This window comes from Lathamus discolor, chromosome 2, assembly GCF_037157495.1.
Source record: "Lathamus discolor isolate bLatDis1 chromosome 2, bLatDis1.hap1, whole genome shotgun sequence".
In the NCBI taxonomy this organism is placed as follows: domain Eukaryota; kingdom Metazoa; phylum Chordata; class Aves; order Psittaciformes; family Psittacidae; genus Lathamus; species Lathamus discolor.
In genome coordinates, this window is record NC_088885.1 from 82976225 (window position 1) to 83048313 (window position 72089).

Consider the following 72089-nt stretch of genomic DNA (forward strand, 5'->3'; position numbering starts at 1 on the left):
TCAAAACAAGCCAACAGAAAATAACAAAATCCACCAATGCTAAAAATACCTCCTTCTGCTTACCTGATTCTGTGGCTAAGTCTTGATCCTGCCACGATAAATGGAGCAAGCAAATCCCTGCCAGTCCCGGAGACAAACCTTTTTTTTCACAGTAGTACATGTTGCTGCTCCTTGTGCCATGTTTATCCCATGACTAGAGGGCCATGATTTCCAAATCCAACTGCCCTAGCAGCTGATATGCATTCATATTGCATGAAATGTGGTGAGGAGATTAAATAGAAACAGGACGCAAAATTTAAAAAAGAAAAGGAAAGTAAATGAAAGGCAGAAAGTCAACCACAGCAGACACAGGATAAATGTGGAGAGTTTGGTGCAGTGAGAATTATGTGGCCCCGAAAAAGAAAGAGCAAATCAAGTGATTATCATTTTAAAAGGTGCCTTACAGACTAGGAATTCAGTGCAAGGAGACAACAATTAAAGTAGATGAAGAAACGAAATGTACTGTGAGAAAATGCCTTCTGCAACACTGGCAACAAATCTGAGGTATTTCTTTGACACACTCCCTAGTTTGGCTAAATAAGCATAAATTCACAGAAATGCAATCTAGTGATGAGAAGCTCCTGAAGCAAGGCTGAGGGCTTGATTCACCCACTGCTTCGAGTTCAGCTCAGTACACTAGCATCAAGCTGGAGTTCAAGCTGATCCAGTGAAGGCAATTGTTAGGTGAGACAGAAAAGGGCCAGGCTCCCTAGCCAAGTGCTGGGACAAAGGAAGCAGCAGAAATTTGGGAGTCACTGACTGTTTAGATACTGGCAGCCACGCAGTACCTTGCCTAGAAGCGTAGTCACATAAGACACCAACGCATCCTATGTTTTATTTTAGTCCATGGAAGTGTCTATCCTGTACAGACTCGTAAGTAAGTGTACAGAAACCAGCTATAGGGCAAGTGGTAAGCATTGCTCCTAGGAATATTTTAATGCAACTTTAGACATCTCAAAGTGTCGTTATAAGAATACCATCAGGCACATCTCAAATACAGTAAAAAAAAAAAAAAAAAAAAGGAATGGTTAAGTTGCTGTACGTTTAACAGCAGCTGCATTTCTCATTGCTGAGGAAGTGCAAGCACCATGAGCAAAGGCAATGGCACTGATTTTCCTATTGTCAAGGGAAAGCGATGGATTCTTGACAGTGTCCAAGGCAAAACAAGGGAGACCTTGCAAACACCTCTCTGCAGGGGCTCTAAACAATAGCAAAGGTTCTTTCCCAGGGCTGAATTTCTCTATTCCTTTGGCACGCTTTCACAAAAGGGCTGGGTCCTTTGAGGTTATCTGCAATGTGCTTACGCTCAAAGCATTAACATGCCTTTCAGCTCTGTACATACTTTAACTGTTATTAAAGAGTGATTATAACACAGAAAAAGAGGATCTTGGAGATGAGATACTGGACTGAGGTGAAGAAAAGCCGGGCTTCAGGCTCTAACCTGTTCTCACGCGACTTCAGGCAAGCAGCATGCTTCATATTTCTATTAACTGTATATGCTTAGCTCTTAGTTCTTTGAACAGAGATGATTTCCCTACTTGCATATGTAGGCATAGAATAGCAGCACTCTTGAGCAATGGCCTAAGCCAGGATGCCTTGGCACTACCAGTTACACACTAAGCACTTTAACTATTGCTACAAGGCTGATTTTGCAGGCCTGTCAATAAAAGAATTAAAAGTGTTATATGGCAACTTCCCTTTTTATGTTTTGAGAATACTGAGCACTTAAAGTGAATTGATCTTCGTCTGCACTGCTTCCAAAATACAAGTGCATCGTTCTTTGACCATATGCTAGTGAGTTCCAGCTACATGGGCCATAATACTCCCTTGCACGATCAACACTGTTGGGAAGAAACTACTGCCAGCAAGCAAGCTGTGAGAACCACAGCACATGTGTTGTTTGCTGTCAACTGCTTCAAAGGCTGTCGGGTTTGGATACAGCTGTGCAACACAGGGGTATTTTTAATCGCCTCACAGAACTGAAGTAAGACTGCATCAAGATCTTCTTGCCATCTTTAAGTATGCCAGTGGAAGAAAGCTCGGGGGAAAACAAGGCATATGTTGATTGTTGAAATATTGCAGTAATGGAGATTGAGTGCTATTTTGAATATTTTATTGAAAGTGAATGGGTATGATACCAGCCAAGGTGTGATGTTTTTAGCAGGTACATTCACGTACCATTCCAGTAAACAAGTTACATACCTTTTGTCCATTGGCAGCCACTTCCAGCCCAAAGGCAGAGCATGGATTTAGTCCCATCAGCTTCAGGTCAATTCACTACTATATCACAGCCAAGTACTGCATGATCCCCGCACTCCTCCACTCAATGCTAGACTCGTCTCAAGAAAATTCATGGGGGAGCTGTGGACAGAAGTCCTCCCCTTCCAGGACACATCTATTCTGGGAAACAATGACAGAAGGCTCTTACAGATTTTAAGGAAAGCCACAAACCTGGCCACACAAAGATGTTGCAGACTGTGAGAGCTTTATATGCACAAAGCCTGGTGAACTACTGCAAATCTGTTTTCTGTCTAGCCCTAGTTCAGCTATCTAATATAAAAAAGTCTACCACTTTTTTAAGCCAGAGTACCTAGCTGACCTTTCTCTGTGCAAAAAAAATCCACTTTATTTTGATATGTTATGCATGAAATTGACTCTTTCGCATTAAGGATGTAAAAGCTTGGTGACAGTGCAAGATTCATGTAAGTGAAGGACCTGATCTAAACCCAACAGAACTTTACTCCTGCCTGCTCCAGTAAGGTGCCTGTCTGCACATCAGTATCTGCAGCATGGTACAGGAACCTTGTACTCCTGAACAAAATAAAGAATAAAAATTACAGAAGTCTGTAGAGTAAATCATCCTCACTGAATGGAGAGTGTATGTGAAATAATTTATGTCATTTTAAACCACCAGTTTCTTTTTTTACTAAGTACAAGTCCACTCATTCCTTCAGTATTTGTATTAAGCTATGTTTCTATTTACCGTTGCCCACTTCTCTCAGAATTTATGCTCAGACTAGGAGTTTATTAATGAGCAAACCAAATACACTTTTTTAACTATTTTTGTGAATCCACGGATCAGCACTGAAATAATTGTCTGTATCCACTAAAGACACCACTCAGCAGAAACTGCAGTTATTCAGCAGTTCTGCTGTATAAAAATGGGGCAAACAAGCAAAACTATTGAAAAATGTTGCTCATGCTAGCTTAAACTCATAACAAAGTGTATCAGCTCTAGAAATATTTTAATAGGACTAGGATTAAATTCAATTGCCTCATTTTAAAAGATCAGCTTGTCAAATACACTGTCTTACTCTCAGTTAAAACTCAGCCAGCGTGCTCTTTGGAATCACAGGAGACCACTTTTTTCACATGTTAAGGCAGGCAAAAGCCAGTTCTACTTTGCCTAGGATAAAACATATACAAGATGTGCTGCTCATTCACGATTTCTTCCAGCCTCACCTGCGAATGCTTGTGGGTGTTGAAGTAGCAGTTTATGGCAGTATGTTTCTAGATCATGAGACTGTTGGTTCTTTCTTTGCCTCTACTTCACTAAAAATTGGAGAGTGAACAGCCCCAGATTTAACACTTCTTCTCTGAGCTTAAGGATCTCCTTCATCTAGCTCCCAAGGGTAAAAGTGAAGAGTTAATCAGTCTTTACACTTTTATATTTTTTAAATTATTTAACTTTTATTACTGTTGCACCATTTATACAATTACATATAATTTCAATGCATCCATTGTACATTTTGTTTTTTCATTTGTTTTCCAATGAGTGTGTGTTGGTGTCTGTGACACAGAATGGAAGAGAAACTGGAACTGCAATGAACGCAGACTTTTTCATTTCCACTGACCAATAAACAGAACTACAGGTGCACCCAACCACGGACATGCATTAACTCGTCATGAGAAATCTAGGTAGGCTAAGTAGGATGAGAATGTTTTTTACTCCCAAAAAATATTTGGAGAGGAAGAATTGGAGGATTGGCATTGAGAAATATGTGGACAGCTAAGTGGGTTTTGTCTGAAAGTTGGCATTCATCCACTGCATAAAAAAAATATCAAAATAAGAAAGGCTGTAAATAAAAAAAACACAGAAAATACTGCTTTCATAAAGATCTGATTGCCTTGGCACAAACCTAGTGGGCAGAATCAAACGCATCACTCCCAAACCCCATTACAGAACAAAAAGAAGATTTTGATACATTGGTGGAATGCATTTACAGCAGTTCAGATACAAAAGATGTGCTGTACTTTCAGACATCCATTTATTCTACTTTTATTTTTTTAAATCCAGGACTTGTGTCAAGTTGGCAGAAAGTATATTAGATATTTCCCCACAAAAATACTATTTGGATTCTCCCCCCTCCCTCCCTCCCAACTTGATGGGACATCCTTTTCATTTTTCTTTTCTTTTTTTCTCCTTTTCTTTCTGGGCAATACACATTTGTTATTTCAGATCTGAAACGAGTTAGTATAGCTGAAAAAATAAAAAAAAGACACAGGTTGTTTTAAGTGGTTGTTTCAACAGGCTGTCCAATTTAATCTTGCACTGCTATGGTTTGATCCGAATTAGTCGCTGGAACTTCAGAAGGTTTCGCTTCCTCTGGTGGGGCTGCAGGGTCCGAGGCTTTAGCAGTGGAACTAGGTGCTGCTGTTGCCGCGGTCTCCTTGGAAGAAGGCGCAGCCTCGCTGCTGCTAGGTTTTGAGTCTGAAGCTGGGGCCACTTCGCTTTTAGTTTCTTGGGCTGCAGGTGTTGCGGGAGCCTCAGTCTTTTTGGCTTCCCCTTCCTCTTTGCTCTTGTCATCTGCTTTACTGGGAGCTGTGGCTTCTGAAGGCTGGGAAGCTTTTGCATCATTGCTAGGCTCAGAAGTTTTGGGCGCTTCGCTACTGGCAGCAGGAGCAGAGGCTGCAGTCGGCTCCTCTTGCTTGGTTGCCTGTTCGTTGCTCTTCTGTGGCTCTACTTTCGCATCAACAACAGCCTCTGACTTCTCTGGTTCTGGTTTCTGGGTTTCTTCCTGGGTCACTGGTTTCTCCTTCTCCCCTTCTTTTTCTTCTGTCTTATTGGCAGCGACCTGAGTATCTTTTTCACCCTTTTCCTCCTTGTTGTTCTCCTTCACTTCTGTGGTCTCTGTAGTTTGCTGGGCATCTGCAGCCTCCTTTGGAGTCTCCTCTTCCTCAGTAGCTGCTCCTTCAGCCTTCTTGTCTTTGTCTTTAGCTTTTTCATCATTGACACTGTACCCCTTCTTCTTCTTGCTCAGTTTGCCTCCCATGTTGGAGCTCTGTAACAGAAAAGAGAAGAGGTGGTTACTGAAAGCCCAGTATTTATTACCAAGAGAATCAAAATCAGATCAACTGAGGCGCAACATTAAAACAGATGCTGGCTTCTCAAAAGGAGACCATATCAGGTTTGGTCAGACATTATCAGTTTATGTCCCTCTTAGCCCTGCAGCACTTTAGCCAGCAAACTCCCTTCTGCTACATCCCCCTATGTACATTCCTTCCCTGAACCCCTTTAACCTCGGTTACCTTTCAGGGAGGAAGGAGGGGAGGGAGTAACAAGATGATGGAGGACTAATATACACCACAATCTCTTGTGTCCTGAGAAATGGATATAAGGTATGGAAGCAGGAAAAAGCCATATTTATATTCAGGTTGTGCACAACCAAATTTGACTGGTCGTTCTTGGCATTCACCCCTGGTTAACACAAAGTCCACTACCACTCTAGCAAGGGCTATCAACAAGTTTTTTATTAAGATCTGGGAAAATCAAAGCAAGCCTAGAGTCAGTGAGATGCAGAAGACTGCATCTACTCACTCCACTCTCACCACCTGTTACCCACACAGCCAGCTCCCACTGCATATACAGCCTATGTGCAGGGCTAATGGTACCTGGAGGCCAGGAACATGTATCACCCATACCACCCTCCAGCATCACCAGAGGCAGGAGTAGCTGTCTATAGGATGTCCCTATGCACAGACTCCCATCCAGCCCCTTCCCACCCCACAGCTCCCATGGGGATCACTCACCAGGAGCCCCACTTTCCTACACACAGCAGTACCCCACAACCCTCCCCAGCAGGACGGGAAACACGGAGCATGAAACACAGCAAGCCTGAGACGACTGCGTAAGACAACAGAAGCAAATACGGGCACTGCTGACTGCAAACTTAGATGTGGCATGTGACAGGACACAACAAAAAATTGTTGGGGGGAGAGACAAGAGGGATGCATGCTTTGTAGCTTCTGTTCACTGTTTTCAAGCATGACAATCAATCAGGTACACTGTTCAGATGCTTAAAAGAAGTTGAGCACGTGGGTAACCATATTAGTATTTATATACCCTTCATGTGGGAGTTTTAACTAAGAAGATACAAAATCCTTCACAGTACTTCAAAGCAAATTTTGTCTATTAAAACAGGAGACACAGACACATTGGGTCATTAATGAACAGGAAAACCTCTACGGCTAAAGAATTATACTGCTGGTATTAAAACAAATATTCATAGTCAATGAAAGCTTAAGGAAAAAAAAATCCTAGTTTTGTACTATCTGAAAATAGGAGAAGATTATTTTTTCGAAGTCCTGTCAAACAAATGTTTAATTTAAGAGCTTCTCCGGGGGAGATGAATCATTCTAATTTTCTGGTTTGCAAAGGCAGATAGATACACAGGCCCTATATTTTTGAAACACTTGACAAAATTGTGACTACAAACCAGTAAAGATTCATAAGAGCGCTCATAGAAGACTATTAAATCATTTTTAATACCATTAAGAACCAGCTGCTTTTCAGTAGATTTTCTGCTAACACAGATACAAGGCCAAGTCACAGGCCAGCAGCAGACTTCCACGTGTCTTAGGCAAAAACATGATATTATGGTCAGCAGAGACTTTTCTGATTTCAGCTTTCAAAAAAAAAAAAAAAAAACCAACTTGCAAATACTGTTGAAGGGTTAGCACACAGCCCTGCAAAATGGCAGTGCAATGTTACCGGAACACTGCTTTGCTGTCTGGAATTTTATGGCAAACAGCAATAAAAGGATTAACTTCCACAGAGCTGCAGCTGAGCAATCTAATCTTTACCTTCATGGCAGAGATACCAGCTTTTTAGGTATTTAGGGCAGGCTATGGACATTAGTTTATTATCTGAGAAATTTACAGGCTTCTTCATGCTCCATAAATATTGCTCCACCTTACTGTTTATGTACAGTTACAACCAAATACTTTGAAAAGGCTTTTGCAAGTCAGCAGGATCAGGGATTTGTATTGAAGTCATGTGTGTATCACAGTTTCCAATCCTTATTTAAGCCTGTATTTGTTTCCCGGCAAAGCCCAGGTACTGTGAGCATAATTGCACTTGCTGTGTCTTTTTCATTTTTCCAGGTTTTGCTATTTCGTGGATAGAAGTAACTCACCACAATTTCTATTTTCTTCCACAAAAAGCTTTTAACCCCAAGTACAGCTACAGAATGCTTATGGCAAAAGGACCTTTAATAAGCAAAGAAGCATGCATATGTGAAATGTGCTCCCAAACTATGAAGAGAGACATGCACTGTCTTTGCTTGGAGGTATACTGTGAAATCGCTGTGTCTCAATTTTCCTCACAGCCAGCTGGCTCAAGATACTGAAGCAGAAGATGGAAGAGGCTCAGACTATCATTATGACCTGTTTGTAAATATTTGCAGTTACAAATGGACTGCCACATTTCATCAAAGTTTCAACTACTTTATAGCAGAATAGATTCATTCTTTGTGACCCTGCATCTCACATCTCCCTATTTCAAAGACACCTAGATCGTCATCATAATAGCTATGCCAGGTTATCATGCAAAAGCACAGATATTATCATGGTCATCGCCCAGCCCTGCAGGTAGCAATGCTACAATGCTCCTTTCGCCCTATGTTTGAGTTACAAAATACTACTCCTCTTTGTCTCCCAGGCCTCCCGATAACATATCTGGTCTCTTCCGTCACAATCTCCAGAAACAGCCCCCCACGTGCTCCACTGCCTCAAAGAGATGCTGATCTGGTCCCTGTCCCACCCCAACTGTGCCTGAAGCACAGCTCTATACCATTCAGTGCATGGAGTCTCAGGGTGCAGCAGACACAAAGCAGGCCTTAAAAAGTATTTAAAAACTACAACCAGCTCTACCTGGAAGAAAAGTGTTACGTAGATCAAGCCACTTAGACCACTGCATCCACATTATGAATGGCAGATCCAGAAAAAAAAAAGTTGCCTACAAATACTTGCCATACAGACCAAAACTCAGTATGGCTTTAGTTATTTTCACTACAATTGACATGCAGTGATTTTGAACTAGTACTAGCAGGCTACCAGCTGAGTGCAAAGCACTTTGTAGCAAGTGTGTCCAAAAGGAAGATCCTTTAAAATATTGTTGCTGAGCACCACTCCTGTAAAATGGCACAGCACTTAATGTGCCTTTTCTTTACTAGATAAAGAATGATCTACAGCAAGACTGCCTAGAAGCAGATTTCATATGAGAAGCTGCAATTTATCAGCTATTTTCAGGGAACCTTGATGAACCATTTGGCAGACCAGTGATTCAGAAGAGCAAGGTTAAATACAGCACTTCTCGGTATGCTCAGTATTCTTTGACTATACTGCTCTTCTGATGGAAGAAGAAACAGATCCAGAGACCACTGAGATAGACTTCTTCAACAAGCGCAAGGATTTCTCCAGCTTCAAAGTGCTGTTGTTCATTGTGCTCATTAAGAACTGAAGAGTTTACATAGCTATCTTTCTTATTATGTAAAAGAAATAATCTGACTATATTTGCATTACAAAATATCATGTCTACAGGTGACCTAGAGCACATTAAGGACTTAGAAAATTCAATATTCATGATAACCAGGATTTTGAGAGATAACTGTGTCAAAAAACGAGTTAATGTCCATAATATCATAATACAAGAGAAAGAACTCACAGAACATTTCAGATTTTACACCTGAAGACTAAGCTGATCCCATGAACATGAGTCCCTGGAACACAGGCAGTACAAATTCATACAGCTTGGGAAAAGAAATATTGTTTTGAAGTTTTGTATTTCAAATTATGCTTTGATATTTAAATAGTCTCTAGAATTAGACTCTATCTCTCTTTTGTCTGTCCAAGTAGATTTCTTACATGCCTATAAATCTCTAAATGTTTCATTTAGCATACACTTTCACACTCCATGAAAGGGTCTGACTTTTACAAGAATGGACTGGCTATCACCCTCATTCTCAGCACAGAGTATATCAGGAAATATCACCTGTATAATACCGTAGTCTGATTGCCAAAGCTAAGCTTCCAAAGCTCCTGTTCAACTTCATGTGAAGTGTGGGGAGCTCAGCCCACCTCCAGAAAAACCAGTTCAGGAAGACAATAGGTAACTTCTGAAATCCCACTGCCTTCAGCGCAATGTAGGCATATGTGGTGGGTCAGGCCAAAGTAGCCCTTGCACAAGCCTGTTCCCAGGCATGAGTTATCGCACATCTCCTGCAGACAAGTGTTGTAAAATCCACAAACCTCCCGGGGCAGGGTTTCAACACTCCAAATGAAAGGAAATACCAATCCCAGAAACTGCCCCACCCCCAGCTGCTCAAAATAAATAAAAAGATCTTGAAGAAACCATTATATCTCTGAAACCCACTGATTCATCCTACACCTCCGTTTAAAAACAAACAAATGAAAAAACAACCCCCCTCAAAAAAAACAAGCAAGTTTTTACAAAGGGAGATATACAGGAACTGAAGGCAACAAGGAATTTCCAGACACAGTTTCTGAAAGATTTTATGAAAGAAAAAGAAAAACTTACTAGTTCTCAAAATATGCAGTACAATTTCATGCTGCCAGTTACACACATACATACACTCAGAGACACTCCTATCTCTCCAGCCCAGGTCAATCAGTTTACCAGATGAGTGTTAGAAGATGTCTGTGGCATATGGGCCATTTGTCATTAACATATCTGAATTATGACAGTTGCTAATACATGCCAATTATGACAGTTATAACAACCTGAGCATACTGCAGGCAGATATAAAATTGTGCCTAGCTATTTAAGAACTTGTGAATGAGTAACTGCTTCATTTGAGAAGCGTAAATAATAATAATAATAAAGCACTCTCTCCACAAAGTTAATAATCACATGACAATTAATTTGAGAGCAAATTAAAAAGTTGTACCTGAGATATTACTAAGATTCATGTGAAATACTTGAGTTCTGACACGTATTGATTCAACAATTAGAAGCCTATTTTTCCAAGAACAGAACAGGAACAAAGACCAGCAGTTTCATTACTGGCAAAGGTTTTGCCAAAATTATCAATCATTTAATAACAACCTGAAACCACAAGGATTTCACACATATAATTCATCTTTGCACTCTAGGTAGGAAAAAAGCTAACTAGCTGAGCAAAATTCCTAAGTAAAAATACAATTTGTCCATTATTTGATCAAAGATTGATGAAGATTTTGAGGGTTACACTGAAAGCAACTTTCAAAGACTTTGGACTTGCATCTTCCTGACTTAGATTACTGTACAACTGAAGAACCTGGAGACACATAGTGACTGAAGATACACTGCCCAGCCTGATTCTGGTCAGATACCAGCACTACTTTAGCTGTAGGAGAGTCTGCAAAAGCAAACACACCAAGGTACTGCCTTGTGCAGTCTCTGTGTGTGTCACCCTGTATTAAAGCCACTTTAAGTGAAGCTGCAGAGCCACTCTGTAGGACTGTGCTCTTGAACATAACATACCTCATTTCTTTAAGCTGATATGCCATTAGCTTCTCCAGCTACATTAGCAAGCCATCTTGCAGCAAACATGAGCAGAACTTGGACCAGTCTTGCCTTCCTGAATCAGCAAGCAACATGGAAGAAATGCTCTGCTGTGTGCAAACTCCCCTCACCCCAGGCAAAGCTGTGCTTTGTAGGTTGAGATAATATCTTTTATTAGACCAGCTAATGTGGATAGAAATAACATCACACCTATTCTCTTTAGACAATTGTCTACAACTGATCTATCTTGGTTTTAACATAATGCGATACTTTCCTATTTCTGGTTTCAAATCAGAATTGCACTGTTTCGCCACATGTGGTTTTTTTCCAACACAACACTACATTGACCAGCAGCATAAATAAAACTTCCAGGGCCTCCAGTTTTATCCCTGGCAGCTCCTCCAAGGCTGTTTTGCATTGTTTGTAACAGAAACTCAAGCCATATGAAAAACAGAGCAACACAGAAGCTGCATGATGCCATGTACGTGTTGATCAGGCTTGAGTTCTGACTCAAGCTCTGACTGCTTAAATTAGAAATGCTGCCCCATTCAGTCTGTCAGCCTTCCTACAGACTGGAGACCCTGCTAATGTTCAAAGCATATTACCTATATTCAGATTAACTGCATATGTTCTTTTTGTTGAATAATAAAAGCAGCTTGCAGACATGGTCGTGCAGGTACACACATGCAGCCAGAAGTCAGTCTGCCCCAGACTGAGATCTTAATCACACTATTGTTAGGCACATGGTTGGAAGGGGAAACTCTGCTGTAAACACCTGTTTTGCAGAGACTGAGATGAATTTTACAAGAACACCTCTTGTAGAAACAGTTTGCAGGCTTTAAAATAACCCAAAAAGCTAAGCCAAAAATATAAGCATGTTCCTCCTCCTTATTCTAAGTTGCCACATCACTTTGAGGTTTGTGCATGACTCCCCAGGAAGCTGTTTAATAAATATTTTACGTTAGCTAAAGTTTTCTAACCTGTATCCTAGAATAAAGTTCCTAAATAGGAAACTGTGCAAATTTCAGAGGTGGTTATTGCCCACATCTTTCAAACTGTTCAGGTCCTAGGAACTTGCCCAACCGAGGGAGAGGCGAGATTCCACACATATTATTCCAATTATGGCCAACCACTTTTTGCCTCCCTCAAATACCTAAGACACCACCATCATGCCTAATTACAAAAACACACAAAGTGATAAAAGCCCAGATAATGGGATGACTTCCTTTTAACTCACATTTTGCTTGAATTTTGCCCCTCTAGTTCTATCTTTATCATGGATCTCAATACCACAAATATGCTTGGCTTGCAGACATCTGAACTGGTTTGGGTCCCTCCAAAAGAGACACTCCAAAAATGTAACAGTCAGATGCTAGTCAGCAATGAAAACATTAGCCTTCTCCCCACTACCATCCTAGATAAGTGGGAAGACCTCATTCCTGGAGGGACTGCTCTCTGAGAAAGGGAATTTTTTCAAGCCTAACACCTATACCTTCTATTTCTCTAGTCTCAACTTGAACAAAGAACATACAGTATAAAGCACATGAAGAGATTTCAAATTCATGCTTTCTATACCACGAAAGAAATTACTGTACAATCCTTTTTTTATGTATATTATTCAATAGCAAAGCTTTCAGTTACTGTTTGCATAAATAACTTACCTGCCATTTCCTTAACAAGAACGTGGAGAGCCACATTCACTTTTTGAAAAAGGCCTTAGGGTATTTAACTAGGTAACTGCCACTGGAGATAACTATTTATCGGCATCTACATTTACATTAGATCGGTTTAACATTCCATACTTTAAAAACCTTGTATTACTTTAATGCCCATTTCACTGGTCAGACTAGTTTTAATCAATTTTGTGACAGTCCTTAGAATGTAAGGTAGTGTGCTATAAGAAACAGATGCATTAACTTTGAAATCTTGGAACTATCAGTTTTATTTTGAAAATGTATTCTCCAAGTGAAAGCTAAATTCTTCATGATTTTTTGTTTTCCCATCTCTGGGGTGCTCTTGCTGCTGCTCACTGGAAAAAGCACTGGACATAAACCCTGGCATAAGAAAACATCCTATGGCTAGGAACAGAACTCTTGACAGTTCAAGCCTATGATAGATCATGGCAATCCTTAGACTATGTATTTTCCTTCTTCAGGTTGCATGACACCCTCCCTACAGGCAATGAAACCATGTTTATAAATGTGAACAAAATCCAATTATCTTTTTTTTTTTTCTATTTTAAATACAACCCACATGGACTGCAGCACACCATTTCTGACTGCAGCACTTGACTCCCTCCACAATTACACCACAGCAAAGAGTACAACAGGGAAGTAAGACCAGCTGCCATCCACATAAAGCAGTGCTCACCACTGTGATGCTTGCTATGCTGTTTCTGAGAACATTGCAAACACTTCCTTCAAAATATACAGTATCTATTCTATTCAGCAAAACAAAAAATTACCAATTTAAATGAAGTATTTGTTGTTGACTTCTTCATTCCATTACTTCTTCCACTACCGTTCCATTAAGATACATTATTAACACCTCCTCTATCTGCTTTTATCCATTTCAGCTCTACATTAAGCTGCAGCAGTGGCCTTTCACTATCTTTCCTCTAAAGGAAATAATTGCACATCCACTTGATGCTCCAGGAGGTACCGCTTCACGGTACAGCTTCGCGTTTTGACATTAGAAGAGGTTGGCTGATTTTAAGTAAACATCCACAGTTCTCTTCTCCCTAATCTCCATCATAGAACATCCAGCTGCTTCAGTTACTGGTGACATGCCCGCCTTCCCGATAACCTGGGCCCTGAATTTAGCATCCCTCAGAAATTAAGGTATGTGCAAGAGCACAGGATTAAACCAATTTCATTGTCTAGTTAATACACCACTGCTAATGACAGTTAAATTAGTAACTGGAAAGTTATTCTGAAAATACCTGCAAATTTAACATTGCATTAGAAAGCTAAGTACACTTACATCTTTAGGACAGTACTACACATCATACCTCTGGTGGAATCTAAACTTCTGCAAGCAGCAAACACAAAACCCACTTAACTACCTCAACAGCACTTACAGGGTATTTTACACTGACTTCCTGAAGAGGTGCTGAATTTCTCTTTGAAGTAATAACTTTTGACTTTTAGTCTTGTGTACAGAGCTTCATTTTAAACTAAAAATTCCGTACTGAAGTCAATGTATACAAGTCAAGTCCTGTTTTGCGTATCAAAACTACCTATAATCAAACCTGCAAGACTTTGGGCTGAATTACAAGTATTTTTCATGTTGCTAAGAAAAAACTCCTCCTCGTGACTACAGTATCAGTGTCAGAACCTTATCAGCTCTCAGCTTCTCACAGCTCTGTTGTAATAATGTCTTGTAGTAAAGACATGCTCAAGATAAATGAGAGAAATGTAAGCATGAAAACTCAGCATCTTGGAAAACTTTACATTCCTGTTTCTGGACACTCCTTTGTGCACATACATTTTCTACAAGGCTGTAGCTTGGTCTGTATTATTAAGTTTGTCACTTTGGTCATTCTCACTTCCTGGTTCTCACACAAGCACAATATGTGGGGTTTTTTGAAACAGCATACGTATAACACAAAAGAAAATCTCATGTTGCAGACTTTCTCTGTCTTATTTAATATGCTGGATATTTACTTTTTTCCCTTTTCCCCCTTCATTTTTCAAACTAGCAGTACCTTCAAATGACCAGGCTTACCAGTTACTTAGTCACTGGGGAGGATTATCAAAATAACACAGAATCAGTACACAACAATCACTGGCAAGTAAAAAGCATTAAGCAGCTGATTTTTATTTGTGTCTTACAAATGTCTCTCTCCATCTTCTTCACCACTACTCTTTTACACTCCTCTAATGGCTGTTCAGAATACCAAGTTGTCTTAGGCAATCTCTGATTCTGACTGGCAATATTCTCCAAAACTTGAGCATTAAGAGCTGTATTTCTTGATCCAGAGGAAGAACTATACATATGCTGTCATGTGGAGCCTATTATGCTACTTCAGTGACACATTTTGGTAATAAATTAACATGTATTCAGAGTATGCCATAGATGATTGAAGGAAAGAGGCAGAATTTGCTTTTCGGTTTCAGTGTTACAAGCTGACAGAGGGGGCTGCAGAATAAAACCGATCTCTATTAGAGAGTTTTGTCTTGTGTCCCAACAGGATGATGTGTTTCTATGTGTTTCTATATTAAGTGTTTCTAAAAATCCCAAAGTAAGAGCTCTGCCAGGCAATAAACACATGTCATGTGTTAAGATATGTCGCCTTGGATTCAAGACTACCAGATCTAGATTGCCTAACTCTCATTCTGACAGGTTCACTGACTTACTTTCTTCCTTTCTTTTACTTGGTTTTGGTTCGGATTATATTGGATTGGCTGACCAGCTCTGCTAGAGGGAAGGTTGCATATAACTGGAGGCTAACAAGTCCATTTGTCAAGAAGTGAGCAGCTAGTGCAATCCATGAATTACACTGAGATTTACGTTCGAACCAGGAAAGGCAGAAATCTGATTTAATAATTACTCAGCCAGAACCATTCCAAGCTAGCAGCTACCCAAAAAGAAAAAATAATACAGCAGGAATGAAATGAAAGCTAGGAATCAGGAAAGGTCATCAGGTGCCTATCTCCTTTCAGTAAAATACCTTGTTTCTCTTTTCCATTTAAGTATCAGTAAGAAATCTGTCCATCTTAGAGCTATCAAATTTAAACTCAGCAAATGAAACCAAAAGAAAAATAACTTTGCAGGGGTAGCTATGGAGTTGGACGTAGTCCCTTTCCCTCCCTCTCACCTGAGCACTGACTTGCATTTTGTGTCAGCGAATGCAGTTAATGCTTAATATGGCCACAATTCAATTTCTGCAGTTCAGAATGCGTATCAGTTGCCTCTAGATTGTATTACCCTTGATGTAGACTAGCCCTCCATCACAGCTGTATGTATGCCATTTTGCAATTTTGGTCAACTCAGACCATATTATAGAACAGAGCTTACTTTCCAAGGTCCACATGCTGCATGGAAAGCTATTTATAGAGAACTCTTAGAATCGCTCCTTCAGTCTAAAGAGCTTTCAGTCCATGACTATTTGAAAAACCATTTATTCTAACCAAGGAAGGCGGGGAGACATCAAAGTCTAACTGAGCTTTTTCAGGATTAAAATAAGTCTATCAAAGCATTGGAGACTTGAGAAATATGGAAAATTGGTTTTCATTTTTCAACACAGATCCACAAACAAAAAGAAAAATACCATTAGGAAGGTTCTGTTAGACCTTTCAGCATTAATAGGCTTCATTAGTAGACCATGTTTCAAACCAGCACTGGCATCCCATTTTGCTGTCCCCCATGTAGCACATACATGGAACCCATCCATGACCCAGGATGTCCACGTTTTAGAAGAAAGAGGATATCAATTCATTTTAAAGCTGCTAACAGAACACAGCTGCCAAGACTCCCAACAGTAACAGTTTTTTTTTTAACTGGCTCCCAACTTTTCCTGAGTTTTTGGTAATCTATTCCCTATTTCTTTGGGACTTTTTTACTTTTCACTAGCAGGTCAGCTGGTGGGACAGGGGCCCTGCGTTCCGCTACGAGATCTCATCAAGGAATGGGAACTGAATGAGTGCCTCAGCCCTGTTGCCTCAGCTCTGTCTCCCAGGGTTTGGCAATTCATTTGCTTGGGGGATGGGGAGAGGGAGCTGTGCTTCATGAACTTCAAAATGCTGGCTGTCACAAGCCAAGAGGCTCTGCAGAAATCATGTATACAGGGCTGCTCACTGCAGTCTTCTGGGTAATCCACCCACATGTACAAGTCAAGCACTAAATTCACACGTCTCAAATGGGGGCCGGATCTAAATATGATTCAAGTGCATAAAAGTCTCATATCCATATTTGGAAATATTACTTTCAGTGGTCTCATATTATTTCAGAAATTATTAAGGTGAGCCGGTATCAAGGAATTTTTCTCAAGAAACACATAACTATTTTAAGGGTGTTTGCAACCCCAAATCTTCATTTAAGTCTCTTACCTACCACAATCTCTTACTCTCTTGTATTTCTTCTATTTTTAACCACAGATAACTGGTAAGCCATGCCATAGTTAAGCTTATTCTGTGATGTAGACATAAAACAGAATAAAAAACTTTTTTCCATAAATGGCCAATTTCACTACCAATTTCAGCCCAGCAACTCTTCACTATAAAAGGGCAAGTTTTCTATTTAAGTATTTATTAGCTTTTGCAAAGGAATGATTAAGACAAGGTTTCTTTTCAAAGTCTATTCTGCATGAATATATGGGGTTACAAACAGGGGTCTTTTCATGACAGCTGCCAGTGACTGCAAACTTCTCTCGTATCACACACTTCTGACAGAATCTGACATAACCTGCTTCATTCAAACATAGAAATCAAATATAGAAGAATTTATTCTCTTTATTCAGGACAACATAGATAAGTACTGCAAAACTACCATCACACCTTTGCATTTTGTCAAACCCTGCTATTTACACTTAGCTTCATGTGTGAAGCCCGTCGCAGCTCTGCATCTTTCTGCAAATCTAAAGAACCAACCTCATATCCCTAAATCACATGATTGTTGGGAGCAAGAGTTGTCTTCTCCAGGTGAGACTGCTACCCTAGAGCAGTAAGATGATATTCCCCTGGTTTAAGTTTCTGGTATATTTTACGTACCATGGAAAAAATAACAGATGAGACCTTCCCTCCCAAAGCCCAAATACAAATATTACTGCAATAAAAATGTAACATAGTACAAAATCATGAGACTATCTCTTGTTCCCTGTTTTTTCAGGGGTTCACAGCAATCTGGGAAGATGTGAGAACCCAAAATCTACTCAGTCTCTTCCAGCTGGTGTTGTTTTGAAAACCAAGTTCATTCCATATGACTTCTCAAATTTCTCTTAGAGAATGCTGTTTTTCTGCATATTGGCACTGTACTGAATTACTGTCTCTGAAGCTTACCACTGTATCACACATACTAGAATAACACAATGAGTAAGTCACTCATCTAGATTTTATAGTATTGTGCTAATTTTGTAATACAGAACTGTTAAGTATCTCCTAACATTTTCAGGTATTGCTGAAAGCTCCTCCTGGAACCAAGCTCCTTTGCATTTATGCCTCTAGGCTGAGAACATCTGTACATGGACATGATGATTTATAGTTCCAAATATGCACAGTTCACGCAGTTTCGGTTCACTTGATGATAAGGATGTTTTCTCAAGCTAAGAAAGCTCAGGTGTATCCAGCTGGATGAAGATGAAGCTACTGCTTGGCATCCATTTTAGTGCTTTATTCTTACATCTTACAGATATAAGAAAACAAAGTCATTTTGCTTAAACAAACAGAACACTGTGAGTGCTTGAAAAACTACAGTAAATCCATCTTAACCTGCTTTCCTTAGGGTTTCAGGTGTTGGACTAATGCATCATGGTCAATGCTATGTTTATTAACTAGATGCATTCCTTTCTTTGTTAAAAAAACGCTCCTTTTAGGAGAAATTACTCAAATTTGAACAGATGCAAGAGGAAGCTCTAAACTGGTTCACCAACTTTCCAAGACCTTTTTAAAGACTTTTAAAGACTACAACAACTGAGTTATATTTGTCACATACTGCAGAAGATGCCTTTTCTACCTACAGATCTGAGCTGCGTGGCAAACTACATTATTCCAGTCAGAGAAAGTCATGGCAATTACAAAGGCCTCCCTTTAATGTGCAACAAAGTGTCAACTAGACATAGCAATGCAGTATTGCTGGAGATGATGTTCAACAGAGCATGTTATGAAAGGATCATCTCCAAGGAATGGCAAGAATTAGGGATCTGAAGGGTGACAAGTTTAGGTAGATTCCGTTGATCAGCAGCATTTTCACATTGTCTGCTCAAACCAGCCTCTATTCTGGAGTTCCAAAAGCCTATTAAGTAAATTCAGATCAGCAGTACAAATGTATAATTCCCATGTAAAGAATTCAAATATCTGTTACAGAGGAAGAAAAAAAGACTAAGAGGATTTTTTTTTTCTTTTAAACTAAAAGAAAACTACTTTCATTACTGCATCTGTCAAAGGCCAGAGAGGAAAAATGTTATATGTGCCAAATGATTTTAAAGACTCTAGCCTGGGAAAGACATGAGGTTAAAGTAACTAAATAGCATGGGATCATAGCCATACAACACTTGGTTTCACATGAACTAAGTTTCTACGACCTCTTATATTTGTAAATTATTAGTTCACCATTTTATCATAACCTCGGAGTATCTGGATTTTTTTTTAAGTATCAGCTCTAGTATTTATTACAAAAATAACCTAATATTTCATTTCTAATCCTCATTTTAGCAAGAAAAGTCTGGAAAGATTCCTCAACCCAGAAGGCATTTTAGTCTCATGGTTTCTTATGACATCACTTGTTTTAAATGCTTAAGACTGGGAACACAGCATGTTTGCAAGGAAAGGTATCTGAAAAATTCATTTAAAAAATAAGTGTCTGTTTATTTCAGTCATTCAAACCTGTTAGCCCGGTGCTCAGATAAATTCAAGAAACACAAGTTTCTTTAAGTTCATTTAAAAGCTTGTGTGAGTGTTTCTCCTTAGCATGCTTTGTCCGAAGAAGCTAAAATATTCAGGAGTCGAGACATCTAGCACCATTTGAAATAACCCTGATGAAGAACTGTTCAACAAGGCCACAGGGAAGACAGAATTGTGGATGGAAATGAAGAAAACTGTGTCTCTGGTAAACTGGTATGTCAGGAGTAAAATCAGTACAAGTAGAGAAAAGAGGCATTCCCAACATCTCTTCTATTTTGAACTGACAGGCAGAATCCAAAACTGCCCTAAAGAAATAAATTAAGTTGAAAAAGTCAAGAATGATTTTGCTGTCTACAAGCTAGCTACAGTGCATCACTGCAAGATGCTCCATGCTCTTAGCTCTCAATCTGCAGAGCTTCTGGAGTGTTTTGACATTAAACCCTTTGCTCATTCGCATATAACTGGTATTTTTGGTGCTTTGAGTGGTTTTCCAGCTGGAGCACTAAAACAATCGTTTGATTTTATTTATGTTATGTATAGCATAGAAATAATGAAAACATGAGAATTTTAAATTGGCTGCCTGTTAAGCCTCTTCAACTGTTTTGCCTGCACATTTTTGACCATTTTTTCCATCTTCATTCCTATTTTCATCAACTGGCAAATAACTATTTTCTATCAAGCTAGATTAAAATAAAAGCAGCTCTAAAACTTGTTCAGGATAATGTGCTAATATTATCTGCTATACCAAGTTATTCAGATACAAATCAAGGTGCAATTTCATTATCGCTGGAGACATGGGAGTTTCCTCACTTCTCTTGAAGTTCTAAACTTCATTTTCATGAGTTACAATTTCTGAATTCACTAAAGTGCTCTTTAGAGTTTCTCCTTACAATCTTTCCCTCAAAGGTAACTATAGATAACAGTGTGAAGCAAGAACTCAGTCCTTACAAAATGTCATTGTCATTAAGAATATTTTTGCAATTTCATTTGAAGAACTACAAAGAAATTCATAGAGGTGCTAAACAAAAGTTAACCTGCAATGACTGTCTGTAATTCAGTACTTTCAAATGAGCATTAAAATACTAAGTTTTTTACGTAGAAGAGTGAAATTTAGCTGGGATCTTTGATCACGTCTCTAGCATTTGCCAGTACAATTCTCTCAATAAAAAACAAGAAGAGAGACAGAAAGACTCCAGCACTGTTTGGTAGCCCCATGAATGAAGTTAGAAGGTAAATCATAGAACACAGAACCAGAGGCCCTGAAGCCAGCTGGCTTTGCTGAACCTCACATTCAACTTCTTTTTTCATTTTTTCAAAAATGAAGTGTTTCATATGCAGCCCAACTGTATGACATCTACGCTTACTCAAATATGCTTCTCAGTTACCAGAAATATGCTCTCACTAGCAAGCAGCAGCTGGAAAACATTAGTATCAATGGTAAACCTGGATGGATATCAATATCTCTAAGCTAATAGCCAGAGAAAAGAAGTATTACAGTTGTACATGGCCACCTGCCTGAACAGACTGAATGCGATTAACTCTCTTCTCAACTGAGTGTCACCTTCCTCAGATTGCTTTAATGACTTTAAAACACTGTTTAGAAGGCTATTGAAAGTGTATTTTTTACATTGGGAAGGTACAATACCATTTTCTTACTGTAAATTGCTGAGATTTACAGCCTCCCCTTGACTAGCACCTCAGCACAACGCTGCGGAGCAGAATGAACCAGGGGGCTTATGAAGATTCGGCACATGTGTTTAAGCATGTGGAACGAAAGTCTTAATGCTCAGCTGCAAAAACATGCAACATTTAATTGCATATTTGGCCACAGCAAGATGATATTAAAAGCCTGACTTTCCATTAGTACTCTGTAACTCTAACTTGGAATAACATCTAAGAAAATATAGAGCCCTGTCTTCCCTAATGTGACATTATCAAGCAGTTGACAATACTGTTAACAAACAGAAGAGAGCAATAAGAGAGCAACTTTGTGCACATACACATTCTTGTGCTAAAAAGAGAGATATTAGACTATGACTACAATTCAGTTTACCAGGAAACAAAGTCTGGAGATTGTAAAGAGGTAACAAGATTTGAGAAAAGGATGTTCTTTCCCCTAGCTATTCGGTACTTGGAAAGGCAAAGGAAAAAGCAAGCAAGCAAACAAACAAACAAACTAATCAAAACCCAAAAATGTTTATCCACAGAAAATGGGAATGCATCACAGAGCTGATTATTTCCCATTTAACACTCCACCTAGAAAGATCAGCAGTCTTGACGCTCTGAAAGGCTTCCTGCTCCACTGCTGATCTTGCTAATGTTTGAGAGACAGCCAGCACTCAAGGACACTGTGCAGATTTATAGACACTGTGGGCTGAGCAACCAGTCACAGCCTGAACATCAGTATCAAGATGGAGATACTGACACAGAACTATTGTATGAACACCTCCAAGCTGTACTTTTGCTCTTGGAGTATAATGCTGCTGAGAATTTTCTATAGCACTAAGAAGACTATTCTCTGATAAGATACCAGCACAGATTTGGTACAATAGGTTCATGAAGGTTACCATTCCTATCTACCTAAATCCTCCTAAATGAAAAAAAATTAACACTACTTTAAATGCAAAAATAAAAATTGAAAAAGAAAAAAGCAACCAATCCTACCTTTTTGTTTCTTTTTCCCTGAGAAGCTACAGTATTTTGCATCTGAGCTGTAAATAGCTATTCGGTATCATTGGATCGCAGTGCATAGCAAACCTTGGAGTCTGAACAATCTATACTTGCTAATACATTCCATAGAAAAGGGGCATAAAAACTGTGAAATCGTTCTTTCATTCTAGCTATGCCTTAATTCTTTTCTAGTCAGTGTTTTAGATCTCAGAAATATTAAGGTATTAGGGAACCAATCTGGACATTACAAGCATAGCTGTCAAGGAAGTCTGATGTGTAGAATCTGAGAGCTGAAGGTACCAAGGGAAGTTAAAACGCACATTTAAACTAAAACTACTAGCCAGAACATCAGGTACTAAAGCACAAGGAAATATTATAATTCAGAAAAAATAAAGTTAATCACTGCAATTGTCCATACTAAGCATGGTTTAACAGGAAATATGTAACAAGCAATGCCAGGAAAAGGTTACTAATTTTTTCCTATGCTTTTCTGATTATTCAAATGCTGTGTAAGTATCAGACAAATGGTAGCCATCTCTGCAGCCTCCTGGATTAGAAGTCATTTTAGGATGCCACTGATTATTTCTGAGGTTAATATGTGTAAATGTTAAAGACTGAAACTATTTTTATGTCCAACAGAGTCTGCAAGAGAAGGAGAAAGGACAAAAGGGTGATCCTTTCCCTTTAGAACTTTCTAAAGAAAGGATGTCTCATCTGCTTCTACTGCAGATACTGGAACATGGCAGATCACCTCCCTCCCACTGTCTTTCTTCCATTTTTTGCTGTGTCACTCACTGAAGGAATATCCAATAAATTATCCTCACATACAGAGTAGTGTGGACCATCACACAAAGAAGACAAGAGGTCCTTTGTTCTAAGAACGCAAAGCAACTTATATACAGGGTAAGAATGGTCTGTATTGCTGCTTAGCTCTCTATTACCATGACAAGAGTACCTTGGCTCCAAACTGTCCTATGCATGTTCAGCATGGAAAGTGCCTGGTTCTCCTATTCCTGGTGCCAGTTAACATCATCTTCCTGCTTCATTTGCACTGGCACAAAGCAAGAGACCCCACAGAAGAAGCTGGAGTTACTAGATGAAAACACTCAAGAGAAAGAGATTCAGAGGAGAGGGACAGAAGAGAGAATAGATACCTAGATAAAATGATTTATAGGAAATCTATCCTTCTCATGTTCAAAAACAGCAAGAAAATTCTGCCACAAGACCACCCTTCACCTTATTTTCCATGGGGTCCTTGCAAACAAAAAGCACTCCCCACCTACAGCTGTAAGTCAGATAATGTACCATTACACTAGATGTTGTACAAAGGTGTAAGCATTGTCTAGGACTAGGTAAGAAATGTACAGCGTTAGCACAACACCAAAACAAAACAGCAAAACAGCAAACAAAAGCTCTCTAAACCAGTAGTGTCAACTCCAGAACTGATCTCTGCATCTGCTTGTACACAAGCCTGGCTTGCTCAAAGTGCCTGGTGTCTCTGAGCAGTGGCACAGTCTGAATGCACAAGATTAGGCCCAGCAAGATATCAAATGAAATTTAACAGCAAAGTATAGAGAAAAAAAAGCAGCATACTTAAGTCATTCTTGATAAATGGTTATTCAGTGTAATTGAGCTGGGATGTATAGCTGACCTAGGAATTTTAGCAATCTATATTTGCCACTACATTCAGCAGGAAAGCCACATAAAAATTGTTTAATGAGTTAAAAAACTCTCACTTTGAGTTTAATCTAGAGCAGATAGAAAATGGGTTGGTCATTCTGCAACATACTTTATTATTATTAACAGATACCTGAGACAATAATCTATACCTCTCTACTTTTATAACTGTTCATATTGCTATAATTACATAAACCGCATTTATATGCTGGAACTGATTTCTGGTCGTGTTTTCTGTGACAAACAGGGATAATAAATTGCACAGCCTTCTGTTCTTCACTGTCACCTTCTGCTGCATGTCACATTTCCGTTCATAAACTACTTTTCATAAATTACCCTCCCCCTTCACTTACAGTGCCCCACCACTTTCATGAAACACAGCTGTCAAGGACTTTAGTAACAAAGAAATTCCCAAATTCTCCCAGTCTCAGGCATTTTTCTGTCTATTGCAGTCCTTACGACATTAGAGTGGTATTACGTGAAACAAGGCTGCCTTAAGAGTATAGCTGTCACTGTCTGTTGACACAGGACACTTTAAAATGAGAATGTAGTAAGAGTCAGAGTTCAAAAATCATGAGCCTAGTCCAGCTGGATAACATACAAACATCTTACAACTCTGTCTCATTAAACGAGTTCAGGGAAAGGGCATTGCTAAAAATGAAGAACAAATGTCTCAATTTACAGATCGACACAGCATTTGTTGCAGTACATTGAGCAGTAAGAGAAGTAATTTTTAATGCAGCCTCTTCCACTGAGAAGCACGTAATGACACGGCATCTGTCCTGCTAAGGAGGAACCATGAAAGGACACATACAGCATAAGTAATTTATGCTAATTTTCACAAAAAGCCCACCAGTAGAAGGTAATGACAGCAGTATGGTGATGTACAAAATACTGCTCCAGTTACCTAGAAAGGGATCTTCAATCCTTGCCGTTCTTTCCTGATCACTGCCTATCATCCAGCAGCCAGCTGTGGTCAGCCCAGGAGATGCTCTCAACATTGCCTGAGTTGCCCAATGTACTGTATGTCGCTAAGTTTAAGGGCCTCGAATTCATGCCTAGAAGCAACAGGGTAGGAAATCAGAGGCTACACATTCAGATTTTCACAGCAGGAACCGATTTTACCAGTAAATCAACTGATCCATAGCAATCATACTATTTGAATAATGGGTTTTGTTGGGGTTTTCTTGCTGAAGTATGCGCAGGTCTCTGTGAAAGAGCTGAATCTGGCAATTGCTTCTGAATCCTTACTCCACTCTTTCCAAAGAAACCTAAGCCACTTCCTACACCATTGTTTGTTTCTCTGCTACTGCAAAACACCGTGTAGGACAGAGCACATCCCCCAGATGCCACTGGGATAGACATGAAGCACTGTGAAATGCGTCTGCCGTGGTGGAACTGGGTGAAAATGCCCATGGTTGATTCAAAAGTGAGCTGCCTTGACTTAGTATTCTGGGAGAGGGGCAGCAGCTCATTTCTCTTAGGCACAGAGTTAGTTAACTTCCTGCAGCTAAGCAGACAATCAAAAAAAAACTCACAGGATTATAAGGATCATGTATCCATGGTGATTTTAATAAGAAATCTTAGTTGCAGTAGAATAGATAGAAGCGAGAAACAGAGTAAGGCTTCACGGGTGATTTATTTAATTCATCTCCTAGGAAGTAGGATGTTACTGTTTTGATTTGGAGCCAAAACTTGTAAGCCTGGATCAAGTTCTTGGGATTCAAACTCAACTAGATCCTGCTCTCAGAAACCAGGACACTGTGTCTGTCTTTATTTTGAACATAACAATTCTCTTTGGTGAACTGCTTACAATGTATTAGGCCAAGTTTTGACGGGGTCATGCTATTAACATTAATTTTGTCAACTTAAGTATCTTGCTTCAACCGCCCTATTTCTTTACTGTAGTTTTCTGAGAGAGCAATATTTATGGTACTGCTGTTCTTTCCCAAGGCTACAGATGTTTAATAGTGCTCAGATAAAGTAGCCTAATATACCTATAACGTATACCTGATTTTGTAAATCTTTCAGCCAGGAAAATACAAGAATTTTGCAGCATATGTCAGGATGCTGTGTAGAAAAAAAAACAACAGTTATAACTTTCATTTGTTTCAATTTAAATTACATTATTTTTAAGAATTTATATATATATATATATATATATATAGGCCCTTATTCCTTGCAGCTGATTGCTACATTTTCTGAAACACAGTAAGTTTATTATTACTATTTATTTTAACAAGCTATTCTTATTACATCAAGCATTTTTTAAATGTTCACCAGCACCATATTCTCTGAAATCCAGGATAAACAGAGTATTTACGCTAGCAGCACACATGCAGTACTGTGACTAAGAAGCCCAACTGCAGGTGTGTCCCAAGCAATGAAGCTATTTGTGATGCTAGAGAAACTATTCGTTTTGGTTTGCCCTTTTGATTTCCTCTGTTGTCTATAGCTATATTATACTCAGTGTCCTTGCTCAGTCAAGGAGGAAGAAATTGCAAGAAAACTAGGTCAACAAAGTAGAATTCGATAGAAAGACTTGTAAGAATGTGGAGAAAAGAGACCTGTTTGCCTTGAGACTGACTCTGTAGGAGAGAGATGCCACAGTGGAGTTTTAAGCTTGAACAAGCTAAGACCAGAATGGAAATTATGTAAAGACTTCTGAGAAAAGGACTCTGACAAATGGCTAACCAGAAGTGAAATGTTTGCATTCCTTTTGCAAGGCCCAATAGCTCTGTTCCCATAGCTACTGTATGTTGAGATGGATGATGTAGCTACAGCAACAGAGCCAATATCCATGTTCACTGTAAAATTCCTAGGTCATTACTTAATCCTTCTTTTACCTCCCTCCAAATTTCTGAAAGAGGGAAAAGACAGGGTTAGGTTAGCTTGTTCTTTGAATAAATTGAAATTATACGACAAATATTTAAATTAAAAGATCCACTGCAGACAACTGGAGCTATAATTTTGCTTTCCTGGCACAAGTTGCATCATTCCGTGATCCCCCTCTCCACACTGCTGCTGTGCTAAAAAGAGCTGTCACTGCATTACACGAGTGATGTTTGGCACTCTGTGGCTCATCCATGTCCCACCATATTCAAGCGTAGCACCCAGTTGTTTATAAGCCAGTCCTTTCATGAGGATACTCATTTGCTTCTTATTTCCCACCACCCACCATTTCTACCCCACTAATATTTTAAAGAAATACTTCTACTCAGAAAATCTGCACATTTACATGGCAATGATTTGCTTTTACTTAACAGTGCTAATTCCCTACATAATTAAAAGGGAAATACTGCATCAAGCATGGAAAGTGTTGTTTAAAACAGAGAGTCTTTTAACCTTCAGCATGTTGTTTGCCATGTGATTGCCAATTGGATAATGTTTGGCAAGTCGAGGGCATGTTTTGTTATATGCATGTACAGCTAAACAGAAAAATGCTTTAAAGTTTAACCTACTATAATGATTTCTGCCTTAATGCCCCAATTCAAGTCTCACCAAAAACAACAGGAATCACACTTGGAGGAATTTATAGTGGGCCCGTTAAAGGAACAGTCAGCACAAGCCCTGATTTCCTAAGGGCCCCACACAGAAATATGCCCTATTGTTGCAGACTCCAAACATGGAGATATCAGAAGAAGCCAACACCCTGAGCTCTACTTAATTTTGCTTCAATGTCCTATTTCCAACTTCCTTTCTTCAAAGCTACATAATCATACCCAAATGGTCAGTCTTTGCTAAAGCTATAAAAGGATTAAGCAACACTTAAGCCCTGATATAATGTAAATTAATCTGTAACCATCAATTAGAAAAGCACTGAGGCAGTTTTATGTTAAAATGCCAATCCTAGAATATTCTCAATTAAAAAAAAAACAACCTCAGTGCTCATGAGAGTCCAGAAGGCAGCAGAATCTCAGTGTAAATATTTAAAGTTTTAATAGCAAGATGTTTATGCAAGCTCATAAATCCATGTGTGGCATAACTACCCAATGTCGTCTACATTGACATTGCTAATTTTGGTTTGTGCGAACAGAAGGAAGGTTCCAAGTAAATACTGAAGCGAACTGTCTTTTCAGACCCTGTTTATTTTGTCAGGTCACAATTGCTAAGTCTTGCAGAGACTTTTGGTTAATGTTGGGATAATTTTTTTCCTATCCAGGAAAGGTACAGCACAGGTAGCACATATGCAGTTACTCCCTCAGCATGTGGAATCAGTCAACAGTTTTCCACTAAAAAGTAAGTGAAGAAAGGATACAAACACAGCCCAGGTTTCACCTCTTTCAGAGAAGAAGATGACCACTCCGGTTCTGAGAAACAACCATTTTATAGATGAGGCTGGCTTGGGGTTTCTTTTCCCTCCCAGCATTAACAGCCTATGTTTCCTACTCCCCAAGGCACAGCTTCTGAAAGGAAAGTTTCACAACACAGCATTGGCAGAGCAGGCATGCATACTGCACACCGGCCTGGGATGACAGAAATTGTGCAGGAAATGAAACCATGGTAAATTCACAAGTTTTCAAATGACAGAGCTGAATATAGATACAAGCTAACTAAGAAGCGGAAGAAAAGTAGATGATAGGGTTCGTGCAACATAATATAAGATAGAAAAATGCACAGTAAAGAGCTTACATTTTTAAAAATCACTTCTTGAGTACCTAAACAGCTTGACATTTCATGTGTATTAAGCTCTTTTAAGCCAATCTGTATTTTAGCTAAAGATCTCTATCAGCACTGGGTAATCTAAGAAAATAGGAGTTTGGTAGGTACCAGGTCATCATTAACTTTGGTGCTGGAATACCTTTAAAGTACTCCAGCAGAATTCATTCAAACACCTAAAGCCAGATATCAGGTTGCACTGCTAGAGGCCTCTATATCTACAAATTTGGGAAGACTATAAGCTCTGGATGAATTAACAAGAGAAAAGGAGATTGGCTGCTCCATACAAACTCTCCATACAAGCAGCCGCACAGGCACCACTGGAATTTGAATGAGAACCAGGAAAGGCTACCTAAAGGTTGCACAGAAGTGTTTGCCATCACCCTGCATGTAACAATTCTGAGGTGAAAAGAGTAGGAAATCACCAACATTTCATCTTTCAACATACAAAATTCCACCTGCATACCAGAGTAGTCTGAAATATGGCTGGTACAAGCCTGAGCAAGAAAAAAGGATCCAGAGGGCATGTGCGCTGCTTCCTGACCTGAACTGGTTCAAACCTCAATTTTAATGTCAGGTTTAACATCAGATCCTGCAAGAATTAATGACCTGAGGGATCAGAACTGCCTCTTCTTCAAGCTGTGTCCGTTCTGCGAAACCAGCAACTAAATGTTATAAGAAGTTGGCCCTACCTCATCTGGATTTAGATTGCTCTATTGACTTGAAAAGACTTCGAAATGAAGAATCCCCAAATGACAGAGAAACCCCCAGGTTCCAGAGAAGCCTAAGCTTCCCTCCTACATGCTGACCATTGCAAAGGGATAAAGACAGGAACTCCAAATGAGTATGACCATTTCAATATTAGTAATAAACCCTGTAAAAGTGAAGTACAAAGCTGGAAAGTAATTTGCTGTGGGATCGCCCCAGGCATGCTAAAAGAAAGGAATGCCATTGCTACTCTTCCTGAAGGAGAGATGGAAATTACCTTGGTGAATTGGATTACAATGCCAGAAAGGCAGTATGAAGACTAGCAATTGGGAATAAATCATACACTGTGAAATATATTTAGAAAAAGAAATCCTCCAAATTCAAAAGAACCTAAAATAAACTCTCACTCTATCACAGAAACACTGGTCTTATTACTAAAAACAGTTACAGTGTTTACTCCACTATACACAACAAAAATTAGAGATCCAGAATTACATTTCCTCTGCTCTTCATTAAATTGACTCCTTAATTTTTATACTCTGCTCCCTGTCTCAACTTGAAAAAAAACTTCCATGTATCTGAATTACATTCCAGTGCATTCAGCATAAGCAGTGCTTTCTCACAGTAATGCAATGGCCTTCCAGTGCATCAACAGAGGCTCAGCACAACAAGCTGAAAGAGAAAGTAGCACCTCACAGACATAGTCAATCTTATGACTTCCATCCTGTATTTATTGGGAGAAATTGAGTAACATGGTCTTGTCCACCTATGCTATAAGAAAGGTGTTTTATATGCAAAGACACCAGTGCCATAGCGCTATTTGACAAGTATTTCCAAGCAAGCAACTGTCACCTTCTGATCACTGTGTCAAAAATGAAGCTTACATAGACAGTAATGAAAATTCAAGCATACACAGCAGGTGGTCTGCACCCATCCAGTAAAAATAACACTCAGTGAGAGAATTAGTCTTAACTATGTATTTTGATACGGAATCCGCAAATGAGAGAGGCAGCATGAAAGGTCATCCCAGAAATACTCATCTCAGTAGCCCTGATATAGTTTAAAAGAAGTCTGTAATTTTAAGTGATGCAGCTTTACTGTGTCTTCAATAAAGAAAAGTGAAACTTAAAAAGTGATGTGGACCATACTTAGTCAGTATTACCTTGAAGGAATCAGTCACACCATCATGATAAGATAGAAATATAGACAGACAGCTCCATCTTTTTATTACTGTGGGATTTTTTGTGTGTGTGTTTGCACCTACAGATTAGAACAGAAAGTCCTTCAAGAGCCAAATCGATGCAAACAGAAGCTGTTTATAGTGAGTGACCTGAAATGACTGCAGGAAAACTCATTATTACTCAACATTGACAGTGGCAGCAGTGAGGTGATCCAGGAATGGGAGGAAAAAGAATTAGGAGTTCCTGATACGGGTGAAGTCATTCGTTTCTAGGAATGTATCCCAAAATGCAAGAAAAAAAACAACCAAAAGCAGCAGCTTAAGAACGAAAAATGTCTTAAGAAAAGATGACAGGAAAAGTTCGTAGCAGATCTAGAAGTTGCCAAGGGATGAACAGTCTGATACACTTCTATGTTTTCATCTGTATTTGCAAGGTAAAATAGGATCTTTAGGCAGCAGAGCAAGACTGAGCAAATTCAGGTCTCCCCACATGCCTGTGAAACTGTTATGTAATTTCTTTCCATTTTACATACCTTAATTATTTACTACTTTCAACATACCAAGCACATAGAAAACTTTAATATTTAAATGAAAGTGTTTGCAGTTTGAGGTACTCACTTGCAACTGTCCTGGGGGGAGTGGGGTGAACTATTCCAGAGAATTTTTTAACCCGTGAGAGAACTTCAACTCAGTGCAGCTGAAGAAGTGGCTAATGGTCAATGAACAAAAAGAACTTCTTGCCCAAAGATGTGCTGCACTTGTTACAGCATGCGGTGCATGCCTACTAGGCTCCCTTCATTGCTAGAGCCCTTAGTGGAAAAAATGATGTGATAAAGTTTAGGATGAGTAAGCAAGGACTCAAAATAAACCGAAAGTAAGGAAGTACCAGTACTTCTAGAAATACTACAAGTACACACAAGAATCGTTGCCAGCTGGCAGACTATGGGGCAGATAGCCTGCCAGAACAAACTATCCTGTGCCCTGGTGCAAAGGTTTTGCAATCTTTGCTGTGTCTATTGGAAGTATATTTTCCATGAACCCTAGCAGCACCAGGCAGTCTCTCACCTAAGCTATGACCAAGCAGGAGTGAACACAGGGCAAGGGGGTGAAGCATGAAGGGGAGCCTATAGTCAGGCAGGGACTAGCTCACACCAAGTGGGACTACAAGAAGTAGAACTGGGATGGGAACTGATTACAAGAAAAGCTCTGAGTTCCAAAGACATGAAGGTCTTGGGGGAAGGATGAGGAAACCACTCAAGAGGGATTCCCACGGCAGAGTTGTTTGTGCCAATAATTAACTAGAGAGGGCTCTGCACATGAAATCAACATCTTTTAAAGAGGCCATTGTGCGGTAAGAGGTAGGACAATCATGCCAAACTGCAAGGGCAATGTCCCCACAGCAAGAACACAGAAGTGCGAGACAGGGGAAAATCACCCTGTTCAGGACTGGAGGATATTACATGGTGTGTTGAGAGTCTCCGGCACGAAACAGTCTTTACTACCTCATTTTGGTTTGGAGTTTGGGGGGTTGAGGAAGAGGCAGGAGATTGTTCAAGGCAGCAAGAACATCCCTAATTCATACAAACAGATTATGATCTCTGTTCCAATCCCCTTAGCGAGGAAGAGTAAGTGTCTGCACCTGCATGGTGCCTCCCAAAGGGCTGAAAAGGCTGGGTCAAGATACAGGATGGCTTTCAGGCAGCTGGATTAGGTCTGGCACTGGACAGGAGTTAAAATCAAGGAGTTTTTTACAATCAAACTTCCCTCTACAAAGCCTTCCTTATCTACTTTTTTTTCCCCTTTCCCATTACCTGAGCTAATGAAGAATTGTTCATTATGTTGGTGCAGCCCCAAAGCAGTTGCCCAAAGGGAGCAGAGGTGAAACAGTCTCCAGTACTGAAAAAAGAACCCTGACATGTTGGCAGACAGAAACGGATTGAATACAAGCACAGGGTTCATCTGTTTTTCCGTTCACTTTAGTATTTAATTCTATTAAGATTAAATACAGAGGCCTCACTCACTACTGTAGTGAGATTTTTTTGAAGTTGTTCCAGAATATTTTTACTGTGCTGATTTTTTTTTTTTTGTTTTTCCATTCTAATGGGAAAACCTCACGAATAAAAATAAATAAATAATAATAAAAAAAAGGCCAATTATTTTCTGTCCTCAAGGACTTGGCAAGCAGGCAGATTTGGCAAGCAGAGTCATGGCCAAGAAGCAGGTTTTAAGTTTATGGACACGAAGGCCAGTGACATAAGGCACATACACTGTATGACAGCTGCCTGCTACTGAATTCCATGGTGGGTCAGTGACTTGATTACATAAACAGTAGAAATAAGAGATCAAATCATCCCCAACACAGCCAAACTATTAATTAAATAAAACCTTGTTGGGTGTGAAAAATCAGGAGTTGGCAAAAGACAAGCTAGGAAGGCTCCCTGGCTTAAAAAACAGCACAGAGCTGAGTTTGGAGTTACTGTCTCCAGTATACTTGGCTTAAATCAATCTTCAGTACCTGTAACTTTTTTGAAATATCATCCACAGCTTCACTGAACATATGGTGTATTAGGATTCTGGGCATACAAAGAGGAAAGGCAGTACCTCACAGAACCTAACTCACATTTCTCATCTTTGCTTCAAAGAAATCCTCCTATTGTTTTAATCTCTGTCATAGCTGAGGTACGATAACCATATCTAAATACAGTCAGCTAATTATCTTCAGGAGCTAATTAGGAGAACTGAGGAGCCTGGCTTTCTCCACCAGTGGTAGACATCAAGGCTTTTAATTTAGGCATTCAAGTTTGTTTCTTAAACTACTCAGTGAGAACTGCAACACCACGTTATCAATTTTTATAAAACCTACAGAGCAGAGCAAAATCTTTGAAGCAATAATAATGATGTATTTTAGAGCACTTCTAGTCCTTTGTTGTAAGGACCTTCACACATGATAACTAAGGCTTCAATTCGTCATACAACCAGGCAAATAACTATAGTTGAATTCAAATAGCTGCTAACCACAGATAAGTTCAAATTCACTATTAAGACCCAGATCACATCAAAGGGCTAAAAACAAGCAATAGGAAGGGAGGAGTTAAAACATCCTTTATAACAGTTAGCTGAATATCTTAATCAGCTGTATTGTATGATTTATTGCTTGGCCTAAGCAATTCGCTAAAAGCACTGGGGTTTCATTTGTGGCCGAGGAAATGAAATTTCAGGTACCAGTATCTAACTGTCTTAAGATATAATAACTAATACAGTTTTCCTGGAAGCGTGGTCAGGGAATTTCAAGTTGCCACCATACTTGTTAGGGTGAATCCATAAATAAATAGTACCTGCAACATACCCTTTAATGTCTTGAAGAGCTCCACGACTGTTGATGCAGCAGCTGGTTGAAAAACAAAACATACTCTGATCTTTGCTTTGTTGTTGATCTGCATGATGTCCTTCTTTTGGCTACTTTATGTGTTGTTCTGCGCAAACAATTGAACTATTTGTCTGGGAATAGAAATATTCTGTATAGCGAGAAAATGGTCTAATTTTTAATTTTCTTTTAAGATGACGTGAGGAAATTCCTTCTGAAGCAGTGCAAGTTACATGTACAGTTGAAATGGAAAATGGAAACATTGTTCCACGAGAAAGAGAAAACAGTCTTAAAATACTTAATGAATTTTCCATGCATTGCTCCATCTGACCAGTTGTACAAATCACACCATACAAGATTCATTACACCTTCTCACCTCCCAAAACTGCACATATTTTAGGCATGAGAAAATTAAACCCATGTAAAATTGAGAAATTGCAAGCCTCTGAAAACAGGTGTTCAAAGATCCTTGTCAATCATGCTTGTAGCAGTGCTAAGTTTGAAGATCTTGCTCTTAGCTTAAACAGACACTAGTGACTGATTTGACTTAGATATGGAGAGGCTTCTTTTTGAATTTCAATGTTTGAGTCTTCATAGGAGAACTATTTGTACAAAATCTGGACTTGTTAGCTAGGACAATGCACACAAGCAAGTTGTTGAGGCCAACAATACCCCTCTAAAGCAATGCTTCAGTGCTAGATTGCGGAAATAGCAGAGCAACCCAAATGAACCCAGAATTTCTAGGGAGCACTCTTTATATCCCTCTAATTGGGTGGACACATCAATCCTTGTTAGAGCACCTCAGTGATTCATTTGTTGTTTACTGAGGCATCTGCTGGGAGAGTCCACTGGCATGCCTTCAAGGGTCACAGAGAAGCCTCTTCTATTGAAATTAAAAATCTAGTTGTCTTTAGCAGCTTTTTAATAAACAGGATTTCCATCTGACCCACATAAGAAGCTTGCTTTGTTGAGACTTAGAAAGAAATGTTTGTCCTTGCAAAGGAGCACAGGGGGCTGTCAATATTTAGATTAGATTTCTGCAGTGATTAGGTATTATTTGTCCTTGAGTTTCAGCTCAAATTTAATAGCATATCTTCGTTGTCTCAAGAAGTTCTTCTCAAGGAGTCACCTTTCTTCCTCTCAAAGGCAGTAACCTTTATAAACAGTAAAGTCTTTTTAGCAAATGGATTTTCAGTCAGACCTGCATTAGGTGAGAAGCTGAAGTGCTCTGACACCTCATTGGGCATAGGTTCATATAAGACCATCTGCAGCACAGATGCATGCTCCTTAGCTTTAACATCAGCTACACCAGATGCTGGTAGTTGTGTGGCCATCCCTCCAAAGCACAGTGTGGCCTAACTATTTGTGTATTCACTCAGCTGCTTGCATGGGTTCTGCAGGTTGTTGAGCTCCATGCTGCCATGAAACTCTAGCACATGACTTGAGCTAGCTCAAGTGGTGCATATGGCACACCACAAAGCCATCACAGCAGCACCAGCAGAGTAAATGTGCCATGAAATTCACAGACAGAAGGAGAATGCACCAGCTTTTAATTCAGCAGTTCAGTTGTGGAGTTTGCCTGGCAGGGAGAAGAGGTAAGCCCTCATGCTCCCAATGCTGGGTAGCTTCACCACCAAGAAGGCCCATGGCATCACCCAGGAATGGTCAACCAGGAAGCTTCATGGGATCACAGTTTCACTCCAAATCACAAAATACTTTTTTCAGCCTGTTCTCCTTGATAGCTTTTAATATTTATACCAGAATTTATACATTTAGCCATATACTTTTTATCTGAGTATAAATTACATCATTTTTTTTAAAGCTTAAATTCTTTTGTTCAATGTGAGCTTGTTTTACAGATGCAAACCCACTGGAAAACAGGAGTTGATGTCCTGTTCCCTGTAACAGAAAGACATCAGTCTGCTATAAATGACATTTATGCTGACTATCTCTGCTGAAGGAATGACATTGGACCCATTAACAATTGTACGACAGATTCAGTCTTTATAGTGCCATTCATTTGTAGACGTGCAAATATAAGGTAGTGGGATTTCCACCGTTACTGTCATATCTCGTGTTGCCATTTTGTAATTATTCAGTCATTAAAGGTTGAAGAGGGACTGTTGGATTTTACAAGCATTTCTGAAGAGCTATGTGCACAAAAAAGCTTTATTAAGAAAGAGAAAACTGATATATTTAACACTTTTTTTTATTCTATTTTTATTCAATTTAATTCTATTGAGAAAAATGGATACTTACTGCTCCAGGCAATGCAACACTGAGACTAGTACTGAAACAGCTGGAAGGCAAAACCATGGGGCACAGAGCAGTGTAAGATACTGGTACCCATGTTAGTGGAAGCAGTAGAGTAAAATACATGTGAAATTTTGCAGAAGGTGTCTAAACGTTCTCAGAAGGACAAAATTAGCTTCCACGGAACTTCCTCATGAATGTGGTTATGGTGCTGCTGGGAACATAGCTAACTCCCACATTTCTAAAGCTACTAAATGCGCTACGGACATATTCCCACTTTTACAGCTGCAGTATAAATGAGCAGAAAATTGTGGATCTATAGCTGTAGATCTGATGAATTAGGATTGGTCCAACACTTCTTCACTTCCAGATAAGATCAGAAATTTACTTGCAGTTTGGTTGCTAGAAAATCCCATCAATAGTCCTTTCTTTTTTACTGCATCGCCTCAGGACATGGTAGAAAAGACTTCTCAGTGAGTTTCGGTAGGCAGGAAGTACTCAATGACTTACTGTATGAAAAACCAGTATGATAGCTGGGCTCACCTCATAAAATACAGCTTTAAACAAGAACAGCACACCTACCTCGCTGTCCTGACAAACTGTCTCCTACAGTGCTAACTTCCCCTCCCACAAGCAAGTAGTACCTTTTTCCTGCAGCCAAATGGCTGACACAGTAGACATAGATATGAAAAACCTGTACAAAATGACACTCAGTTTTGTAGCCATAAGTACAGAGTGAGAAAACTACACATATTCATAAATTATGCTGAGCAGCTATCTACAGCATAAGACATTTCATAACAAGTGCTGGGTTCCTCTTCACAAAGGATTTCAGCATTGGCGTAGCAATTTGTTACATGCAACACGTTTCCACTGCTGCTTTACTGATCTAATTCTATCAAGGATCACAACCTGTAGTCTCAACAAGCTGTTTTGAAGTGGGAATCAGGAATTAAAGATGAACTAGCTGAACTAAAATATCCTTTATCTTTTGAAGCAACCTATGAGTGTCTCTTACATTGATGAAAAGAAAAAAAATCCTTTGAAAAGATCATAAATATGTATTAGGAATTAAAACGTAGTCTCCTAGATTAAAATTGATGGAAATCCCCCAACTCTCCCAAGTCAGCATTAGATGAACATTAAGAAACACTTGAAAGTATGAACCCAAGTTTCCAGTCCAATGTAACAGTTTCATCATAACAACCTACTCACTATTTTTAATATTCAAATTAAAAGACAACATTAAAGTAAGAATTTTCTAAGCCTTCTGCAGCTGTCCTGCAGTGCCAGGATCACAACATCCCTTGAGAGGTCTGGCTCCCACCCAAGGCACAGAAGTGTCAGACAGGCTGAGGCATCCCTTTACTGACATACCACTTTACTCACACCTGAGTTTTACACACACATCTCCATTCAAATGTAAACAAAAGGATTGCATTGTAAACCGTAAGGGTTCTCGCTTGCTTTTATGGGAATTGAAACAGCTTAAAAAAAGAAAAAAAAAAAAAAAAGGAAGCTTGAGATTTGAGTCAGTCTTCATTTACTCAAAATAGATACAGATGTTAAGAGATGTAGATGGTCATCAGAGGTCAGTTTGAGTTAACTCACTTCTCATTTCCCACACTGAAACTCACTTGTCAGTTCAGACATGCAGTGATCTTTGGGCAGATTTAGCCCTTTGGCATTGAGGCAGTTCACCTATGAGATTTAAAAACAAAAAGCATTTTACTGGAAGACTTCACAATTGGTTTTAATCTGCAAAAGTTTGTGCAACTTTTAGGTTTTTTTTAATTCCATAATGCAATGTCTTCATGTTCTAGTAATAAGATGGATAGTCTTAAAAACATGGGTTTAGATGAAAAAAAAATGCGTAGAGGAACAGCATTAAAAATCATTACAATCTTGAAATTAAGGTGTATTTGGGTGATAGAACAAAGGCAAATTAAATAGCTTGCTTTTTCAAGTGGGATGGGCCCACCGCCCACTGTTCTTCTTCTGCAGCTGGTCTGGCTCTCAGCTGAGCCCTGGGCGAGGTGATTCAGCTCACTGAGCTGGGAGACAAGGAGCCCAGCCAGCAAAAAGAATCCAACAAAGCAAAAGGCATGCAGCCAGCCCACCCAGAGGAGCTGCTGATTCACTTCAGCTGTCCTACCTGCACCCTAAAGTATCGAACACCATAGATGGGATTAGTTCTCAAATAAAGAAAAAATCCCACTCTTAACATAAACTTAAAATTTTGATGCTATGTAATTTGCCTCTAGCATAAGGAAGCGAGACCAGCTCAGTGGTTAAGATTCATGCCAGGCACTTAATTGGCAACGGGGACTTGAACATCTTCCCAGAAACTCCTACAAATAAAATACTGCAAAATGGCAGAAGGGGTAGATACTCAATTTGTGACTCCAAACAAAGACACTGACATTATACTAGAGCTACATGATAAAAAGCTGTCCAGTCTCCCAAAATACTGGTATTTATCACATTTTTATATCAGCTTCTGGAGTCAGACAAGCAAAAAATTAACCATAGATTTAAAACCTTTGCTTAAAGACAGTCACTTTACCTATTAAAAAGCATGTTTCAACTCGTCTCTGTCCAGTTCCTACCTGAAGCTCAGCTTTCAATACCTCAGTAAGTGCTCTGAACAGAGATGTTCTCTCACCAATTGGTCGTTTATATAGCACGGAACCAGCTCCATTAGTAGAGACTGAGACCAACCCAACCAAAACTGGACAAGAGTCTGCTGAATATGTTACTCACTTGTTTTACAGGAGACGAGTCTAATACCTCAGCAAGAGTGAAAGTTTGAATCGTGGTTGTCCACATGGGTTTCTCACACATGAAATGATTAGGTAGCTCAAAGTTGGTAACTCTCATGGTTTTTCTTTCAGCTAGAAATAAAAACTTAAACATGAGCTACAAAAACTCAGATGTTTTCCAGTAGAAAACATCTCATTGAGACTCCCAGACAGCTCCATTGTCATGGCCAAATCACATACCTTTTTGTGACAATCTTTTTAAAAAAGTAAAATAAAAATTTTAAAGTCAAAAGTACTCTTCACTCGACTAGAAACTGCTGCTGGATTTTATTTAAATTTTTCCTCCTATCAGTATTACACTTACCATTTGATGGAAAAATGTAAAGGATGTGGCACTACACAGGAAGCTATAAAATCTATTATGTTCAGATTTCAAGTAGTTCACATTATTGGTTTTGCAACAAATTTTCTTATTGCTGCACGTCCTCGGGGTGCTTTACCAATAGGCATGTGATGTATGCTTTTCTTTCATTAACACTCATTAGTCCATAGGGTTTGTTTGCTATTTCATGTTTTAGGTCTTAAACTTCAAAACTCTTCAAAGTGTACTTTTTATTAAGTAGCTTACAGTAGAAAATGGAAATGTTTCTACTATCCTACTATTGCAGACAGTAGTCTCAAAAGCATACTGTAATATAAACTTGAGGGTTGATTTTAAAGTTCGAGTTTGTTTTCATTGGTCTGTCTGTTAAGTAAAAAAGGTTTTTGTAGAAGCAGACTAATTATGCCAGCCATGTTCGGTTTATACATGTCAAATATTTCTCTAAGACAAATCTACTCATCTCTGGAGTTTAAACATCAGCATGTACATAGTACTTGAAGATAAAAAACTATTTTCTAGGGCGTATCAACCCATGAATGAAGTTCCAGCATGATAATTTTTAGTACTGCATGTTGCCTACCTATTGCTTGTGACGCATAGCTCCATAAGGCAGCTGATGAAACAGGCTTGGTTACATCACTTGTGGATAGTTTTTACTGAAACCAGATTCACCACCAAAACACAGCTGAAGCCGGTTCTGATGCAGAATGTTGACTCAAACCCATGATGAGCAGTGAAAGCCCCATAACCACCCTAACCCAGCACCCTCATTCAATAGTTACCCACACAGAGATCTACCGCAGAAAAGAGGTCACTGTCTGTATATAGACTAGTACACACTCCCTACCTACCCTAGTATATACTACTGCACAGCAGTATGCGCTTGCATAGCTGAGTATATGTAGGACACACTCCCTTCCCTCACTGCCATAATCATTAGGTCTGCTGTTTCTCATCTACAGGCCCATGTACTGGAAACAAAAAAAATATTCCCTGCTCTACAGACTATACTGCAGTGCTTTGTGCCAGTTTGTATGAGCTTACTAATAAGACCTAATGCCAGGGATTTTGTCTCTGATCAAAATAATCCTAACCTAAGGCATATTTTTTTCTGACCTATCTACTCAACATAAAAACTGCATACACTTAAAATCTACAGCTTAAAAAGGTAATCCTTCTTCCTGTTCAGGCAGTACAAAACTCACCTTCAATATCAATACTATCCAAATTAGCCTACCATTGGTTTCTCAAACGAGCCAAGGAGGAAGACAGACACAAAAGCAAACAGATGACAATGTCAGGATTTATTTTGGTAAATGAGTGTGTAGCGATTGCAAACCCAAGCACTGTTATATCACATATGAGCATCAGACCCAATCGGTGCTGCCCGCCTAACCATCCAAATTACTGAGGAATTCTAGTGGCTCACAACTCTGACTTTGTTAGCACAATTTAATTAGATTCAAAGCAAATACTGATCAACAATATGAATAAAACTGGAATAAAAGCCCACAGCTCTAGCTTCTCCCAAACGTGCATCCCACATTGAAAGGTTCACCTTATAAAATGCCAAAACACCGCTATGCGTGGCTCAAAATCCATGCATTGCTGAATAATCTAACAGTTAACAGCTAAACAAAAGTAAGCATTCCCTCATCTCTAGTAATACCAAGATTTGGGCAGCTAACCAATAATCTGGTTCATTAAACAGAAACATACAAATCCTACAAGTGTTTCTTAAGAGCACAACATTATTTCCAGTAAGCCTATATGAAATATGTGCATAAGTATCAGGTTGTCCTCAAGTACAGAAGTGTTGACTGATTTCAAACACATAATCCATAGCAGACACAGCATGGATAGCCCCTGGTATTGAACCAAGAACTTCAATGGCAGCTGCCCACCTGCACACAAAAAGACAGACTGCACAAAGATATTTGTTCAGCTGAACATTAAGTCTATTCAAACCTATTTATGAATACATACCAAGGATTTCTTTAGAAATTAGCCTAATTTATATCAGGCTTAACCTTCAAAGCTATTGTTATTTTGCCATTAAGTTTGAGCAACCATGTGTTGAAAACGTGTGTATAGCCTTTGTTACACAGTTAGATTCTCCACTCATCTGCGGAACAACCCAGCAAACGTCTCTGCAGCCTATGGATTAAGTAACAAAAGACATCCTAGTGTTGTATTAATCAGAATTACACAGATGTCCTCAGATGCAGTCACAGAATTTCATCCTGGGCTTACAGACTATAATTTTCAAATACACCCCCATGATCACCCATCACCATCTTGAAACAAAATTTAGGAGCTGAAAAGCCTCAACCATTTTAGTAAGCTTTACTCAACTTCTTGCACATTAGCCCCAATGTGAAGAATAGCTTCAAACTTACAGTGTATTTCAGGAATTCTGTCAAAAGTGGTATGACAAATCTCTGTTGAACAACATATGCTATTCAGGATCAGTAAATTTAATCTCCTTTTGCCAGCTCTAGAAAAGCCTTATTTTTATATTTATTTCTAACATACACCATGTCCATAAAGCATCTTAGCAGAGGGTTTATCTTTTGGTCTCTGTTTTAATCGAACTCATACATACTACTAATAAATTAGTATGCTTGGGAATTATTTCGTTTCAACTGAACTAATCTCTGCACTCAAGAACAAGCTTCCTGCAAAGGACCTCCACATGCCTGGTCCCATAAACCACAAGGGTGGAAGAAACCTCAAGAGAAGTCTAGGTAGTCTCTCTTCTTGTAATTCTTCTTGAGTTACATTTAAGTGCTCTCTAGCTGATTATTTTTTTATCTCTTCTTAAAAAATCATCCTCTTCTTTACACTGCAGAGAATCAATGTGTTCCTTTTTCCCCTTCATACATCCTGTTTGATCACTCTTACTGTTTACCAGTAAAATCACTTCAATGGTACCTCTCTTTTATGTGGCGCATGACCCATGGAAGTATTATATTTTCAATGCATAGAATATGAAAGAAGATTCTTAGATGTCCATTTTAGGACAGCTAAAAGGCAATGTATTCTATTTAATTTTCAAACTACAAAGTGGACCTCTGTTCCTCTTCTTGTCCCTTTCTGGTGAACAAAATCTTCTTTACGGTAATTCTGATCACATTCTTTATGGCTACCACGTTCCATCTTTATTGGAAATAATTCCACAGACAGGGAATTTTTACTCTGATTTATTAATTTCAAATCATTCAAATTATTTTTACTCAGGTTACTGACCTGATCTGTTGCACAGCAAAGGGCAAATATTTTCCACACACAGTCTAAAGTTATGTTTATCCATTCCGACAGTGGAAATCCCATTTCTTGTGTGCAACACAGCTACTTGCTAGTCCTTAGTGGTAGAACAGATTAAGATGCCTCCTTGTTTCCATGAAAGACTTTAATGTGATTATAAGTTATGAGGTGTATTGCTAACATAAAAAAATATTCAACCATGTTAATTAAGAAGAACTCTCTGTATTTTTTATTGCAGATGAAGGGCAGCTGGAAGGTATTCCTGGCTGTGACTCCGTAACTTTGAATATATAGTCTCTTAGGAACCATGAGCAGATTTAACCACAAATAGCTGAATGTGCCTAGATACATGAAGTTATATATAACTATCTCCCCAGATAATTAGATCAGGGAACCAGACTCATATGGCTAGATTAATTAAGATAAAACACGGCATTTGTAATAATTAAGCTAGCTATTTGGTCTCCTTTCCAGTGCAGGGAGTCAACAAACATCATCAGTGCAACAGCCGATGAGTGGCACTTCAGACCACATACGCCCCATGGATGCAGCCCCACCAAAGCCACTGTATTTGGAAGACAACACAGAAGGCTCCCATGGACAGCCTCATTTTATTTGTTTGCTTTAAGAAGAAGACCCAGTGTCCAGAGGAGCTCCTTCCTTTAGAAGTCCTTGAGCCTGCTCAGAGGAGGGAAGGCTTCCAGCGATGGCAGGGTGAGACAGGCAAAAGATTCATGCCAGAAACGTGCAGCTTGGGAACAAAACTATAAAACTGCTGTGAGGAGCATGTAGCAGGCCCACAGTCGGACCCCAGAGGCGCTGAAAAGGAAGTCCAGGACCAGGGAGGACTGTGGAAATTTGTTCCAATGCATAAAACCACTGCGTACTTGAAACCAGCATTAGTATGCAAAACTTGCAAGGGCTCATGGGCAGAGATCAGGCTGTGAATAAAACCTTCACCTATTATTTTGCTTCTCTTATTGCTGTAAGTTTTCTCTATTTAAGGAGTTAATTAACTGAGATAACTAGTTGTAATTCTAATGAAAATAACATCCTTTGAGATTTTTGGTCTCCTTTGGGAGCAAAATGTACAGGAGATGACCTAAATCAATCCATTTCAGTTTTCTGGCCCCCTACTTGGTGACCCCCTCCACAGTGACCAAAGACTATTCACTCTGTAGCCACAAAGTTGTACTTCAGAAAAAAGGCATACATATTTGCCATCATGAACTCATTTGGCCTGAACATGGCCCTCATCTTGATGGCATTCAGAATGAATTTGCACAGCAATCATGTTGTTGTCTCCATTATTTATAGATGTTATGCTTTATTTGGACACAATTAAAATCTCAGGCAGTTAGAAGTGGGTCCAAAGAAGGGTTTCTATATGAAAGAAACTTATGCCAGTATGACTGTGACAGCTACTGGCCTTTATGCAATATGCAGGCCAGCAAAGCCACAGCTTAACAGACAAGCTTTGTCTAATGTAATAGCAAATGTTTCCCCTAAAAGTACATTTTGGAAGGTTTTGCAACTCACTAATGTAGTTTAATTATGATCTTGCAGCAATTTGGTTTATGTCCTACAGGAATCAGACAAATCTAGTTCCTCTTGAAAACAAGACTGACAATGTAAACTATGACATTCATGTGGGTTTGTTTTTTTTTGTTTTTGTTGATTTTTTTCATTTAGTCAAAAGCCAGTTTTGCTTAAAAACAACATGTAAAAAAGAAAAGAATCTATTCGCTTTCAGTCAGCAGGAGAAGAAATCACATTAATATTTCTTCGAGTGATAAGAAGTTGAAAGTGTTGAAAGCTTTTGTTTGGCGGAGCTCCAAGATTTCCATATTGTACAGTATTTGCATAAAACTTTAAGACCAAGTTCTCATGGTGATTATGATCTCACTTTAGTGAATATCTAGATGTTCATAGCCATGCAAACTGTTGGGGTCTAGTAGTCTGAGAGTTTTTAAAGCTTTGCAGTAAGTGGTTCTGTTCTCATATCTTAGTCTGTCACACAGGAATGATAGCACACTCTTGAGCTTATGACATAGATCTTACTGTGTTCTGCATCTCTGCTAACGCACACATTACATGTTAACTGTGTGATTCACGAGGTGTTCTCTGAAATAGGCTGAGTTAGTTCACAGCAAAAAATACGGACTTCTGGAGAAAATAATCAAGGGAAAAGGCAACGTAGTCACTGGGATAATTTACTCGAAATACGGATAAATGATCTACAAGAACATGGCAAGGAAGAATATTGAGCCAAAGCTAGCTGAAAAGAAAATGTAAGTACTAGCTTGAAGACACTGGAAGTTTTTAAACTGTGACACATTTACAAATATGCACAGAGATAGTAAGGTATATCTCAACGTGTTAGAACACACGGTTTCTACCAAGAAGCACACTGAATGGCTTCAACTAGGAGAAAATGTGCCAAACAACTTAGGGGGTTAAACAGAAAGGAAATAAAAGCTGTTGAGACAAATATTTCTATTCTCAGACTGTAAATTTAATGTCATTGTTTCACAGCAAACTCCTGGACAGACATTTTTTCTCAACCACAAATCTGACAGTGCAGAACTTCCTTCACTCCTCATGGCCTCTGTGTTTCGGATGGCGAGGCACTCAGATGTTCCGTCTCTTTGCCTCACACAGACAATGGCTGTTGGGAGGGCATGCAAAGCCAGTCCATCCCCCCCCAGCCCCATCCTCCATACATCAACCCCAAGTTAGAACAGAGATAGCACGTATTTAAAGACACAATATTTATCCTGCTTCAGGCAAGGGGGATCCACTCTATTTGTCATCTGTTGACTGATATGTTTGCTTTTCTCCATAATGCCTTGGTGACAGTGTTGCTTTAAGAGATGTTTACAAAAACACCTGTGGGTGATTTGCAGTATCATTTGAACCCTTGGTAACAGAACCTACCTCAGCACTGAAGGTTGCTTTCAAGACATTGTGATGCAGTGAACTGTCAATACAGTGTATTGTTCTTTCAGGAATGAGACACCATAAGGAGTGCCACATTTCTCTTGCCATTACCACCACCAATTTGTTCATGAATCTGTCAGTCACTGACTCATCCACACAAGAGGATGACAGCTGAACTTTCAACGACCTAATAACTATTCTAGTGCTTATAAAAAAATACTGTAATATTAGTCTTCTTGAGCTCTGTCGAAGCTTTTACTCAATATTACATGCATGGGAAAAGAGTACACTCAGGTGAGTTATCATTTTTCAGTGCACGTGGCAGCTCTTACTTAGCTGATTCTTATTATTCATTAGGACAATGTCATCAGTTCAAGGCAACTGGATGTAAAGGATGGGCCACTATACAGAAAGCATCGGGAAACCAGCGCTGAAGAAATTATTAAAATGTACATTACTGGTGGAATATCAGATGGCCACAAGCAGCTTAAAAGGGTTCTGCTTATACCTCTGCACTGCAGGATGGTTTTCTTCAAGGTGAAGACCCCTGAAGGTAGGAAATGAGAAAAGAGGACAGCATACAGGGACAGAGAACGGATAAACCCTTCTTACCAAAATCCTTTCCTGCAAATGACACCGGATCCATCAGAAAAAAATGTCTGGACAACTTGTCACTCTCCTTGAATTCTCACATACTACATGAAGCTTTCTAGAGGCATCAGGATGCTCTTAGCTGTGAATGCTGGATTTATGCAGAGCATGTATGGACTGCAAACAAGGAAAGAGCTTCCACATTTCCACATTTGCTTTAGTCTGCTAATTCAGGCATTTGAATTAAAGGCCTGAGCACAGTTACACTACAGAAGCCTCATACAGTCCTGGTGAAAGTTCCTAGCGGAACAAAGTAACAAACCAACAGTATGCTCTCCTCCATCCCAAGCAAAGGATGGAATGGAAGAGTCTGGAAAATCTGGCCAGATTTCATTTTTACGCTCTAGGGAACAGCTGTCGCCCTTGCTTCACAGGGCTTGTAGCTCTGAGAAGGAGAGAGATCTTCAACAGGCAGCTTTCACCCACTCTTCAGTGAAACCAGCTATTCCCAGAGCAGGCTGTACATTCAGCGGCGAAGAGTTCACACACAGGGCTGAGCAGTACTGCTGGAGTATAATGAGCACTACTTTCTCAGCCCATCTGGTTCCAAAACCTGTTGGTTAGTGCAGCTAGCACGTCTCCCCCATTTGCCTCGGCTTTTGTGGTGACGGCAAGAAACCCAGAAGGGCTGTTTTCACCACCTCAGAGCTTACTGAATGTGCTTCCTCCCACCAGCTCAGCACAGTCAGTTGCAGAAGTCAACCATGCACTTACCAGTGCTGGCCAAAATACAAGCCACAGGCAACTTTACGTATGAATAAGGAATTCTAAAACCATCTGAGTACCACATCTCATAGTGACAGGTTTCACCCTATCCTTTTCCAGACTCCTAGTTTTATAACACTTCTAGCCTGTTTTTGGTTTTATTTTCTTTTTCCCTGAATGACGCGTTTCACTGCTTTGAGGAAGGATGATTGCAGGAAACTGATGTAGCAATTCTAAGCTCCAGCCCATCTTGGACTAACAGACGTACCAAAGTGTTTCTCATGGTTTCACTCTTCTGTGTTGATTACGTGTTTGCAACTGAGTTTCACTGTTTTCTACATCCTTATTTGCATTTGTTCTGTATGTGCTTTTCTAAGGTAGTTAAATGAGAGAGTCATTTATTAGTTCTATTATTGCTGATCCATACTTTGTCTAACTTTGCATCATTTCTTCTTCATAGCTCAGCAATCAAATTTGCCTAGCAGATACACTTCTATAGCATCCTGCTATGTGACCATTTTTTACTCCATCCTAAAATAGTTAATAAGGTCAAGCTGTAATTTTGAATATGAGCCCCTCCTTCACTAAGCAATCGCATACAGAAAACAGTAATAGCAGACAATAAATTCACAAACTACAACCAGATCCTATCCTTTTGCAAGGGTTTTATGCTCTACATCCCATAGAGTGTTTAAGGACTATTGAAACAGAAGATGGCCAGCAGCTCCCTGGTTTTCTTTTTGAACAGAAGTGGATTCCATTTTGCATGTAAAGTCATAACAGCAGAGATTTCTGTCATTAAAATTAGTCCTAGAGGAAGCTTTGCCATTATAGTTACTAGGCTTTTGCCTGGAGTAACAAGTTGTGCTTCAACACTGCATTCACATCTCCTTCATGCCAATCATTAGCAAGCATTCATCAACATACTCTTATAAGTAGCAAAAAGGTAGGTGGTTAGGCCCAACCTTAGTACACATTCAGTGTTATATTCTTTGTGAGAAGAGGAAGTCTCTAATCAAAAAGAAGCTCCTACCTTCAGTCCTATGGCTTACATTAAGCACCCACTGCACACTATCTGAACAATTGTTAGGGCAGTGTACGTAAATTTAAACTTTTTGAAAAAGATATTCAAATTCCTACAGAGTAAAAAAAAAAAAAAAAAAGGAGAATACTTCAAAAATAAAAAATCCCTCAATCAGCAGATCATTATCATAAGTTCCACTACTTACCGGGCTAAAATCTAAACTATGCAACATGTGACTAAAAGGCATGTGGCTTTCCCAATGCTACAGCGCTGGTGAGGCTCCTGGCAGCCTACACCCAACAAGTCAGATCAGCTATACAGCCTACTTAATTTCTATTCTGCAGAACACAATACCAAACACATCAAAAGAGATCAGACTCTGATTTATATCCTTAGACAGAAGGTTTTTATTAAGAAAACTGTTTCCTTGGAGTTAAATTCCATTAACTATACTTAAGAAGGAATTACTACACATCTTGCTCCCAGGCAAAACCTGACCATTCCACATGTGTTACGAATCAGTATCTCTTTACATTTATCAGTATGCTAAAGAAAGTCAAAGGATTTTGTTTTCAGATTCTAGCAAGTCAGGAATCTTTCATGTTTGGGGAATCATGTTGCTATCAATCAGTTTCTATTTAAAACTTATGAATTTTCATATCAAATAACCAACAGCTACATTTTTTATACTAACCGCACTTCTCCATCTTGTAGTAAAAAGCTTAGCTGGCATCATGCTTTTAAGAAAGACAGCTGCGAGATACAAGATGCTGTAGAAAAGATTTTAAAGTCCTTTCCATTCCGCATGAAGTGTTTTCCCCCTTCTTCCCCCTGCATTTTTTAATCTTGAAAGTGTTTCCTACTAATGCATAAAAACTCTATTATGCTGCATATGGTTTCTATTTTCAAGTCTCCAATGCATTCAGTTTCTCTAGTTCTTACCTCATTCTTACCATTCCTGATTGACACAGAAGAGGCAACTCAAGCTCCTCCTAAGTTTTCTTTCTTTGCTTATGGAGCTGTCTTTATGCATCTGTACAGTACTTCAAAATGGCCTGCCCTTCACTACCCTTGGAGTAATGAAGGGACATGAATATTGGTTGACAGCTCTTCATGACACTTGAATAGCATTCAGTTTTATGACTTGAAGAAATCAGATTTTGACCTTTATATTCACAGTGTACCCAAGGACACTTCATTTACACCTACAGACCTATATCAAGACCTGGGATTTGGGCACAAATTTGTACATACACATGTAGCACCCTCTTCTTGCAGAAGGAGGAGAAAGAATAAGTATTCTGAAGTTCTTCTTTCCAAAATAAGTGAAAAATTAGCTTTTAATGGCAAGTGTCTGAACAAGCAGTAGCTCAATAGTAGCTGGATGCCTGAAAATGTAGCCACACAGAGCTCTCCCAAGATTTCATGGGAAGGCCTGTTTCTGCCCTGCAACCAGCTTCTGTCCCTCAGTGTATATCCCGTTCAGGCATGGGTGGATGCCTGCATAAGGAAAGAATACAGCATTGCTCACATGGAAGTTGCCCTGTACACAGGAGGCTCTGCTGAAGGACTTCATGGCTCACTGCATGGGGCAAACCCACCAGCAGAACGCAGGACAAACACAAGATTTTATTCTAGAGAGAGCGAAACACACAAATAATTAAGGACTAGAGACTGCTCTAGGGATGGTTCTGAAATTATGGAATGTGCCCAATCTATAACCTCAGTGAAAGGGTATGCTCTGAAGGCATGACACTCTCTGAAATAAATCAATCTTTTATCATCAGGTTACTTCAGTGGGTGTTGCATTTCAAACGCAAAGAAGCATGGAAAGAGAGGGGGTGGGGGGAAGAAGAGAAAAAGCACCTGATCATTGCTTCATGCAGTAACTGGAAGGGTAATTTCACCAGTTTTACCTTTTAATGTTGATTTTTATTTTAATTGGATATGCTCAGAGGTTGTATCAACAGAAAAAAATGCTGCATGATTGCTTTTTGATCGCTTTTTGGAAGCCACATACCGTTTTCCTGAATTACACAATCAGCTATTTCATATATGAAGCATACAAGAATAGACAGAGCCACCATGAGTTTCCCAGTGCTTGGATTTATTCTGTTCACGGACCAGACCTGGTGGTCTCCACTAAAACTAAAAGAGCCAGACAAAAAGAAAATATGCACTGCATCCAAATAAGCAGATAGGAAGATCACAAAGCAAAGCTTCTTTCTCATGCGAGCGGAGACAGCAAGTGAAAAACCTTTGGTCATGTCCTTACTTCTTCCTGTTCCCTCAACCCTACAGCTTTGAGGGTCTGCCCAAAATTCTCAGAATCCCCCTGGATACAAAGGGAGTGTGTGGGTCAAGGTATCTGGAGACAGCAGTAGCAACAGATGCCGCATCTTGCCCTGGTCTGGCACTCCCACCCCATGCCCTCACTGCTGTAATGGGGAACAGCTACACCAGGAAAAATCCCTCAGCTTTTGAAGCCTGGCCACAGGTCTAGGTGGTCCCTGGCAAGCATCTGGCAAGCAGAGAGGGGATATTAAGCCAGATTTTAGGGCCCTGATGGCAAGAAGGGGCTTTAATTGAAAACACTGGAAATAATCAAGTAATCGCCATGCGAGGAGGGGCCTTGGAGATGTATGCTTTCCAACGAGTGTTCATCACCCTAGAGGAGAAACAATAAACCCTACTGCTATCCTCTGCTCCAACTGCATCCACTGCATCCCCTCAGCCTACTGCGTCCATTGCCCTCTCGCAATATTCTTGTGTCGTCTTTAACCCCAGCTTGACAAATGCATCAGTTGCCTCTGCTCTTGAAACTAACAAGTCGTTAGCTTGCAAAACTACCCTTTTCCAAAACGTGAACACCCCAAAAGAGAAACATATAGCCTAATTTTGGACAAGAGCATCTGCTGGGAAGGCAAAAGGGGAGGAGGAGGAAGGAGCGCCGGTGCCAGCCGGCATCGAGATGCAACGATTCGAACAAAAGAGATTTCAAGATGTCGCACTAACGCACACACTAAATAAATAAATAAATGAATCTTTCTCTCGGAGGGCTGCTCCTCCTCGGCAGAGCGGGATGCTCCAGGAGGAGGCCGCCCGGACACGCAGCACACCCTGCGCGAAACCTGACTGCGGGCGGGGCGGGCAGCACCGCCTCCCTTTTCCTCTTCAAAAAGCACGGATTTTTGTCTCGGCGAGGTGGGGGCTGCGCTGCGAGGGGGCGTCGGAGTCCGCTCCGCGGTCGCGCACGGTCCCAGTGCCAAAGTGAAGCCGGGCTCAGCGTCGGGACCGGTTTCCCTCACCGGGGCCGCATGAAGCCCCGGCAGAGCCTAAGGGGAGGTTGCGGGAGGGGTCGGACTGGAGGTCGCAGCGCACCGCAGCGCTTCGCCTTTGTTCCGCCGCCAGCCCCATCGCCGCCTTCACGCATGCGCCGCGCACAGACAAAGGCGCGGGCAGCGGCTCCACCCGCGTGTGGAGGGTGGGTGTGTGTCTGGTGTGTGCCCCCCCGCCCCGTTCCCGTTCCCCGTTCCCGTTCCCCCGTGTGAGCCGCCGCGCTCAGCCGAGGCACGGCAAGTTCCTGGCCAGAGCCGCGCTCCAAAGACACGCGTGTGCGTGGGGAGAGCAGGCACAGCGGGGGCGGGAGGAGGAAGGAGGAAAGCCCGCGGGGAGCTGCAGCTTGTTTCGGTGGTGGGGAGACAAAACGGGGGGAGCCGCGGTAAGGGGGGGGCGGCATTCGATGAATATTCATGAACCGGCGCACCGGGCGCTGCGAGCGCGGCGGCACCGGCGGAGGGGCGGGGGAGGCTGTGGGGGGGTAGGCAGTGGCTGCCCCTAGAACAGTGCCCTAACGCCCCGCCGAGAGCAGGGATTAAAACGGCACACGCGTTTACGGCGGAGTCAGGGCCGCTCGTTCCCCTCCGCCCCTCCGAGAACAATCCTATTGTTGCCAGCCACAATGGGCACACTCCGCCCCGCGCCGCGCCTCGCCTCGTCCCCACCGCGGGCTGTGCGCCTCCGCGCACCGCGTTCCGCCCGCCGAGCTCCCTGCACCGCACCGCCGCTCTCCCGGCAGCGGGGCGCCCGCCCCACCGAGCCCAGCCCCGCCACTGCCCCCAGCCAGCCGCCCTGCCATGTTCCTCGCGTGGTGCGTTGCATCCTCCGAGCGCTTCCCTTCGTGGCGAGGTTGGGGGGGGGAGTCTATTTTTATTTTCCTTTTTTAATTTATTTTTTAAGCAGCCTCCCGTTGGAAGCAGAGTCGAGGCGCCGAAAAGAAACGGGGCATATAAACCACGGTTGTTCCCAGCACTCACCACCACCCCCCCATCCCCCCCGCTGCCCCACGTCCTCCCCCAAGAAAGCCTAGTCGGGCATTTAAATCCCAGGGCAGAGCCGTCAGCCCGATCTGTGCCTCGAAGTCGCTCCCGGGCGGGCTCCCTCCATCCCTCCCTCCCTCCCTGCCTTCCTTCCTCCTTCCCTCTCGAGGAATCCAGCTCCTCGCAGCGATATCCCTGCAGCAGCATGCCCGGGCGGGCGGCTCCCCTCGCTCCGCTCTCCCCACTCTCTCAGGTTCAAACGCACGTCTCCTTCCCCCACACCCGGGACACCAAGGGGAGAGGGGGTAGAAATGATAAAAATCGCGCAGCTCTCGGGGTCTGCTGCGTGAAATGCCACAAGTGCGATAGATACACCGCTGCTTACCTCGCTGTGGTTCGCCTGTGCTCCCGCCCTGTGTGTCTGCGCGCTGGGGTATCACCAAGAGAGTCCCAGGCACCCCGGAGCCCGCTCCGCTCGCTCTCGGCGCCGCGCCGCTCCCCCGATCGCTCGCCGGGACCGGAGTGACTAGTGCCTGCTGGAGCAATGCCGCCGCTGCCGCGGCTGCTGCCTCTGCATTTCTCGCTCTCTCCCCCTCCCTCTTTCCCTCCCTCCCCCCTTCCCTGTGACAGTCTGTGGGCAGTTCAAAAGCCACACGCACTTATTTATTTATTTTTTTCCCTTCCCCGGGCTCGCGGGCGGGGGATGCGCTGCCGCGCGCTCGCGCTTAGGGGGCGCACGGACCCGAGCTTTTAAATACTGGCCTTTAAATATTGGGGGGTGGGAGGGAGAGAATCGCCCCCAGGCCCGCGAACGCACCTTGCCCTCCCCCCCCCCCCCTTAAAAACACTCTCGGGGAGGATGCCGGCGAGGAGAGGATGGGGACTGGGAAGGGGAAAGGCAACCTCCCCGTCCCGAGGGGAGTGGGCGCTCCGCCGCCCTCCGCACCCGCGCCGCGGCAGGGCCGTGCCCCGTGGGGCGGCGGCGGCGGTGGTATCGGTCCCGGCCGAGCTTGGAAGCCGTGCGGCGGAGGGAACGGGCAAGTAGAGCCGCCTGTCTACAGGTGCAGCCCTTTCGGGGGGCGCGGGAGCCCGCTTCACCGGCCGAGAGGGGCGGCGTGGGAGGAAGGGACTGAAAAATCCCAGGCGTTTATGCTTTGGGCACGCTTAAGGAGATGGTCTGCACGTTGAACACAAAAGGAAAATGAAATAGAGGGAAGCAACTCGTTTCTGAAGAGAACGGATCTTTCTCAGGCTCTCCTGCAGCTGAAGAGCTGGCTTGAACGTCGCTGGGGGCTTCAGGTCTGGTATCCCTGCAGCCCACTACAACGCGTCCAAAAGCTTCCCTGGTGTCGCCGCAGCACCCCCGCACCTTCCGCCACCACCCAGGGCACTGTCCGCACCTTCCCCCCTCCCTCGTTTTAAAGCTCCGACGCCGGGCATAGCCCAGCCCGCCGCTCTGCCTGCGGGAGCCTGGCGGTGCGCGGCGCTGGGGCGCCCTCTGCTCCCGGGCGGCGGCGGTTGCTCTGCCGGGCCGGCCGCTGCTCCCCGGTGGACGACAGCCCCCCGTGTCCCCAGTGCCAGCGGAGGCCGGTGGAAGGGACCGGCTGGCATCTCCTCGGGGGCGCTCCGACTGAGGGGCGCGGTGGGGCTGCGCCGCGGCTTCAGAGCCAGCAGCACTATCTTTCGGCAGGGACAATGAAGGCTATATCCCATTCATTTGAGGACAAGGACCGAGTGAGAGACGCGTGGCTGGCCCGTGATAAGGATAACCCCGGGTTGCATTTTCGACAGAGACCGAGCGAAAAGGGCTCAGGGCATGTGCAGAGGGTGGGCGCGGCGGCGGAGGCGCGGATGTCTTGCTGCAGGGACGCCGTGTACGGGGAGAGGAGTTACGCTTCCCATACATTCCCGTGTAGGAAAACTGTCGGGCAATAAAACGCATGTGGGATTTCTGTGTTCCGCGCACAACACCATGCAGCCGTGGCCGCGCCGAGAGTCCAGCCGCCGCCTCGTAGACGTGGGGTTCGAGGACCGGAGGGCAGTGCGGCGGGAGCCCCCGCTGTCCCCCTCGGTCACAATAAAGCCCCGGGCGTGGAGGAAAGGAGGGAGAGAAGGAAGGGGCGAGCGTGGGCATGGCGGGTTCCCCAGGCGACTGTAGGGATGGTTCCCCATGTTTTCGTGCAAACCTTCCCATGCCAGCCTTTACTTCAGCCTTTTCCTCTCCTTCGCCCCCTCCCCTAAATTATCCTCCGCATCTCCGTGGTTTCCGCTGCGGTTTAACCCTCGCTGTGCAGCTGTAGGGCGCAGCAGCTCGCCGTGCCACACCTGCCTGAATGCAGCATCCCACCCCCCCTTTCAGGAGCGGGGCGCGGCTGGCTGAACCCTGCCGCAGCTGGGGGGGGAGGGAGGGAGAGCAGGCGGGACCCCCCCCTACCCCCCCGGAGGCCGACAGCCACACCCCTGCGCATCACGGTAGCGGGCTGATGGGGGGGTGCGAGTGACCCTGTGAGCCAAGCAGCGTTTTACTGTTAAATTGGGTAATCCAGGAAAAAAGAAGAGGCCGAGGGGCATCCCCGCATTTCGCACTGCCTCCCGCCCTGAGCGCAGCCTGGGCGAGCTGCTGTCCACCCTCTCGTTTTCCAGGGAGCATCCCTGCAGAGGGAGCAGTAGCACCGGCGCTGCCCGTCGGTGGCCTGCTGCAAGGGGGAGAGGGGAAAATCCCTCATCCCATGTTTGTTTTTTTTGTTCCTGAGCCACTCGTATTTGTGAAGTATGGCTGGAGAGGAGCGAGGGGATTGCGTGCACCCTCAGTAAATTCGTGGCCGACGCCAAGTTGGGTGGGAGCGTTGATCTGCTGGAGGGTAGGAGGGCTCTGAAAAGGGATGGGGACAGGCTGGATGGATGGGCTGTCGCCAGTGGTATGCAGTTCAACAGGTGCCTGGTCCTGCATTTGGGCCACAGCAACTCCATACAATATTACAGGCTTAGGGAGGAGTGGCTGGAAAGCTGCTTGGTGGAAAAGGACGTGGGGGTGCTGATTTACAGCCACTGAACATGAGCCAGCTTGTGCCCAGGCAGCCAAGAGGGCCAACAGCATCCTGGCCTGTATCAGTAATAGTGGCCAGCAGGACCAGGGCAGTGATCATCTCCCTGTACTCAGCACTGATGAGGCTGCACCTCGAATCCTGTGTTCAGTTCTGGGCCCCTCACTGCAAGAGAGGCACTGAGGTGCTGGGGCTGGTTCAGAGAAGGACAACAGAGATGGTGAATGTTCTGGAGAACAAGCCCTATGAGGAACGGCTGAAGGAAATGGGGTTGTTTAGTCTGGAGAGGAGGAGACTCAGGGGGACCTTATCGCTCTCTACAACTACCTGAAAGGAGGTTGTAGTGAGGTATAGATCAGTCTCTTCTCCCATGTAACAAGTGACAGGACAAGAGGACTCAAGCTGCACTGGGGGAGGTTTAGATTGGATATTAGGAAAAATTTCTTCACAGAGAGGGTGATCAGGCATTGGAACAGGCTGCCCAGGGTAGTGGTGGAATCGCCTCCTCTGCAAGTGTTCAAAAACCATGTAGGTGAGGCCCAAAGTGATATGGTTTAGTGGTGGTCTTGGCAGTCCTGGGGTAATGGTTGAACTTGATGATCTTGAAGGTCTTTTCCGATATAGTTCATTCTGTGATTCTATGAGAGGCAAGATGAGTTCAAAATCCAGGCAGGAATTAAGGCAGCGACATGCAAAGCACAGCATCCTGGCCACAGAATAGCTCAGCCAGGGTCTGAGGGCATAAATGGGTGCTGGACCATGGGGAAACCTCTGGGGAAGCTCCAGATTAGGCTGAGCAGGGACAGTCCAGGCTGGCAGTGCCCACAGGGGTACGATATTTTGACAGTCAGGACTGTTCCGTAAAATTGCTGAACCACTACAGAACCAGTGTGAAATAGAAATAGAAAGGCCAGTTTTTAAGCCTGTATTTGAAGGTGGGCTTAGGCCATGAATATTCGCCTGCATGGAGCCAAGCACTTGATGGAGGACTTGATGGAGGAACAAGTTACACAGGGCTCCCAATATATCAAAGAAATAGAATTCCTGAGTGTGTATTGAGTCATTTGCTTGAGAAAGCCTGTACAACGAAAAGTGGCACAGAAATAATCATTGCCACTATCAGTTTGAGAAGGATGTTTATCCTTTTACTGTTTTCACCAGCTAGAGGGCTGAGATGATAACCATGGTTTACTGGCTGGTATTCTTTTAAATACACCTACATGCTAAATTATGCATCTCCTAACAACACCCCTCAAATTCAGAATTCATCAAATGCTCCCTTTAGTTACTTTGCTGCACCAAGATATCATACATATCTGGATGTCTCATTTGATAAATGTGATACACTTAACCAAATGGGGATTCTGTGCAGCCTTTGAACAACTTTGTAATAACAAAGGGTGTGTAAAGTATCCCCACCTTTTCCTCATATATTGAAGGACTTGAAAGAAAAGGTTGCTATCAGGAAGAAGAAAGAACACTGAACACGGATGTCTGTGAAAAGATGGAGAACCAGGTCTGTTCTGGAAATGTCAGTACGCTTGGGCCTTTCTGTGTCATGTAACAGTTCACTGCTTTTCTGACATCCACACTGTTATTCTGCTGTGACAAACACCCAAGCTACCTCCCTCTTCTTAGCCAGCTCCTCTTATCACCTCCTGCCAGTTACTTCATCTCAGTGCCTTTCCCTCCAGCTTCAACCTTTCAGTCCCAACTTCACTTAGCCCTGTCTGTCTTTCAGGTCTCACCCGTTGTCATTATTTCATCTTCCCCCTTAGGGAACAAATCCAATAGTAAATTTTTTTTTTCCTTTTCCTCTTTAATTTGTGTTCAGTTTGTTCTTCTGATTGATAATCAACTCTTTGCTCTTTGATTATGTTAGGTCTGACAGCAGAGCCACAAGCCACAGATCTTAGCTCAGCATTATCACAGCGCAAGTCCGAATGCTCAGACAGCCACCTCCCCTCCCACCCTGCCAACATCCCTCCATCCCTATCGCCCAGCACCTGCATTTCTGTGTTTGATTGCTGTTTGGTCTTTCTCCTGAGTAGAAGCCTGTATCAATAAGGAGCACGTACTCTGGGGAAGTAGGGGTCTTTTCATTTTACTCTTTCAGAATCAGCCTAGCAAGAGAAGCGCCTCCTTCCTCACACTCACCGTCAGAACGAAGCAACAGCAAACCCATACTCGTAACAACCAGCTCAGGATTCCCCATTCCTGCAGGCTTGGGCTGCATCTACCCCGGGGCAGCCTGTCCCCACCTCGCCCTCTGCATGCCGCTCTATGTCCGACCTCACACCACGAGAGGGAGCAGTTTGCCCAGGTTGGTGACGAAACCTCATTTCCCCTATACCGAGGCGAAGCGAATGAATGCTGTTTCGCGTACACAGAGGGTCCTCTCAGCCCGTTTACCCCGAAAGCATGTTCGTGGTAACATTTTGTCTTTTACCATGCAATGCCACTTTGAAAAAATTCATATAATTATTATTCACTTACAGGAATTTTTAGAACGAATATCTAAAATGTAATCTGAGACTAATTCGTTGTTTATTCACCCATTTACAGAGCCATTTATTCTGGGGAAAATCAAAGATGCCAGTGTAAGACATATCTAAAATTTCTTGTTTGCAGTGGGTATAATTTTCCTCATCAATGTAAATCTGAGCCTCATTAATTTCAAAACTCGATTGCAATAGCATAGGCAGACGCAAGGTGCTTTTTCACAGATTTGGAGGCAAAGCACATAAAATAAACAGTGTTGTTAAAATCCTAAAATAATGACTTTTATAAGTCTCTACTGGAACACCTCAATCCAAATTTAAGTCCTGACATGAAGACAGATGCAAGCCTCTGATAACAATTTTAATCTTAATGACCCAAGGCTGTATGGTTGTGCACAGCTAAATCTAGTTTTACTGGCTGTTTCTGTTTATACCATAAAAGGTAGTACCTATAGCCAGGTAGGGATATGTGGGTTGTGAACCCTGCTTTACCCCTGGCCTCAGCTCAATTTATAATGCAAAGCATATGTGTCTCCCAGGAGATCCTGCACTCGCCATTGATTTTAAAAGGCTTCCCTGCTCCACAGACGTCTGTATGCAAGTTTTCCCAAAGATGGATATAGTTGCTGTTCTGACAGTACAAGTATCTGGGTTATTTCTGTCTCTTACCCGAGTTACCCTAAAGACTTACGGTTATGTACAAAAGCAGCAAATGTGCTCAACTGCTATAAGCTCCCTTACGATTTACATATGCCAGGCTTCTCTGTGATCGTCTATAGGTTGGATCTTGGAGTCTTCACTCTGTTTTCACTTTCAAGTTTCACCAAAACAACAACTGAATGAGATATTCACTGTTTGGCTTCTATGGCCACAAAAATGTCTTTCAGTTAACAGCTGGAGTGAGTATCTTTATATCTTGATAATAATCAGAATTGGCTTCTCATATAGTATTTTCTTCTGTTCTTATTCAGCTACAAGAATGTCAGAAATGTAGGATCAAATGCATGACTGACTGGATGATCTAAGTAATGTGACAGCTACAATATACCTCCTACAAGGTAGGAGAAATGAGATGCACACAGAAAAGAGTGTCAAATACCCTGAGAGAAGAAAAACATCATTTTCTGCTCCAGTACTTGGTATTTTGATCTCTGCAGTGAATGCTGCTTACATACTTTACTTACTGGACTAAAACATGGCTTTGTTTGAAACGCAGGTTGTTGGATTCCTACCTTGAGAGATAACTGCTGTCTGTGAACCCCAGGACCATGGCCCTGAGGGCACTGTTAGCCTTGACTGTCCCTGCCGAGCCTTCCCTGGCGCCTCACCCCACACTAGCCCCTGGCCCAGGACACCATTCCAGCTCAGCACAGGTCATTAGTCACTGTCCCAGTGACACCACAGTTGTGCCTCATCCTGTCCCTGTCTCTGACCCCATGTTCTGCTGCTTCTGACTTGGCCTCCTGGATAGGCCCTGCATCTGGTTTATGTCCTTGTATCATCCGCCTCAGCTCCCAGCTCCTCCTCCCTTGTGGAGCAGCCCTGTGCTCGCTGCTTCCCAACATCCAGTTTGTCACAGGTGCCTCCTGGCAGCCCAGTTAGTTGTGTAAAGACTGCACAAATGGAATTTCCTTGAAACATCGGGTTTATCTGACAGCTTGTTCTCTGGTCAAGGTACTCATGACATTGGTACCACTGCTCTGCTTTCAGATTCAAACTGGGTCACATGAGGCCACTTGCAGAAGCACCTGCATCTGTACTTTAGCCGACTTAGCCTTACAATTACAACTCTGCTAACGGTGTCACCACACAGTCAAAGCAGAGAAAGGACAACATAGACACCCACCGCAAATCTAACAGGAGCAACTGTTCCCAACACCTATCTGTTGTTGCTGCCACTCCTGTCCTGGAAACTGACTGAGGGAAAGCCTGGGGGCTCATTGCAGGGGAGAAATTTATGGTATCATGTGGTTGTCTTCCTGCTGCTCTAGATTGCAGCACTCATTTATATACCTTGCCTGACCTTTTGCACCCTCTCCCAATGAAGGGCATTTCTATGTCAGGAACTGACTGAAATGAGGTGTTCTGAGGATCTCTGGTGATTGACGTGGTCACAGAAAAGAGTTTAAACCTGCACAAATTACAGCAGCTCTAGTCCTATACAGCCACCTTTCTTAGTCCCCTTTATTACTTCAGCTTGGAGGCACTAGATTTAAAACTGTCTGCCTCTCATACTTTACTGTGCTATTTGTGCCAAGCACAAGCTGCAAATGACTTGTGGAGAGGCAAATTAAATAACTATGTTTGAGGCAGCTAAAGATGAAAATATTTTTAAACTTTGAGATGGAAGTGGCTCTCCCAGAACATAAGAGCCAGATAATACTCGTGCATTCAAACCATTATTCCTCAACTAGCAACCAGACATGTCAATAGCATGTGTGGTTGAGACCACTGCCATGTACAAAACCACTCCTCTGCTTCCAATCAAGAGTCAGTTGTGGAGATTTCTCTGAAATGGAAATGTTAGCAGTAGATAGAGCATCACAGAAAGGACCCAGTGCTTTAGACTCGTGAATGTAAGTGTGAGCAGCTACATGGTGAGCTATGTGACCACACCTAGATGACCCATCCTTTCCATACCAGAGATGGGTACATTCTCAAAGCATGCACCATGCATTCAGCCACAGGATTCTCCGTGTGGGGGCAAGACATGCTGTCTGCTTCCTGAATGCTTCTTTGAAATGCTACACTACTTTGATATTTTTATTTTCATGTTTTTACATGCCAAATTTAGTTATCAGAGAGGGTAAGTGAAAGTACTTGAGCTTTAAATAAGCCCTGTAATGTACACTACCAGCTGTTTGTAGCTGAATGACAGAAGATCTGTAGCCAGGCTGTACCTTTGCCTTTAGGGGGTGAATTTTGTGGGTACTACAGATGAAAGAACATACAGGGAGTCCTGACATATGGCAGGATCAAGGTTGTTACAGTGCATAAATCAAACACTTGCACACACAAAATTGTTCAAGCTTTAAGAAAAAAAAACTTCAAAAAGAAAAAGATAAAGGCCAGTGGCATCTGTGGAGATCCAGAAGCCAATAACTGATTGTGCTCCAGCACAGATGTACCAGATATTACCTGCTTTATCAGCTGCAGTTCAATAATTAGTGTAACTGAATGGATTCATGTAATGGAGGCAGATGCTGCTTTTCCTTGCCCAGCAGATAATGTTTGTTCAGAGACAAATAACAGCCTGGAGACAGGCACAGGCTGCTATTGTCACCGCACCACTGGTGTGTCCTTCAGAGAAGATGAGTTAATTGCAGCAACATCTGACCATGCATACAGCACTTCCAGTGTCAATCTAGTGAGTTAAAAAGCTGAGAAAGAACTTACAGTTGGACAAGGAGGGCATCTTTTCTAGTTGAAATCACTGAAAGAGGCCTCAGTGTTGCTAGGTCTGTCACATAGCTCACAGGACAAGCAGCCTGTTTGACGGGAAAGTTGTAACTTTCTGTAAAGAGTACTTTCCTCAGTGTATTACCTGATAGGACTTCTGTGAAGAGGCATAGGATTTTATTTCTGATAAATGAAGTTCATCGATGCCATCTTGTATTGACCCCATCTGCTCTGTAGTCCCAAGCAAACTTGTGTATTTTAACTTACCAGTCAGGAAAACAAGGCCAATACCACAGGTGGAAGTAAGTCACAGTTTGATAAATGTATCCTGAATTCCATGAGCTCCATAAGCCTGAGGTGGAGCTGTTAATAAGCAAAGATTGAAAGCCAAATCATCACAGGGGTTTTGTTTCAAATATGGTAGCCACTGAAGTAGCAGAAGGGCTTTCAAGCAGCTATTTCTTTGATCTGAGAAAGTAAATTGAGCAATGGCATATTAAAATACAGTTCCCAGATAGCAGAATGATGAAATGTTTTAAGAGATGTTTTAGCTCTTCTTTATACTCTCCCTGTCTACTTTCCCCTTCCTTCCCTTACAAACCAGCACTTTGACTTCTCAACAGACAGGTTCAGCAGAGAGTACTCAGCATGGCTAGAGTAGGACTTTATACCATCTTTCACCAATGCAAAGGGAATGTTAAAGTTCTGCAGGAATTCACAATGTAAGTAAAATCAAGTCATAATCAAAACCCAAAGTCACCACAGTCACCTTGCTTTTCAGTGTGATTATTCCATCTGCACGGTGTTAGGTCTCTGTGACAAGGCAGAAACCTTTCCTGCTCATACACACCCGTGTGTTGTAGGTCCTAGTCAAGCCAAATAGATTAGTAAGATCGTAATGCTGGCTAGGCTCCTGTGCAGTGCAAGTATCATAGAAAGCATAAGGATGTGTGATGTCCCTATAGGGGGAATAAAAGACCCTAAGATGAAACAAGGCTGGATTTTGTGGGGCTGTTCTCCCCTGTTGTATTGGTAGCTAATTACAGGAAAGTTGGCTCAGTCACCTTCTACTGTTTGTCCCAACATAGCCAGAGTGACCGAAATTATGTATCAGGGAGGATATACTGGTGCCAGAACTGCACCCAGAGCAGAAGATTTCCTCCTTGCAGAAAGAGAAGGATGTTGGAGGGACTATCAGATCAGTTCATTAAGAAGCTTACCTACACCCAGTTTTTGTCAAAGAAGCCATCAGTTCTAAAAATAAAAATCCTTACTGTTGCATTTAGAAAGAAAAGCTGACCAGAGCATATTGGGCAGTCGTATTATGGGTAAATATTGGTTTTCCACAACAGATGCAATAGACTTACTTTTGAGAACTTCATGGTGAATTTGCAGTGTTATGTAATTAATACAGTGCATAGCCATGTGCATGGTCTGAAGCTCCAGTCTTGTTCAGTCTACAAGCTACACCTGGTTTTCTTGTTCTGCCACCAATGCCCGTGTCTTTTATTTGTAGACGTTAGCAACATGACTTAAACTAAAATCCCACTGCCTCCTTTTCTTTTTTCTACATGTTATTTTTTTAAAAGCCTTTTTTGTTTTAAGCAGAAGTTACTGTATATATATTCTGGCCTGAACTATTAAGTCTCTAAGCACAGATGAAATGCAATAGTGGAGGACAAAGAATAAACTTTCCCCGGTTGCTTTCTCAAACACTTTCTTCTATGTATAGAAGCAAGCACTTGCTAGCCTTTTCTATAGCACAATTTTGAAAATCTTTGCCTTTCTCACAGGCCAGCTAACCTGTAGCAGCAATTTCTTTTACAGCCACAAAGCAATTTAGTTACAAGAGCCACTAGATGCCCCAACCGGATAAAGAAACAGGAAGCTTGAAGGAAGGCTGTTTCTTGTAACCACTGACATTTGTAAGCTGCTTTCAGCACAAACTGCAAAGGGACTTTGAGCTGATACAGCTCATTCCTATTACCATGCAATGATTGAAAGATACTGGAGATTTGCCTCTACTCTTCAGTCTTATTACACCAAAAGTTTTACCTTTGATACTCAGTAAACAACGGGAACGTTGAGTCCTGCAGTTCTTCTCTGAGGAGCCATGGGAAGATATAATATACTGCTTATTCCTGCACTGTTATGAGAGAGAGGCTGAACCAGACAGTTTTTACTAGGGTATTATAGAGTTAATATTGTAAACAAAAAAATAAACACCAGCAGTTTGACTTCAAGTTGCTTTCTATTTGGTTGCTTAATTATCAGTTTCAGGATTTACGTCCAGTCCAAGTTTGTTGGTTACTGAGACCTTTCAAAATAAAGTGCCTGAATATTTCTCTTCTTCTTCCAAACAAAAAACTCCAAAAAGTATCTGTTTTGAAATAGAGGAGAAAACAGACCATAAACTGAAATGAGTGCCTTAGCCAGTTTTCTCCGACAATCTGAATTGCACAGACTTCACAAAAAAAGGAGCAAGAGGAGCAAAATAAACTCCTTGAAATGCAAGATTTCAGCTTGGTCTAGAGACACATCATAGCATATTACAAAAGCTGTTTTGATGGAGCCTTGGGAGATTTCTTATTCTGTCTTCTGCTTAAAGTAGGACAATCATTAACACTAAATTAGGCCCATCATGGTTTCATCTGTCTGAGCCTTGAAAACTTCTAAGAGTGGAGACTCTGCAGGGTCTCTCATAGCTTCTTCTAGTGCTGCACTACAATCTTAATGAAGAATATTTTCCTAATGTCTTACTTGAACCTCCCAAATCACGAAATTTGTCCCTGACCCTTGTCTGCTTTGTGCATGCTATTGTGAGGAGAAACTTGGCTTTGTCATCTTCATAACCTTACTTGAAGTAGTCAATAGGCTATTCAGTCTTCCCTTCATCCCTTCTTCACCAGACTGAACAAGCCCAGCTCCCTTAATTTTTCTTTGTAGCAAAATGTCAGAGAAAGGCTAGGTGGGTGAATTAGGAGACAATCTAGTAACAAACATGGAAACAACTGAAGTACTAAAGTCCTATTTTGTTCCTGTCTTCAAACACAAAATCTGCTCCCAGAGCAATGTGTGGACCAGTGCAATACTTGAAAGGAGCATGTGGGTAAGGGGTACAGCAGCTTGGTTTTGTTTACCTACAGAAGTTAGTATTGTATTCAGTAGAGAAGCTAGTATTCATACTAGGCTACCTACAGTTCAGTCCATGGGAGGAGGTGGGTGCTGAGAGAGATGGCTGGTGTGATCGTGATGCCTCTGTCCAGGGAAAATAATGACAATCAGGAAAGGCAGCTTCTCTTTGTTTCCGCTTCTTGTACACTCCTTTTCTGTGTGTTTAAATTCATTGAGAAGCTCCTGTATTAAACCACGACATAGCCAAGCAAGGTCCCTGCCAGAATTCCTGGTCTTCCTGTACAACAGGGTGGTTTGTTCCTGAGCTCTCAAAAAGTTTCCTTTAAAAATTAGCCAGATTTCCTGGGCACCTTTCCCCTTCATGGCTGTTTCCCAGGGCACTCTGCCTAGTAATTCCCTAAAAATAAGCCGAAGTCTGCTACCCTGACATCCAGAGTCCAATACCTGCTGTGTTCCTCCCCAGCCTTCCTTTGGATCCTGAGCTCAATCCTACTGTGGTTACTGCAACTCAAGCTGCCAACCATGACTACATTTTCCACTAGCCCTTCACAGTTTGCAAGCAGTAGGTCTGGTAAAACATTACCTATGGCTGAGCCTCCAACATTTCTGTTATGAAATCATCACCAACACAATCTAGGGTTTTCCTGGAATGCTTACATAATGCTGTGTTATCAGTGTCTAGAAGGTTGAAAACACATGAGGATGAAAGCATAAAACCAGGGGACCTTTACCAGTCATTTTAGCCTCATCTGGTATGTCCTGTTGGTCAGGTAGTTCTTACAGACTCGACCTTCTGTTGTTTACCATGCCTGACCATGGGCTTCAGTCTTTGTTCACAAGAGATTTATGTTATATGAGAGGAGAATACAGGATTTGCATTCAAGTTGTCCAGTGTTGATGTTTGTTTATAGCTAGCTTACTGTTCACTTACACAAGTTATGCACAAAGTTCTGTGTTAAATGTTGTTGTTTCACATTTCAGAGGGAAAAGAAATCTAGCACTTGTCCTTCTTACCCTTCTGCAAACAGGAGTGGATGAAATTGTGATCCAAAAGGAGACAACCCAGCTGTTTCTCATGACGTGGCTCACAAGAACAGACAATCTGTTAAATAAGCCACCAGAAAATCCCCAGCATTCAGATCCAGTTTTCTACCCACACCTGCACTGAAAAATACAGGAACGATTACAACAGCAGTGACTTCACCTGTGCTGCAATACCACAGTTGGCTGCATATATGACTGTTTAGGCTGAGGAAGAGCAGAAGAGAGCTTGCTCTCAACTTCAAAGTAGTAAGCACATTCCTTTAACTTAGGAAACTCCCATAAAAATGTAAATATATCCTATTTCCTGCTATATTCAGTAGTGCCTATATACATACAGCAATACAGTTCGCTACAATCCTTTACAGAGCTCCAGCCAAGCTAAATGCTTTTGAAATGCTAATGAGCCCAATGGTCCAATTCTTCATAGCCCATGACACTGCTATGAACTCAACAAGGGAAAGCATCTTTAGGAAAGGCTTATTATCCCCTTTATATTGGAAACACTTAAGATTTGGGCTGTAGAGCTTTGTGAGTGCAAATCCAGAGCCACCTTCAGGTAGTACTCGTGGATTTTGTTGCATTCTTAATTATCTATAAAGCAGCTAATTTAAAGTGTATTTCAACTACAAGCAAGGAAAACTGGATGTTTAGTCCATGTAATAAACTGTGAGACTGTATGTGCCTTGCAGATCCCTCTGGAATTTGTGATGCCACAATCTTGAACAGTGCCTGGTTTCCTGACCACCACAAATAGGAATGCAGCACCCTTACAGAAAGGGTATTATATATATGTGTGAATAAGCAGACATTCCCTGAAAAGTTAAGAACCACTAATGAAAATGCATTTTAGATTACTTTGGATTTATTGTCTTAGTCTTAGAGTGAATGATACCTGCAGAGGGTGCATGTTTTCTGCATTTGTTATTTGTTGACAAGCCCAAGAATTCATACTGTGACAAGAAAATGAGCTTTCCAGACTCCAGGGCACAGGACAACGTTGACAGTGCCAGTCTTGACTCTCCATACGCATCAAGGTTTGTACGAAAAATATAGTGTTTGCGAGCAGAAATGCGAATTCTCCCTCAGAGACATCAGAAAGTGCTCACATAAATATCCTGAATGCCTTGGGGTTTGGAAAAACTTTGGGCACATCTTTAGGTAGAGAATGAAGTCAGGAGGCCAAAAGTTAATAAGTTAAGAACATCTCTCTTGTGGCACATGTACATAGTACGTCAACGTCTCGCAGAAACGAGACCAGATGTGGTGCACAAAGGTTACATGGCCTGATTTTACTGCACACGTGCTTTGCAGTTGCTGCGTGCACATGCAGTGTAACGTGTGTGGTAGACACGGAACAGCAGCTACAGGGATCTGGAAAACAAACTTCCACTTGTTACAGTAACTTCGATTGCTCACAGAGCTCCTTGTTCTCTTGCACAAAGCCATTTCTCTTGATATTGTTAATCTAGCAAGGCCAGCAGGAGGATCACTTCCTTCAAACACTGTGAAGCTCTGTAGTGTGTGATTCTCACAGCTTTCCAATTGGCTCCTGCATTTTGGGTGAGATCACAAAGTGCTACAAACTTCTGTGCTACAAGTTTCACCCAATGTTGTCAAAGGAGTTCAAGGCAATGCAGATCTGCTTAGACTTTTGGCTTTCCGCAGCATGTGAACACTCCCCAGTAGGGTCTTAAACAAAATGTGTTTGGTCCTCCCTTTGAGAAAGCAGACATAACTTGCAGGTTACCTCCCTGGGGATAAACAAAATCACTGTTTGTGTCGGTGGTGTGTCCTGCTCTGTTGGAAACCAGGGAGTCATCTGGATGATTCAGTCCTGGTGACAAGTATCCTAGAAAAATGGCATTATCAGAAAGCTTTATGCTTCTGCTCATTTGCCAAACCAAAAATCAAGTAGAAAGAATGACATCAGGGACAGTTTTGACCAGACAGGAATGACTCATCTCAACTATTGGCAATCTGAGCAATCTTTTGAAGGAGTAGCATGTTTATCCTCAGGTCCCACAAAAATACCAATTACTGATTCCAAATTTCCCTGTTTGAATCTGATACCTTTTGTTTTCTATTTTAAGCTCATGCAAGCGGGGACAAAACCAGCTGTCAAATAATTCAAACATCCTGGACTGCCTGCTGGGATGAGCAGTGGTCCTGTGCTTCTAACAGGATTTGATAGCTAATTATAACTCAGTTTTGGCAGTACTACAGAAGGTGCCCAGATGAATATTGTCTACCTGTCCTGGGCACTTGCTATGCCCAGTCTTACCCTGCTACCTTGGAGTGGGACTCCTGGAAAATGATTGTTCTGGCACTCAATCTTCCACACGTAGGAAGTAAACAACAGTTCCCATCTTTTACTTCTTGGCCAAATGAAAGCTGTAGTGCATAGTTTGTAAAACGGGGAACATTGGCCACAGAGTATTTGCTGCATTTCCTCCCAAGAATCCTAGAATCATAGAATATCTCCAGTTGGAAGTGACCCAGAAGGATCATGGAGTGCAACTCCCTGCTCCTCCCAGGACTACCTAAAACTAAACCATATGAGTAACAAAATCATCCAGACTCTCCTTGAACTCTGACAGGCTTTGTGCTGTGGCCACATCCTTGGGGAGCCTGTTCTGGTTACTGCCTGCCCTCTCAGCAAAGAACCTCTTCATAATGACCAATCTGAACTTCCCCTAATGCAGCTTCACACCTTTTCTTCATGTCCTGTCACTGGTCATCAGAGAGAGGAGATCAGCATCTTCCCCTTCCCCTTGAGGAAGCTGTAGATTGCCATGATGTCCCCCTCAGCCTTCTCTTCTCCAGGCTGAACAAGCCGAGTGACCTCAGCTGCTCCACAGATCCTTCCCCAATACTATAACTGGAATTAGCCGAGAGAGAAAGATCTGGAGGCAGTGCAGCTTTCCATAGGGTAGAGAGACTAGGAGACATCTCATTTTGCCAGTCAAAATCACTGTTTAATAGCTAACCTGAAGGAAGTGAGAACAACAGATTTACTCAGAATCTGACTGTCATAGCAATAAGAGCACCATTATTTTTTTTTTACAATTAAAAATATTCAGTCTTTCCTAAAATGGTTGTTAGCCCTGCTATTGGAAGTGTATTGTACATTACAAGAACGTGTTGCTTATAGTCAGTCCCTCAACAGCTTTATAATTTTACTCCAACTAACAGTCACTAGAATGAAATGAGATCTGAGCAAGGGCATAACAGCACATTCATTAATAGAACAGGGGTATATTTTGGAAGTGTAAAACATCTGAAATTTCTCAATTGTCTTTAAAAATTGGAACATAGTGTGTTATTTTTGTTGACATTTGTTGTGCTTCTAGTGAACAAATAGGCTGGAAGGATACTAACAGGAAATTCTGTTTGCAAGATAAGCAGCTGTTGGCCCCCAAAGCTTCAGAAGTTCATAAGGGCCAAAAAAAAGTCTTTCTGTGTCTCACATAATGAATAGTCAGCATTCCACATCAGCCAAAGGAAATGCTTTGGGGGCAGTTTTTACAGATGCAATCAGATCTTGTGTTTGTGTGAAGAAGGACAGAGCTTGCTATTTGTCTGTGGAATAACAGTTTCAAAGGTTATGTTTCACCACAAAAATCTTGAACTGCTGTCATTCCAAAATGCTTCAGAACTAGCCTATTTTGTAACTTACTGTTTAACTTCTGGAAAGAGACTTGGTCCAGAGCATGTCATTGTTTTCAAATTGGAAACCCTCATTACTTCAGTGCACATTTCTTGAAAAGTGTTCTGGTCTGGTTTATAATCATCTACAAAGCAGCTAACAGAGAACTGCTTCAGTCTTTGGTCTTCTGTTGTGTCCCACAGATGCTACAGATTTCAAGTAAACTCACACAGGAAAGAGTAGCAAAAGAACACCAGTAGCAGACCGTGTGATCCTCTAGGAAGATCAAAGATCGTAAAATGGGTATGCCCTCATCAAATTTCCCAGTGCTGTGCAGTGAGATACATCTTCACCTGATGAAGATGGCATAACCTTGTTTAGTACTGCTATGCTGATTTACATCTGCTAAAGTGGCGGACATGGTGAGTCACTGGTAATTCTGGGAAAATTCTTTGGAAATGCTTGTTCTTGGAAGAGTGGTGCTGGATATTTTGATTTACAGCATGTTCAATGACTGTCCTTCATAGCAATCAAGTAGTAAATTTTACTTTAGATGTTATTATTTCATATGAAAACATTAAAATGAAAATTGAGCAAGTTACTGCATGTTCTATATGATCTATTTGTAGAAGAAGTGTGGTGAAACTTTAGAGCTCTGAATTCCTTCCAGCGGAAAAAGCAAGCTCTAAGGAGATTGGCATTCATGAAATCTTAATCCAAAAGGGCCAGAGAAGTAGTAGGCCATGATCCTCACAGGGAGACTGACGTAGTGACTACAAACCCTTCACAAGCTCAGTGACAGAAAACATGGAAGGACTTCAATCAAGCTGCTTTTTAGTTGTCTTCAACATATAAGAAATAAATTATAATGTTTGTGTTCTGCTAAACTTTGGTAGTATAACAATGCAGTCTGTTCCCTTTCTGTGTTTTCTCTGCCCGCTCTAGGGTAGAGTAAGTTTTACTTGTGGTGTAAAAGAAATGTATATTTAGATGCCTTTATGATAAAAAAAAAAAAAGTATGTAGCTGTGCTGTGATGAGAACTCCACAAGTTCTCAGCAAGCATAGGGTGGATTTGTTTTCTCAAGCAAATACAATGGCCTTAACTGCAATTATATACAAGCATTAGGTTATTGAGTTTCAGAGCAATGGAGTATAGTAGGAAATGACCTAGACAAGACAGAATATGTACAAAATACAACACTAAGTGCTTGCACAAACACTGTGATTCGTAAGCTGAAAATGTCCTCAAGAGTTATTGAACAACAGAACAGAGGACCACACAGCTGCTCTGACTATATGTTGCATATATGGACCAGGGCTTTTTTTGCACTGAGCTTGTTCTGGGCCATGGCAATTCCAAACTGACAGGCGCTTGAGCATTCAGCTGTCTTGGACCAGAACAGATCAAGTAAGTCTACCCTTTTCCTCTGATTTCTCCCACTATGTATCCCCAGAAGGTGCAGATGTAACTGATGTTGGAAATGACACTATGAAATGGGAATAAACAATTTTTCAGGAACATCCTGGTCTCAACATGACAAATGATGCTTTTTTTTTTGCCTGTATCTAGCATGTTGTTTTCTTAGTAATGTCTAAAGTGCACAGAAGTAGAAACAAGTTGTGACATTTATATACACTGATTCCTGTCCTCACATTTGAAAATGCTTTCTCTGGAAAAAGTTGAATGGTTTTATTTTCTTCTGCTGCTGTTTTAGTTTTGGGTTTGGTTTGTTTTTTTATAAAATGTTCTTTTCAAAATGGAAATAGATGTTTCAATTTCAGTTTAGCTTGAAAACTGTATTTTGTTGCAAGAGAAGACATTCTTTGAATTTTGTTATGTTTATGTGCATATGCATTTCATTAATGTGTATTTGTATAGAAAAGCTTACATAAAATTTCACTAGCTAAAAGTCACTGCAATGCTTCAGAAATATACTTAAATGTCTAGTCTACAGGAAACTTGAATTTCCCCTGGATCACATTCCAAATTAACCACCTACGTTTTTGAATGAGCACCCTTCAAGACTGAACTGCTGCACTAGGTCATACCTCACTGAGCTTGGACAGAAATTACATCTTTTTTTCTTCCCTTTTTTCCTGACCTGGGCGTTTGTGCTACTTTCACAACTTTCCTTGGAGACAGTACTTGGGTAAGCTGAAGTTCCTGCCTCCCCATTGCTAAAAAGCAGACCTCTGGATTTAGCGGAGTGCTAGCACTCCTGGTACAGTTTTACAGCAGTCTCACTGGATTAAGTCATTAGGCTTTTATGCTTTTAACACCTTTTTCATTTATGTCTATACACAAAAAGTGCTGATGGTTTTTGTTCTGTAAGCAGAAAGGATGAGCTTCCCCAAGGGAAGAAGTGGTCAGACTTACGTTCTGTTCAATGAGAAAATCCGCCCTGGCCTGTCTCTGGGACCCAAACACACAACTGAGCATATCACACTTAGCTGAGCTATTGTTGCAGGCTGCCTGCCAGTACTGTTTCAGAAAATGCTCAAGTTCAGCTTTCCAGGCTGTCCTTCGAATTCATACAGACAGCTGCTAAGAAGCTTTTTTAAGCAACAGCAAGTCTGAGATTTACTGAGACAGAAGGGGAAGGTAGCTGTTTTTAGTTATCAGAGGTAATTTACGTATCACCAGGTATTCCCTGCTAGCTGTGGAGACACCACCAGAGAAACAGTGTGCTGCAGCTTTTATGGAGATACATTACTGCTTGCTTTGTTGTCCCTAGGCATATTTACCTGTGTTCATGCTGTCTTCTTTATTCACACTAGAATCCAGAACATTTGTGAAGCAGCACACTTCAACCTACACTGGAACACACTCAAAGACAAGGTGGCTTTCCCTTCCCTTTAGTTATTTGTTCTTGAAAATCAATCTGGTGTTCTGTAGGTTAAATTTTCACTTCAGTATGGCATCAGCCCTGTCATCACTCCATGGATTGTCACTGAGCTAACCCATACCATGCAACATCCTCAGCCTTCCTTTCTCAGCAGACCTTTGTAAATACAGTTAGCTAGATACCATTTGCTCCAAGTCATGAGTCATATAAATCTTCTGCATCTGCTTATTAACTCAACCACCTCAAAAAGTTTCATTTTCCCCGTCCTTTCGCCTAAGTGATTAGTTACACACAAGCAAAACAGTCTGATGTTTTGACGTTTGCAGGTTGCTTCCCCTTGCAACTTTGAAAAACCCTGCCCAAGTTACCTGTAGAAATACCTGCTGTTCAGTCATCTGGAATTAGAACAGAAGAACAGTTGTGAGGCTTTTTGTGATGTAGTTAGAATTACAGTTTGAAATCCAGCTGCTCTCCAACCTCCCTATCCCTTTTCCTATTGCTCATAATTCAAATTCCTTTGGCTTCTATTTTC

General features: G+C 41.6%; 1 protein-coding gene across 4 annotated transcripts; it reads right to left on the reverse strand.

Annotated features, from left to right (window-relative positions):
* Window positions 1–3702: 3702 nt before the first annotated feature.
* BASP1 (brain abundant membrane attached signal protein 1) lies at window positions 3703–52540 on the reverse strand. Of its 4 annotated transcripts, none has more exons than XM_065667571.1 (2): window positions 52327–52540; window positions 3703–5321 (listed from the first exon to the last, which is right to left on the reverse strand). In XM_065667571.1, the coding sequence occupies exon 2, from the start codon at window positions 5310–5312 to the stop codon at window positions 4581–4583; it is 732 nt and encodes a 243-aa protein (XP_065523643.1). In that variant the 5' UTR covers window positions 5313–5321; window positions 52327–52540; the 3' UTR covers window positions 3703–4580. The 4 variants fall into 4 exon arrangements, with proteins under 4 accessions (XP_065523643.1, XP_065523647.1, XP_065523645.1 ...); XM_065667575.1 differs by lacking the exon at window positions 52327–52540 and adding an exon at window positions 30893–30916; XM_065667573.1 differs by lacking the exon at window positions 52327–52540 and adding an exon at window positions 24635–24722.
* Between the last annotated feature and the right edge of the window lie 19549 nt (window positions 52541–72089).

What these genes read in the sequence shown, in the direction of transcription:
- BASP1 (XM_065667571.1), bottom strand. Translation starts at nt 5,312, where the DNA reads ATGGGAGGCAAACTGAGCAAGAAGAAGAAGGGGTACAGTGTCAATGAT.